This window comes from Gorilla gorilla, chromosome 8 (assembly GCF_029281585.2).
Source record: "Gorilla gorilla gorilla isolate KB3781 chromosome 8, NHGRI_mGorGor1-v2.1_pri, whole genome shotgun sequence".
NCBI classification, from domain to species: domain Eukaryota; kingdom Metazoa; phylum Chordata; class Mammalia; order Primates; family Hominidae; genus Gorilla; species Gorilla gorilla.
Genome location: NC_073232.2, coordinates 88,692,890 through 88,748,946, shown reverse-complemented (window position 1 = coordinate 88,748,946; position 56,057 = coordinate 88,692,890). Strand labels below are relative to the sequence as shown.

Below are 56,057 nucleotides of genomic sequence, written 5' to 3'. Positions count from 1 at the left end.
GCCAACATAGTGAAACCCTGTCTCTACTACAAATACAAACATTAGCCAGGTGTGGTGGTGGGCACCTGTAATCCCAGCTACTTGGGAGGCTGAGGCAGGAGAATCACTTGAACCCAGGAGGCAGAGGTTTCAGTGAGCCAAGACTGTGCCACTGCACTCCAGCCTGGCGACAGAGCAAGACTCTGTCTCAAAAAAAAAGTTGGCTGTGCCATTTGACCCCAGGCCAGTCCCCAGATCCTGGGCCTTCCACTCGGACACACACTCAAGGCCAACCTCAGGCCACACAGAGTCCTGCCACTCCCACATGGATGTTGAAGAATCTCAAAGTTAGATAGAAGTATATTTGATTTTGATACTTCCAAGGAAAGTCCTGCATAAGCAATGAGTTTGGGGATGGATGTGAGGACTTTTTAATTTTTGTGGGGGATATTTAATCCCTTTAGCAGAATAAAATGTTCTCCAGCCACTTGGCAGTAGCTACTTTTTTTTTTTTTTTTTTTTGAGACAGAGTCTTGCTCTGTCGCTCAGGCTAGAATGCGTTAGTGCAATCTCAGCTCACTGCATCCTCCTCCTCCTGGATTCAAGCAATTCTCCTGCCTCAGCCTCCCAAGTAGTTGAGATTACAGGCACCTGCCATTATGCCCGGCTAATTTTTGTATTTTTGTAGAGACAGGTTTTCACCATGTTGCCCAGGCTGGTCTTGACCTCCTGAACTCAGGTGATCCACCCACCTCGGCCTCCCAAAATGTTGGGATTACAGATGTGAGCCACTGCACCCAGTCGAAAGTAGCTATTTTTATAGAACTATTCTGTTGTAAGGTATTACTTCTAGCTCACTGGCCTGCATCTTCCAGAAAAGAAAACTTTGCATTTAATGTTTAAAATGAAATAAATGCTTATTTTTATAAGGTTGATATGGTCTGCATCTGTGTCCCCACCAAATCCATGTTGAGATATAATCCCCAGTGCTGGCCGTGCGGCCTGGTGGAAGGTGTTTGGATCATGGGGGTGGATCCCTCATCAGTGGCTTAGCGCCATCCCCTTGGTGATAATTGGATGTGTTCTCGGAAACCTGGTTGTTTAATAGTTTGTGGCACCTCCCCTCAATTTTGCTCCCGCTCACTCCATGTGACTTGCCTGCTCCCCCTTTGCCTTCTGCCATGATTGTAAGCTCCCTGAGGCTTCCTCAGAAGCAGATGCCAGTGCCATGTTTCCTGTACAGCCTGCAGAACCATGAGCCAATTAAACCTCTTTTCTTTGTAAATTACCCAGCCTCAGGTATTTTTTTATAGCGATGCAGGAAGGGCCTAATGCAAAGGTGTACTGTTTTGTTTTGTTTTCAAGCTAAGGTATATTGTTTATGCCTTATTACAAATTTGAGGGATATCAGAAACTGGGGGATACTGTAAGCCCAGCAAGGGGAGGAATACTCTATGGCTTCAAGCCTGGGCTCTCCTGCATATGGGGTTTCACAATGGGAACGGTGCTTGATGCATTCAACTAATACCTTATTTGTAGACATCTGTATCATTTTCAGCTTTTAAAATATGATCAGCTACATTGTAGCCAATATCCCCAGTTAAGTCATAGCTGATATACAACTTTATTTCCTTATAATAAAATACTAGAAGTTACTGGTCAGATTTAAGATGTTCAATACAAATTGCTCTCTAGAAAAACTGTTCCATTTTACCTTCAGACAGCAGTTATGAAAGGCTCATTTTTCCAAACCCTCATGGTTTGGAAACTATTTTCATGGTTTCCAAATCTCCTGTGTCCCCACTAAATCTCATGTTGAATTCTAATCCCTAATGTTGGAGATGGGGCCGGGAAGTAATTGGATCGCAGGGGCAGATTTCCCATCAATGGTTTAGCACCATCCCCTTGGCACTGTCCACACGATTGTGAATGAGTTCTCTTGAGATCTAGTCATTTAAAAGTGTGGCACCTGCCCCCTCACTCTCTCTGACTCCTGCTCCCACCTTGTGAGATGTCTCGCTCCCCCTTCGCCTTCCACCGTGACTGTAAGTTTCCTGAGGCCTTCCCAGAAGCTGAGCAGATGCCAGCATCATGGTTCCTGTACAGCTGTGGAACTGTGAGCCAGTTAAACTTCTTTTCTTTAGAAATTCCCCAGTCTCAGATATTTCGTTATAGCACTCACTAACACTCAGTAACTCTGAGTTTGCTTTTTCTTTTTTATTATTACTAGATGAATATTATTTTATGTATTCATTGCCCATTTGTATTTCTTCTTTTCTGAATTGCCGGTGTATTTCCTTGACTCATTTTTTTCTATTACTGTGTTTGTCTTTTTCCCGTTTGTTGATGAGTACTTTCATATAGTGGGAATACCCACACTGATATACTTCATTATATAAAAATTGAAACTTCTGTATGTTACAAAACACCAGAAAAACAAATGAAAAGACAGAAGAAATTATTGAGAAAAACAAATTTACAATGAATAGAACAATTTTTCTTTATACCTTCTGTACAGTACTGAGCATCACACTTAGAAAGTCCTTCATAATCCTCAAGATCATGTAAATGTTCATTTTTTGTTATCTCTTAGTTTGTTAGTATGTTTATAGTTTTATATGTTAACACCTTTACAACAACTGGAATTAGTTTCTGGCATGAAGTTTAAAGCAGTAATAATTTTAGCTTGATTTTTTCCCAGGAAGTTAATTAATTGCCCTAACAAAACTTATTGAATAATTCTTCTTTGCTCACAGGGTCTTAACTCCACCTTTATCACATGCTAAAAAGTATGTTCTTATAAAAATTCAGATTTGTTTCTGGACTTCCTATTCTGTTCCATGATCTGTGATCTTTTCTAAATTCTAAAGCTGTCCCTATTCCAACAAGGGCTCCCAAATTCTCAGAAATGGAGTTTGCATTGCTTTGGTCATCTGTGTTCATATTCTTATCTCTTATGTTAGACTGTGAGTTCCCTGAGGAATGGGAACTCTCCCTGTGACCGTGAGTTCCCTGAGGGAAGGGAGGTCTCACTCCTCTTTGTACCCTGAGAGCCGAGTGTGGTGTAATGAAGGGAGGGCAAAACAGCACATGGGGAAATGAGGAAGCCCCAGGATTACGGTTGCCAGATTGAGCAAATAAAATAGGCAGTTAACCTACAATATCAGATAAACCACAAATAGTTTTTTGTATGAGTATGTGCTATGTAATATTTGGGATATACTTATCCTAAAAGTTATCCAGACATCTCCACTGAAACACTCATCCTCCTCAGACCTCAAACCTCTACCTACCATGAGATCCAAGCTGAAAAACCAGGAATGCATCTTTTACATGCCAAATGCCACAAGTGACACAGGCTCAAGTTAGAGGCACCCAACAGGCTGAGCATGAGAGTGGGAAATATGACCTTCCACGCTTGCAGAGGCAGCATCACAGGCCAAGAATGAACTGACTCACTGCTGTTCCTCCAAAAGCCTCTCCCCCAACCCCCTGCACCCTGCCCCATGTCCCTGGTCCCCAGGGGCCCTGAGCTGAGTGGGGCAGGGCAGACACTGTATGATCCTACAGCTGACCGTTCATAGTCTCTAATCTTTCCCTCTCACATAAAAGAAAAACAGGGCTGTCCTCTGATGCTACCCAGCATGTGACACCTGCCTAGACACACCCAGTAGGCACTCAAGCAATGGTGGGGATGCAGTCGTTCTGTTTCTCGTGGTTTTTTGTTGTTGGTGGTGGTTGTTTGTTTTTGAGACAGAGTCTCACTCTCTCACCCAGGCTGGAGTGCAATGGTGCGATCTTGACTCTCTGAAACCTCCACCTTCCGAGTTCAAGCAATTCTCCTGCCTCAGCCTCCCAAGTAGTAGCGATTACAGGCACCCACCACCATGCCTGGCTAACTTTTTGTATTTTCAGTAGAGATGGGGTTTCACCATGTTGGCCAGGTTGGTCTCGAACTCCTGACCCTAGGTGATACACCAGCCTTGGCCTCCCAAAGTGCTGGGATTACAGGCGTGAGACACCGCACCCAGCCCTATTTCTCATGTTTATCCATACATTTCCACAGGGGCTGCAAGCCTACACAGCCTATGCACTTGGTCCAAATGGCCCCTAGTTTGTGTCAGGCACAGTGCTAAGCATTGGGGTTACAATGGTGAACAAAAACCAACCTGGCCCTTGACATCATGGGGCTTACAATCTAGTTGGGGAGATGGCCATAAATCACGTGATCAAAAATTTTTTAATTGAAAAAGTATAAGGAGATATAAGAGCGTATAGTGAGGGACCTAATCTGATGGGGTGGGTAGTCAGCACCCCAAATGAGGACTATTTGAGAAGGCATTCACTGTCCAAGAGAAATGCTTCTGGCAGAGAGAACTGCATGTGCAAAGGTCCTGAAGTAGGAGGAAGGGTGCCTCAGGGATCTGAGGTGAGTGAGAGAGTGAGAGAGAAAGAACAAAGCAAGAGGAAGCTGCAGAGGCAGGCAGGGGCCAGATCCTGCAGGCCAATAGTGAGTCAAGGCCATTGCAGAATTTAGCAAGAGAGTCACTTAATAATATTGGGCTTTTAAAGATGAATATGGCTGCAATTCCAGAATGGGTGGTTGGAAGAGGCCAAAGTGGAAGCTACTGGGGAGGTCTCTGTAAGAGCTGACAGTGACCTAGTGGTGGAAATGGGGCAGGAGAGAGGGAGACTGTGTTGGGCTTCATCATGGTTGAATGCAGGAGAGAAATGAGGTATCAGGGAGATGCTGGCACAGCCAGGGAAGACTTTCATCACCCACTGGGCACGGGGGAGGGTGGTTAAACTGTGGGGAGAAGCAGGGCTCTTAGCCAAGATGGAAAAGAGAGAGAGAGTGAGGAGAAGAAGCAGGAGCAAGAGAGCTAAAGCTGAGAACTCAAAGGACCAAGGAGATGCTACAGGGCCGGCTCACAGAGGTGGGGCAGAAGGGACTCACTTGTTGCCCAGCTTTCTCTCATTTCAGTCTCAAAAGCATCCCGCCTGCTAGGGGGGAGCTTTTCCCACTTTGCAGGGTAGTCAAATCAGATCCTTTCCTAAAATCACAGAGCTGGGACATGAACGCAGGTCTGTGTAACTGTAAAGCTCACACTCTCCTCTCTCCCAAAAGCCCCACTCCTGCCCCCTGATCCCTGGGCTGATGAGTTTACATCGAGGCCTATAGCCAAAAGGAGGTCTCAGAGACTCCCCAGCAGTGGAGGAAAGTGGCTGGGTGGGAGGGCTAATTCTCAATTCTTGTAGTTCTCCCAGAGCCTGGAGCCTGGGGCAATATGGGGAAACCAAGGCAGACACAACGTGGAGACAGCAAAGGGTAGTGTTTCTCAACTTTGGCTACATGTGGCCATCATCAGGTGAGCTCTGAAAACTCTTGGTGCCCAGGCTGTCCCCCAACCAATTAGCTCAGAATCTCTAGGGTGGGGCTGGGGCTCTAGAGTGTGTGGGGAGCTGGGTGTGTGTTCAGGCCAGTTGCTTCTCTCTGTGCCTCAATGTTCCCAGTACCGTTGGAGGGGCTGAGATCCTGGGGATTCCTGGAGCCTGGCTGCATGGCCTGGCCACTCTGATGCCCCTGTGTTCTCCATGCCAGGCCAGCAAGGCTGAGGAGAATGCCTCCGACAGCTTCATGCACTTCATGGTCTCACAGCTGGAGCGGCAAATGGAGACCACCCAGAACCTGGTGGACTCCTACATGGCCATTGTCAACAAGACCTTGCTGGACCTCGTGGTTGGTCTCCTGCCCGAGACCATCATGCACCTTATGATCAACAACATGCATGCACCGCCTCATGGGGGCAGGGGACTCCTGTGGCACTAGGGGTGCAGGTTGGCCTGGGGGATGTGCCGACCAGCCCTATGGGACCAGGTGCAGGGAGGGAGGCACCGTCCAGACTAGAGCTCCCATAGAAATATAACATGGGACTGGGCACAGTGGTCCATGCCTGTAATCCCAGCACTTTGGAAGGCCAAGGTGGGAGGATCGCTTGAGGCCAAGAGTTTGAGGCCAGCCTAGGCAACATAGTGAGACCTGGTACCTACACAAAAATCTTAAAAATAGCTGGGCTCGGTGGTGGCACGTGCCTGTAGTCCTAGTTACTCAACAGGCTGACGTTGGAGGATCACTTTGAGCCCAGGAGGTTGAGGCTGCAGTGAGCGGTGATCTCGCCCACTGTACTCCAGCCTGGCAACAGAGTGAGATCCTATCTCCAAAAACAATTTAGGAAAAACTGAGTAGACAGGTGTCCTGGTGGCATGATATGTCCTAGGTTCCCTCTCAGATCTGTGACGTTGGACAGGTGACTTTTCCTCTGGACCTCAGTGTCCCCATCTGAATGAGAAAAGGCGGTGAGGAGGCAGATCTTTGAGTCTAAGCAGTGTAGAAGCCGCATCTAAAAAGCCATACTCGGGGCTCCAAGTCCAGCACACAGTCCCAGCAGGGCCCGACGGGGTGGCCAGAGTGGCACAGGCATCAGGTCCCAACCTTTTTGCCCACTCTCAGACCAAGGAGTTCATCTTCTCGGAGCTGCTGGACAACCTGTACTCGCGTGGGGACCAGAACACGCTGATGGATGAGTCGGCAGAGCAGGCATGGTGGTGTGACGAGATGCTGCGCATGCAACACGTGCTGAAGGAGGCGCTCAGCATCATCAGTGACATCAGCACAAACACCGTCAGCATGGCCATGGGGACCCGTGGATGACTCCTGGCTGCAGGTACAGAGCGTCCCAGCTGGACGCAGGTACCAGGGCTGGCCCCCACAGCTCCAAAGCCCACCAACCTCCATGACTGAGCCTGGGAGCTCTTGGAACAGACTCCATGCCCAAGCTGGCAGGCATGGGTGCTTTCTGGAACTATCAGAGAGGGCAGAGAGCTCGTGGTTTATGGTGTAGGGGCTGGGAACTTGGAAGGGGTTGTGTGTGGGGCTGGACTCTGAGGCGGCCAGAGACCTATGAATGTCATCTTGGGCACACCTGTCATGCAGTCTGAGTCATGCTGGCAGGGCAGGGCATCCAGCTCCCAGCCTGGGAGTGCAGAGCAGGTGTGATAGTCAGGGTCCCACCTCCTCTATCTGTCGGCAATCCAGTGGTGATCTAGGATAAAACCTTGAGAGTCCCATGCACACGGTCATCCCACAACACACCACACAGGCCAGGCAGGGACACACAGCCCCCTTCCCTCCCTCCCAGGTACCATCATAGCTGCTAGCACATGGCTGAAGCCAGGGTCCCTGGCCCCCGCTGAAGCACTACCACCAGCCAGCGGCCTCATGCACCTTGGCCTGTTGCTCTTAGGGGTTGCTTATGCTGTTCAGCCAAGGGGACCACAGTACCTGCTGGCCCAGCTGAGCTCCACCCAGTGAGCCCACCCGCCTTCCCTGCCATGGACTCTCCCTCTTCTGCTTTTCCCAGCAGGAAGCGCCCAGCCTCACCTATGCAACCTGCAGCTCCCCAACCAGCTGAGGCTCCCCTCTTAGACTTATAAGTCTATGGCCAGTGGCATCCAGCTGCCTGCTCTCCCTGCCTCCCCCAGGGTCCCTTCAGAGGATCCTGGGCTTTCTGACCACCCAGAAGGGCCTCAGGTGCACCCTCCAGCCATCCATCCCTTTTAGCTTCACCACCCTGGTTCAAGCAGTGTTCTTTCTCTATCAGGCCTGGCGGCTGTTGTGTGGGGCTCCCCAAGGCGAGGGGCGGCCCTGGGCCAGTGGGTTGGAAGACAGGGTGACCAGAGAAGAGGGAAGCCCAAGGGGGCTGAGCATTGGTCTGAACTGTGGGTACACTGCCTGGGTGCCGTGGGAGAGGCCAGTGTGTGTAGGGTGTGGAGGGCCACCACAGCCCCCAGGACCTACCTGTGAAGCTCCAGCTCCTCCCTCCATCTTCCTCCCCTTTCCCTTCCAGCCCCTCTCTTCCAGGAACCTTGCCACACCCACACCTGTGCCCTCCCTTCCCCGGCCCTCCCACAGCTCCTGCGGCTTGCCCCTGCTCTGTGCTTGCCTCACCAGCTCTCTGCCCACTTTTCTCTCTACCGTTTTCTCTCTGCTTTCTCTCCAACTGCCAGCCAATCGATCGGGTCAGGCAAATCCGTCCCATCCTGAGAGCCTCAGGCCCCACTTCGACCTCTAAACAGATCCCTCCTCTTCTCAGAGACCTCCCTTTCCAAGCCTGCCTGGGCGGCTGTTCTGTGACTTGACAGTGGCTCCCCCAGCCCCAAAGCTTCATCTGTGACTTAGTCTGTTGTAGTGGAGAGCTGACACATCCAGCTGTGACTGTTGCTGAAAACTTGTGCCACCTCTGTGGTATGCCCCTGCCCTGTTCTATAAATATCTATAAATAGGCCGGGCGTGGTGGCTCACACCTGTGATCCTAGCACTTTGGGAGGCCGAGGCAGGCAGATCACAAGGTCAGGAGTTTTGAGATGAGCCTGGCCAATATGGTGAAACCTCATCTCTACTAAAGTTACAAAAATTAGCCGGGCATGGTGGCAGGTGCTTGTAGTCCCAGCTACTCACAGGCTGAGGCAGGAGAATTGCTTGAACCCGAGAGGCAGACGTTGCACTAAGCCAAGATCGTGCCACTGCACTCCAGCCTGGGCAACAGAGCGAGACTCCGGCTCAAAGAAAAAAAAAAAAAAGAAAGAAAAAAGAAAAAATCTATAAATACTCGTATGCATATATATATTTATAGATCTCACACACACACACACACACACACACACACACACCCATACCTGGCCAACTGCCTCACCTCTAGTGCTGGGAATCAGTCACTGTGCTGTCCTTGTGGAGTCTTGTGGCCCAACAAGAGAAAGCTGTCCCCTGACATTGCCCCTCCACAGTGCACCACCTCCAGTGAGCCTTGCTGTCATGCCCGGCCTGTGGACAGCCAGCCCCCACCATCCCTCCTGCCCCCCACCAAGCATGGGGTTGCTGTGCAGGCAGCTGTGTGGCCTGACAGTCTACCAGTTCTGCTGTCCCTCAGCTGAGAATCAAACCCATTTCTGGATGACAAGGAATGTGTCCTCTGCTGGCTGTGTTCTCTGCGGAGCTCTGGGGAGGGGAAAGTTCAAGCCATTTCTAGGGTGCTATTGGGAGTGGTGAAAAGGCCACACCCTTTGCAAGGGACACTTTTCCTGGAAAGCCCCTGGAGCTTAGCTGGCTCTTACCCTGTGAAGCTGGCTCTGGCCACTAGAGGGCAGGACCGTGAACTCAGCCTGGAGGGAGCCTGTGGGGCAGCTGGCACTCTGGAGGGACAGACAGAACAGACCACCAGGTGCAGACAGGAGAGGGAGGCAAGGGGATGGAGAACGGAAGATGCCTGGGGTGGATGGAAGTCAGTGCCCTTGGATGCTGGTACCTGCCTTTCCAGTCACCACTAGATCAGGCTTCTGAGCCTGTTGGCTGTCAGGGCTGGACTCACCCCATAGGTGTCGTGGCAGTCCCTGTGAAATCCTCCAGGTGTCACCAGGCAGCATACAGGTAACAGGCCTGGAATGTCCCAACAGCCCAGCTGGACATGCTCAGACACTCTGGGGCTCCTCGTTCAGTGGCACAAACTCCAGGACCCAGTGAGGGAAACAGGAACACACCAGGTCAAGCAATATGGCTAAATCCATTTATTCCAAAATAAAAAGCAAAATAAACAGGAGTCACATCACCAGGGAGCCACGACCCCATCCCCACCTCCTTCCTCTGTCCTATGCTATCAATAAATAAGTTTCCCAGCCACAAATAATTATTAGAACCTCCTCCCCGTATACCAGCTCCAACCTCTGCTAGGTACAATACAGGGGGTGGCCCTACCCCCCAGAATATACAAAACGTTACACAGATACAATATGTACACTGGGGAAGGGGGGCCACCCCAGCAGCCTATGCCCTCACCTAGTCTACAGTTAGCCCCACTGTCCTGCCTCAGCTGTGCCTCTGAATAAGAAGATGGGAGGCCCCCAGAGGGAAAAGTTGCTTCGGTGCGAATAAGAAGGCCATTAGGCCTCCTCCAAACAAACCAACTCCACCAGCCTCTGGCTTGTAAATAACAAACATCATCATCCAGAAATTTAAGGACTCAGCCCTGGTCAAGGTGGCAAAGGATCTGTTTGTCTGCCCCCATTAAACAGGGGTCTTGTCTTGCTACCCTAATGGTAAAGGGGTGACTGGGAAGGGGTGTTAGGGACATGGTGGCGGTGGAGACTCCAGCCCCACTTCTCCAGGCTTTGCTGACAGGGGCCTGCTTTTATTTGTTTTTATTTTTATCCCATGACTTGCTTTTTAATCCCTTAACTTCTTTTTCATAACTTTTTTTTTTATAACTTTTTGCAAAACTTTTTTCTACTTCTTTTCCACAATTTTTTTTGCCACAACTTTTCCACAACATTTTTTATCCCATAACTTTTTCATCCCATAACTTTTAAAATCCCATAACTGTTTTGTAGTTTGTGTTCTTTTAATAAACACACTTGCAGAGTTATATTACAATTTTGTAAAAATAAAAACAGATTATCTCATGCCAAGCCTGCCCAGCATTTGCAGTCTCAGTTCCTTTAATACTATAGTTTTCAAGACATACAAAATAAAATTTTAAGGCAAAACCAGCACTTTGTAATAATTTAATAATTTATTATATTACAGTAGCATCACAGCAGCAGCCAATAATACCAATTAAGGCAAACGTCTTTCAGTATTTCCATTATACATTCTGTTTACAAGAATTCATAAGTTGGTAAAAGTCATTCTAAGAAAACTTGGCAAATAAAGCTTTGGACTGGAATTGGCATTTCTTTCTCTACTCCCCCTCCCCCACCTGTTTCTTTCTTTTAAACCACAGTATTCATATTTTAAAATGTTTTAACTAATTTCAAAACATTAAGATAGCAGTTACATTATTTAATAGTTATATTATTTTAAAATGACTTTAAGATAAAGTTTTAGAGAAACTATATTATGGATAGGGCTGATTTACATTTTCAGATTTTCTAAAAATCAGCTTTTGTTTTAGAACTGATTTTTTCATTTCTGGAAAACCTATCAGGTTTAATCAAACACTTTAAAAATGATTATCATATATTGCAGTCTTTAAATAGGTATTTTGATTCTTTACTTCCCACAGAAATTCAATTTTTTTCAGTTGAACTCACATTTTAAAATTCTATGTTTCTGATGAACTCTAACTTTCTAATGTTGCCTTCTGAGCAAATTGAAAGCTGCCTTATACTGAATGAGGAAAAGAATACTTGGTTGAATGAGGTATTGCAAAAGACTGCACGCACTTTGAAGAAAGGCATAAGTTATTGTCATACGATTTTCATTCTCTTTAGCTTTTTCTTAAATATACCACAAAATACATACACAGAGTGGTATTTCCATTAATATAGTAAATTCATTTTCCAGACTGCCATCCAGCTTAAATATGCCAGTATGTGATTTAATCCACAGGTACCTGGTGAACACATTCTTGTCAGATTGGTTACAGATGCCAAATGCTATCTGAGGGTCATTCCTAGTCATTTATATTTATCAGGGTAAAAGTGAAGTGATTTGAACTATAAAAACACCTTTGAAATAATTTATCGATGTATTAGATAAACCCAGTTTCAGAATTATAAAGAAAAAATGTTAGACCAAATAATGTGGCTAATTAACAGTGGTACAATTTCCAGCCCGAGGGTTTAAAATGGACTTAAATTAACTGTCTTTAAACTAAACTCAAAGAATGCAAAAGTGGCAAGTTCAGAAAATAAAAGGCAAGAACAGGACTTTAAATCCATTTTAAACCCTTGGGCTAGTAATCACACCACTGTTAATTAGCCACATTATTTGGTCTAACATTTTTTCTTTATAAGTCTGAAACTGGGTTTATCTAATACATTGATGCATTCATATAGTTTGGAAGAGTCAGCTGAAATCAAAAGGACCCAATATTTGCACTCTTTCAGTGAATGCAGGCAAATCTGTAATTCCATCTATAAAATCATATTATTGCTCTCCTATTAATGTCATATTTATAAAAGTATCATGATGAGGATGCCAAATGCTAAAAATGGAGATGGCCGAGTAACTAGAAATCTCCACCCCAGGGAGCACACATACATACCTCCCTACATCCTAACAATGTGACATATTTTGGAACACAGACATTAGAACTTCATAAAGTTTAACTGTTGATTCTTTCCCAAGCATCATAAAGTCACACATTTAGACAATGTATGACTGAAATAATTCATTCATAATGTATAGGCACATTAACATAAATATTGCACAAAATATGCCTCTAACTGAAACTGAGAGGTATAAAAACATATTTCACTCTTCGTAAAGAACTTTGTGAGGAAATATAACTCTGTGATTATATAGACGCTTTTCTTGATAATACTTAGACATTCACAAACAGTAGATTGCACTGCAGTTTGTAAACATTTTAAGTTGCATAAACTTCTCCTTGATTTTCAAATATAGTATAATACTGTCTACTAAAACTCTTTTTTGTTTTAACCAAGTACTCTCACAAATATTGGTTTATAATAATGTTTGTTATTGTTTTTTAAAGTGTTTTCCATTCAAGGAAAAGAAGTAAATTCCTATGTCAGAGTAACCAATGTGGTTGAAGAATAGGTATTAGCCAGAGAGGTCTAGATGGTAAAATCAATCTTCTAGCCTCAAAGAAGCTCCATGAACAGAGAGGAATGCCAGGTGTCACACAGCTTTCCTTCACTCTAATTCATTCTTGACTAGAGCCTGTATGACTTTCTGGGACATTTAAACTTTTAAAGGATTTCTTATGATCTTTACTAAATACTTTAAGAAGAATGCCCACCAGTGCCCTTTTGTCTACTGGGACATGTAGTCATGTCATTAAAACAGGTAACATGAACTCTGACTTTAAAATGTATTATAGATATAAATGCTCTAAGCTAGGAAAGGTTTTCCACATCCACAGTCAATGATGGGAGCCTTTCATGTCTCAGAAATAATCCCTTTTTAGGTAATCAAAAAAGGGTACAACGGCCACAACTCATGATGCAATATCTTCATGAGCCCAGAGCACATACAAATCCTAAGGGAACTACCATAGTACAGTGCTCATTCTTGGCACCGGAACACATGAGACATACTCTATCCTGCACACACCTGCCAGAGCAGGCCATTTTCCTCTCTGTGAGATTTTAAAAGCTCCCCAAAATGTTATTACTCCCATCCCCAATACACAGAAAATAAGGGTAGGGCTGTTTCCAGTCTTGGCCTTTAAACAACTCTAAATGTCAGTACTCATAGTGGCATATTACAAAGTAATAAACAGTGTGCACTTGAGGGCAAACCACATATTGAGCTAATGAGCTTACCATGATTCGAATTCGATCAAACATAACAGCAGAACATAAGCAAATTTTATCTGAATTCTGTAATGAATATAGATGCTGCAAGAACATTAAAAAAGCATGGCGGCCTACTCCAAACCAGAAAGAACAGTTTTGTGCAAATAGTGAGTCTGTGTGTTTGAATTCCCACCATGTAAGGGCGAACTCCATATGCATTCTAATGACCTACAATTATGGAATTAAAAAAGAAAAATACTAAGGGATGCCAGAGTGAACAACAGGGAAAGACCCACTCTCCTTTAACTTTTTACAAATAAATGTAAACTATAAATTAGAAACACAAATAATCATGAGTGACTCTAACATTCAAACGAAGTAAATGAATTGTGTAGGAGATTAACCCCATAACTTTTTTTTCTTCTTTTTTAATTTCTTGACCAGCTCTTAGATGATGGTGATGTTTAGCTCCCTGTTCTTGGCAGCCTGGTAAAACAATGGCATGCAGGGGCTGCTGCCCAAGCCTGGGTACTCCTGGGGGTCCCGCATCTCAGGAAGCAGCTGCATGAGCTGCTGTGCAGTGGGGTTGTCATGGGGACAACCCTCCCTGGCCTCTCCTGGTGCAGGCTCCAGGCTGTCGGCTCACCTCACAAAAATCTTTGGAGAGAGGGGGGCGGGGATCTGAGCACAGTGCGAGCCTCCCCTGCTCCTGCCTGGCCACCCCACCTGAGGGCTCTACTCACCACCCTGCTTGTCAGCAGCCCCAAGCTCCTGAGGGGCTGGGGCCTCTGGAGCAGGATCATCAGCAGGGTTCTGGGCAGCGGCCAGGAATTTGCCATGCCCCTCATTGTGATCACCTGCAAGCCGCAACACCAGCTCCTGCAGCTCCAGCAGTTTCACCTGAAGGGAGGGGTGCTCAGCTGCCACGCTGGTGCCAGTGCCCCTGCCCACGCTCACGCCCACCCCACCCCCACCCCCACAGAGGTGCTGCACGCCCCATCTTCATCTCCTCTTTGTCCTGGGCCAGACTGATGATGTCCTCCTCCCCCTGGTGCCGCGTCTTTGGCGCTGCCCTCTGGCCCTCATATGTTGTGATTTACTTTCCTGCTGGAGGACAGGGCTCAGATGCTGGGGCCCCTCCGATGGCCCTGCAGCTCCCCCTGCCTTCCCTGGCCTCTCACTCACCGATGGTGTCTGTCTGTCCTGAGAGGTGGATGGATCGAAGCTCTAGTTTCTCCACCCACTCCTTCAGGTCCACCTTCTCCTTCAGGAGGTCCATAAAGCCGCTCTGGATCCAAAATAATGGGGTCACATCTTGAGAGCAACCTGCCCTGCCCTGCTCTGCCCCCAACCTTCTTGGCCCATGCCAGGACTCACTCACCTGCAACTTCTCCATGGACCCCTGCAGGGCCTGATGAGTCTACCCACACACAGACTCATCCCCAGTCCCTGGGGATGGTTCCACTACCTCTGGCTCCTTCTGGGCCAAGGCCACCCGGGTGAGTCAGGCGCTGGCACCACACCCTTTGCTCCTTCAGCTGCCCACATAGCCATACCTGCTCCTCCTGGGCACTGGCTCCAGCGGAGTTGAAAAACGCCACCTGAAGGCAAGAGGTGAGTATTCTTATGGAGGCATATACAGAACAAATGGGGCAGGGAGGTAGAGCGCAGCCCCTTCCCTTGGGGCCTCAGAGAGTGCACCTGTTGGTGAAATGCACAGGTGAAATGATGTCTGACCACTGGCTCCTGGAAGGAGTGAGCGTCCACAGAAATCAGAAGGTGGGGAAACCAAGAGCATAAGGGGGTCTGGGAGGGACCACAGAGGAAGGTGGCAAAGCGGGGGCAGGGTGAGTCACGCTCACCATTACCTCCCTGCTCTCCAGGTCCTCCGGGATGCTCAGCATGGGCCAAGGCACCTCCTTTTCCACGTTGTCCAGATGTTCTCCTCCATCTCCTGTGGGGGGTGGCCAGAGGGGTCCTCAGACAACCCAACAAGGGAGGTACTACAGACCCACCTCTGCCTTCATCCTCACTGTGTAACCCTGAGCCAGCCCGTCCCCAGAGGGGAATGAGCTGCTGTTCTTTATCTTTACTTTCAAGAACCAGGATCTTGCTATATTGCGCAGGCACAGTCCCACTACCAGTCGGTGCAGGAGCTCTGACCTACTCCCTTTCTGACCTGGGCCAGTTCACCCATCCTTAGGCAACCTGTTGGCCCCCTAGCCCAGGAGGTCACCATATTGATGCCAAACTTAGTGCAGACACCCGGTCAGCATAATGACCAGCTGTTCTAAAGGTCTCTTCCAACTCCTCAATCCTATGCTGCTAACACTCCCCCTTTCCTTCTGGGGCTCTCTCCTCCTCCTCTGAGAGATCTCCTGTACCTTGCCTAGGGAGTGCCATGAGGCTCAACTGGGCCTGTAGCTGCTGGTTCTGCTGGCTGGTACCTTCCAGGTGCTCCTAAGGGGCCAGGAAAGAGAGTGAGAAGGCACGGAGGTTGCCAGGTCATCCCCCTCAAGGCCCCGTCCTCAGCAATTCCCTCCCCTGGGTCTCCTGCAACTTTTGGTGGGCCATCTCGGCCATCGCTTTGCCCCAAGCTTCCTGCTGCTGCAGCTGGTCCATGAGCTGGGTCTGCAGCAGTAACTGCCTGTGCTGTGCCTCCTTCTCAGAGGTCAGTTGCTGATAGGCAGCCATGTACTGCTGCAGGTGACCCAGGGACTGGTGTCCCTGCTGCTGCAGACTGTGAGCCTCTTGGCTCTTCAGCTCCACCTGCAGGAAGACCCTGGGCATGAGGGCACGTGGTGGCTGGCTTCCAGATTCTGGGCCCATTAATAGGGTATTGAGGGCACTGTGGGGCTCTGTTGCCCGCCCAGGCCCCTGGCCCCTTGCTCCAGGCCTAAGTGACGGCCTCCCTTTCCTAGAACCCCATGCCTTCTTCCCCAGCCTCAAATCTTACACCTTTCTTCCCACCATTTAAACTGTAGGCCACAGGCTGGTGGAAAAGCAAAGGGAGCCAACCACCATCTGCTAAGTGTGCTATATGACTAATACTTTCCATGTATTATCTCATTTAATCCTCAGCACCTCTGCAAGGAAAATGCTAACTTCCTTTTGAAGTTAAAGGAACAGAGACTTAGAGATGCAAAGTGGTTGAATGGCGACCAGTGGAACTGAGGCTGGAATCTAGTTTGAATCTAAGGAGACTTTTTTGTTTTTGTTTTGTTTTGTTTCGTTTTGAGACAGAGTGTCACTCTGTGGCCCAGACTAGAGTGCAGTGGTGCAATGTCAGCTCACTGCAACCTCTACCTCCCAGGCTCAAGCGATTCTCATGCCTCAACCTCCTGAGTAGTTGGGATTACAGGCATGCGCCACCATGCCCGGCTAGTGTGTGTGTGTGTGTGTGTGTGTGTGTGTGTGTGTGTGTGTGTGTGTGTGTGATATTAGTAGAGATGAGGTTTTGCCATGTTATCCAGACTGGTCTCAAACTCCAGACCCCAAGTGATTCTCCTGCCTCAGCCTCCCAAAGTGCTGGGATTATAGGCGTGAGCCACCATGCCTGACGTAAGGAGTCTCTTACCACGACTCCTCCCCTGTGATTGGGGGGCTCCATGCCTCTAGCTGGGATGATGATGTCCACACCTGGGAGGAGCCCAGGGCTACCCACCTCTAAAAGTCAGAGGGCAGGAAGCAAGAAACAGTCACAGGACTGCCCTGGAGGGAGCTGGGCTCACCTGCCCCCGGGCTGGAGCTGCTTTTGGCCTCGCACCTCCCCTCCCCAGAGGCTGGTGCTCACCTCCCAGCCCTTCTTGGATGGGCAGAGATTACAGTCTCCTTCAGCTTGCCCAGCTTCTCCTGCAGCTCCTTTACTTGCTGCTCCAACTGTAGTGCACTCTTATTCTCGTTGTTCTGGACAGAGAGAAGCAATCAGTGGCCACCTACTGCAGCTGGAGACCCCAGAAGTTGGTGTCTGCCTCCTATGGCACCAGGAAGGGTGGAGGCAGGTTAGAAAAATTATCCCCTCTCTCCCACAGCCATCAGAGCAGGGGTCTGGCTCACAGGTGCCTTTAGAAGTACCATTTCATGTGAGGGCTACACTGCCCCATTTTACAGTGGGGAATCAAAGGCCTGGAGGGCAAGGGAGGAGGGCTGGCTCACCAGGCGGGGCAACACACCAGCTCCTCTAAGCCGCTCGGTGGCCCAGCCAGCTGCTAGTCGAGCTCATGGTTCTGAGACAGCGCGTGGTTGATGGTGGTGTGGTTCCGCAGGGCCTGCATGCATGTCTCTGCCTGCTCCTCCCAGAGCTTGGCTTTCCGCCCCAGCTCCAGCAGCCTGTCCTCCTGCTCCGCAGCCTCTCCTCCCACTCCCGTAGCCTCTCCTCCCGCTCCCGCAGACTCTCCTCCCACTCCTGCAGACTCTCCTCCCGCTCCCGCAGACTCTCTTCCCACTCCTGCAGACTCTCCTCCCGCTCTCCCAGCCTCTCCTGCTCCTGCAGCTTCTCCTCCAGCTCCTGCAGCCTCTCCTGCTCCCGCAGCGTCTCCCGTTCCAGCAGCCTCTCCTCCTGCTCCCAGTTCAGGTGACTCAAGCCTTGATTGTTTTGCACCTGAGCTTGGAGCTGTCCTGCCAGACTCCCCAGCTCCTTCCTCGGGTGCTCGGCCTCAGCTTGTAGCTGCTGTTCCACCTCAGAGGGCCCTGCTGGGGGCTCCGGGGGCAGGGGTTCAGCTGAGAAAGGAAGCAGACAACAAGGGCCTCTGGGTTAACAAAACAAAACAAAACAAAACAAAACAACAAATAAAAGCCCTTCTCAGGCTCCCCAAACTCGGCCTCACTGCTAACGATTCCTCGCTCTCGGATGGTAGCCAATCTTCCAAGCCACTTTCAGATAGAGAGCACGGTGGGTGGCTGACAATGAGCACTCCTCCCTCTTTGTTGATGGGGACACTGAGGTTCATGGAGATTATAAGACTTGCCGTCTCCTGGCACAGACCTCTTTCCCTCTGCCTCAAAGCCCTTCCATCTACCCACCTCCCTGGGGCATTCTAAGCCACCCCCACAGCCCTCTGATGCCAGTCCTGCTCCCAGGCCATGACAGCCCCATCTTACCCATCTAGTTTTTGAGTTCGGCCAAGCTCCTCTCCAGCTCCTGTACGCGATGCCTGTCATGCTTCTTCTCCTCCTTCCATGTGCAAACCTGCCCAAAGCATGGGGGACAGGGCCCTGGAGAGAGGGGCTGGTGGTTGGACAGGCTACCATCTCCCTCTCTGCCTCCACCTCTACAAAGCCCAGACCCATGACCACCTCTGGCTGTACTATTCCCATTTTACAGATGCCCAGAAAGATCCAGTGACCTATCTAAAGTGGAGGGCTTAAGGGTCAGGTCTCACCTCCTCTGACATTTTCCATACCCTCTGCTGCCACCGGGCCCTCTCTCCTTTTAGATGTTGAGTATATTCATCTGTTTCTAGCTGGACTTGTTCCATCATCTGCAAGAATGGGCATAGAAGTTAGGAAGGGCTGTCACTGGTCCTCACCTGCTCCTGGCCACCTGGCGTCATCTTCCCCCCACATCCCTCCCTCTACAAAGCTTCACCTGTGTCACGTGTGCTTCCAGCTGTGCCCGAGCCTTTATGGACTGCCATAACTGCCGCTTGAGGACTGCTTCACAGCGGCTCGAGGAATGGATGGTGAAGAGTGAGAAGTTTCGATCTGGGGAGCCTGGGCCGTTCCACACAGTGCCCCTTAAAAGGGCTAGGGTTAGGCTCAATATACAACTTGGTCAGTAAAGGTCAAGGCATTTCTAAGCCTGTGGTCTGGTTTTTAAAAGAACTCAATAAAGTTGGAAGGGACAGGGAAAAAGATCGAATTTACAGCTGGCTAACAGAGGCCCAGAGAGATCAGATAATATTGCTGTTGTTATTACTGTTATTACTACCACTGTTTGAACCTTTATTGAGTGCTTCACCAGTTACCATGCTAATGATCCCATTGAATCCTCATAACCACCATATGAGACAGTTACTATGATTACCTCTATTATTAGTATTAGAGTTACTATTAGAGTATTAGAGTTTCTATTATTAGTATTAGAGGTTAAGTGCTTGCCTAAGGTCACTTAGACAGAGCTGGGATTTGAATACCCAGGTCTATCCTATTCTCTAAGCCCATTTTTCTTGCTGGGGGTGGGGGCACAGTTAGGAAGGGGGAAATTAATCTTTTATTCACTTTTTGAAAGGATGATACATTCACATAGTCCAAAACTCAGAAGGTACAGACGGGAAGTATCTCTCAGCCACCCTGTTGCTCTCTGCTGAATTTTTTACAAATCCTTGCAGACATGTTTTATGTATATTATCATAGTACGTACGTACACACACACACACACACACACACACACACACACACACGTTCCCCCTCTCTACACGAATGGTAACATACTAAAGGTACTCTTCTGTACCTTCACAGTACAAGTATGCAATCCCCCATCTAGGACTTTGTCAAGGCCACAGCCAGGTAACGGCAGGGTGGGCACTTGGCCTCCAAGCTCTGCATCCAGTGCTCGCTCCCCACAGTGCCCCACAACTAACCCACAGCAGCTGACTCAGCCCCAGGCTGCCTCTAACCACCACACACAAAAGCAGCAAGAAATGGCCATGCTGCCTTCTGGGCAGGATATTCCACCCTGCAGCAAAGAGGGCAGTAACAGAAGAGCCATGCTGCATGCTCCATGCTCTGGGGTCCCCCTGGGTGAGGCCTGGGCACCCCAGCTCCCCATTTACCCTTGGCACCAGAGGCCCCCAGACCCTTTCTTCAGGGCCCCAAAGGGAAACTGAAGCCCAGGATTGGCAGCATGGAATCAGGGGACCCCAGTGGACTCTTAGCAATGACTCGGTGTTTTCATTGAGTTGATTGATTGTTGTGGAGCTCGAGTCCAGGGCTACTACTAGTTCTTGGTACTGGCTCTGAGGCACATGCAGAGAGGAGGAATTGGAGGAGGATTGCGGGGAGAGGTAGAGAGAACAATCATTAGGGCTGGGGTGTGTGTGGGCTGTCTCAGCTGGCAGAGGGGCACCCAGCCCCTGCTGTGGGAGGAGGTTGGGGGGCTGGCCTACAGGGTCACTGCACTTTGGCCCAGGGCCTCTTACCTCCAGATCCTTCAGGGTAGCAGATGATGCACGGGTAATAAAAATAAGAAATTCAAAAAAACAAAAACTTCCATCAAAAACAGTTATGGCTACGGAGAAAGTATAAAAACAGCAAGAGGCTGGGCACAGTGGCTCGTGCATGTAATCCCAGCACTTTAAGAGGCTGAAGCAGGTGAATCACTTGAGGCCAGGAGTTTGAGACCAGCCTGGGCAATATGGCGAAACCCTGTCTCCACTAAAAATATAAAAAAATTAGCCTGGCATTATGATGCATGTCTGTAATCTGAGCTACTGAGGAGGCTGAGGCATGAGCATCACTTGAACCTGGAAGGCAGAGGCTGCAGGGAGCCAAAATCACACCACTGCACTCCAGGAGAGAGAACGAGACTCTTCAAAAACCAAAACAAAACAGCAAGAAGGAAATATGGGGATCTGGGCCTTTGTTTCCAGAACAGAGAGACCTGGGCTGGGCACAGAATCTCAGAGCATGAGGAAACAGGCCACAGACCCCCTAATCTACTGGACCATTGGCAGAGCAAAAGCCAGATACTCAGCTGCAGGATTCTCCTAGGCCTGTGCTCCCCACCGTATCATTCAGTGTCTCTTCTGAGCCGGGAAGGTGAGTCACAGCCCCTGGACAGACCTGACCGACTGGGGGTAACAGGTGTGATGACTGAACAACTCTCTAACAGCAGCCAAGGGTGCTCTGTCAGTCCCCCACCCCATGCCCATCTCCAGCAGGATCTGCCTCCATTTGTGCCCTGCTCCTCTGGCTTGGCAGGAGTCCCCCAGTCAAGTTAGATACAGAGGAAATGCCAAATCACAGCCAGAGGAGGTCATCTCCAAGCCCATGTGTCCCTATGCCCTGCCTCCCAGCAGGCTCTTTGTGCTCCTGAAAGGTGCTCTATGAGTTCATAATGATGGCCATGACCTCACCGCTCCCCCTGCCTCCCCCACTCCCCATATGGATGAATGTTACCCACCTTTAATCTTCCAGCCAACCTCAAATGTCACTTCCTCCACCCTCAAGTCCATTCAGAACCAACCTCCCACTGAGCTGAGCATTTGGAATGTTCCAAACTTCTTTCTTGCCTCCTTCAGAGGAGTCTGCCTCCCTCAGTCTGCACCCTACCTTGTTCAGCTATTCTCTTCACTGTTTATTTAGCAAAGTGCCTTTGTTGTCAAAAGCCCAATAAATATGCTAAGTGTCCATTTGATTTTCAAGAGGTTATGGTCTTAGTCACTCATCTGTTTGGTTAACCTCACATCATTTACAGTTAGTTCCTCTGAAAAAATAGCTTCAACCCTTCCAGCTATAATGTGAACTCATTTTATCTTAACCCTATGTTCCCTACTCTTAAACCAAAGTGAATTAATCCAAAATAAGCACAAACTTTTATGTGGTCTATAGATCTTTGCCTTTAGGACAAAACCTAAAGGTCGGTTTTGTTTTTGTTTTTGTTTTTGTTTTTCATCTCTCTTAGTCTGAGAGTACCACACTGGGCATTCAAAAGCCCAAGTCCCAGGCCGGGCACGATGGCTCACGCCTGTAATCCCAGCACTTTTGGAGGTGGGGGCAGGTGGCTCACTTGAAGTCAAGAGTTCAAGACCAGCCTGGCCAACATGGAGAAACCCTGTCTCTACTAAAAATAGAAAGATTAGTTGGGCGTAGTGGCAGGTGCCTGTAATCCCAGCTACTCAGGAGGCTAAGGCAAGAGAATCACTTGAATCCAGGAGGCAGAGGTTGAAGTAAGCGGAGATCACACCGCGGCACTCCAGTCTGGGTGACAGAGTGAGACCCCGTCTCAACAACGACAGTGACAAAAAGCCCCAGATCCCACATGCCTGCTCTGTACATTATTCCCAAATTACTTTTAAACTTTAAGGTATGTCTCACCTTCTCCAAGATGATAAAAGATGCAGGGAAGGAAAAAACTCAATTAATCAAGCAGGTGAAGAAGCAGACATAAACAGGCTGAAGGTTACTGGCAGCAACATAAAATAAGCCAAAGTATCCCCCAAACCAGAGAAGCCTCAGGGGCATGCACAGCTGGACAGAGCAAGCCAGAGAGGGGTCTCAGCACTGCTTCACCTTCCATTTGTCCAATGGGAGAGTGCTACTTCATTGGAATGGTTAAGGTTGGACACCAGCACCTTCAGAATGTCCTGAATCTACGGAAGGCAAAAAGAGAAAAACAAGGGCAGGGGGAGAAAGACAGAAGTGGCTTAGAGAGAAGCAAGAAAGTCAGGGAAGGAGGAAAATGTGGATTCAGGGAAACGAAACGCTGAGGAACAGCAGAGATCAAAACCATGGCCTGTGCCATTCTTCCAAATGGCCACCTGCTGCCTTGCCAGGGGCAGGAACAAATAGATAGAAGAGTCTCCTGAGCAATGCAGTCACAGAGTGGAGTCCCCTGACCAATGCAGCTCTTAATCTGCTCACTGGACCCCTCTCCTCAGGCCCAGAACATGGGCGATGAATCTAGTAGAGCTCCAGACCACCATCTCCATTTTAAAAAAAAACAGACTTCTGAGTAAGGGTTCATTGGAACAAAGGGGGCTCCAGCTAAAAAACAAGTTTTAAAGACACTGATCTTATCCAGTATCATCTTACAGAGGAGAAAACTGAGGCCCAGGGGAAGAAGTGATTTTTCTGTGGTCACCGAGCAATCTGGTGGCAAGTTAGATCTTCTCCTAATTCTAGTGCGTGGGGCCCTCCTCACCACATCCTGGGGCCCTTTCAGTGACTCCTAAAGGGACAGCCTGATGACAAGTGGCTGTTCTCATTGGCCTGGCTTCCCGTTGAGACTGCGGATGAGGAAAATCAAACAACAACAAACATTTCCTGGCTGTCCTGGGTGTTTACAGCAGGCCATGTACTAGGGATTAACATAAAAACAACAGCAATTACAAATCTCATTTAAACTTCACAAATGGAAGGCAAGGAACGCCACTTCTGTTTTACAGATGTGAAAAGAGAGGCTCAAAGAGCAGCAGGTGAGGGGTGAATATGGACAAGGGAGCCCCAGGAGTCACCCACCCAAAATCACCCAGGGGTGACTGCCAAGGGCAGGGGCTGGGCTGCTTACTGAAGGGGCAGGGATGACTGACAAGACTTTGGTTGAGGGACCCCAGAGGTGCTGGGTTTGGGGGCCCCAGCCCGGTGTGCCTTTGGAGTGGTATGGACTCTGGTAACTGTCTTGCCATTGGAGGGGATTTGTGGCTGGGTTGGGGGGCCATGTCCTGGTTTATTTTACCTTTTTCTTGGCCACAGCCAATTTACTCTGTTGAGTTTCTTCCGACATCGTGGGGTGGAGAGGGAGGCAGCGTTGGGGTCACATCAGTGAAATCCCAGCAATGACTGCAAAGTACCTCCAGTCACATGCCAGGCAGCTGTGCAACTGAGCCAGAGGAGGTGTAACCAGGGTCCCACTAGAACTCAGAATAGGGGCGTGGCCTTAATGATCCAAGCTCATTGGTCGATGAGAACAATGAATGCGAAAGGAGGTGTGGCCAGGCAGCAGCATGTCCAGAGGGACCTGTTGTGTCACAAGGAAAGTTGTCCATGCAACCGCTGTCCCCGCCCACTCTGGGAGAGGGGAGGGGTCAGCTTTTGCTTTAAAAGCTTTAAAACTTTAAAAAAGAAACTTTAAAAAAAAGTGTATATACTTTTTATATATATATGTGTCTGTGTGTGTGTATCTATATGTTCCTCCAGAGCTGTCTTCATTATCCAGCTTCTATGCAAGGTCTATGAGTTTGGCCTACATTTTTCATCTTCAAATGGAGTACAAGAATTACCAGTATTACCTCAATTAAGATACAAATCCTATAAAAATGGAAAATCCATAGCATGCTTGATGATTAATAAAGCAGACTATATTATTCAACATTCCAATAAGATAAAATAATCGCAGTGATTTCCCTTTTTTAGAAAAATATTTCTCTTATTCTCCTACATTATCGTTAAGATATTTTTTAAACAAGAAACATGTCTAATATCTTAAAAAACACTAAGCTTTTGGGCCTGGTGTGGTGGCTCATCCCTGTAATCCCAGCACTTTGAGAGGCTGAGGGGGTGGATCACCTGAGGTCAGGACTTCAAGACCAGCCTGGCCAACATGGTGAAACCCCATCTCTACTAAATATGCAAAAACTATCCAGGCATGATAGTGGGTGCCTGTAATCCCAGCCACTCACAAGGCTGAGGCAGGAGAATTACTTGAACCCGGGAGGTGGAGGTTGCAGTGAGCCAAGATCACGCCACTGTACTCTAGCCTGGGTGACAGAGCAAGACTCCATCTCAAAAAATAAAATAAAATAAAAAATAAATATAAACACAAAGCTTTCAATTTAATAAGCACTCAAAGCTCTTTACCAGTTTAAAACAAATACAAGGCCCATTTTTCTAGAATCACCTGGCCTCTCTAAGCCTTACAAATGATACTGAATTTCTCACTTGATACTTGGCTATGATTTGGAATCATGAAAACTAAGAATTGTGTTATGTCACTGTGTATTGCTTGTTACCTGAATTCCATAGTAGGCTGGGATCAAGGGTTGAATCTTTCATGATTTGCTCCATAACGTGTGCTTCTTATCCCAGACCGAACTAAGCTTTTTTCTAGAGTTCTACAATTTACAGTTAGTAGACAAGAATGGTTCTCAAAGATGTAGTCTCTGGACGAGCAGCACCAGCAGCACCTGAGAACTTTTTATAAGTGCAAATTCTCAGGCCTCACCCTGGACTTTGATGGATCAAAAACTCTGGAGTAGGGCTCAGCAATCTGTGCTGCAGTAATCCCTCCAGGTGTTCAAGAACCTCTGGCATACAGGAGGTAGAAAAATGTATTTCCTTCTGTAGGTTCAAAGCCAGGGATACTATATGTTCTGTCTTGATGCGAAACAATGACATGCAATTAAAAGACATAAATCTCCTTCCTACTCCCATCCTCCATCCAATGTGTTTTATTTTTATGAGTTAAATAAGAAAACAAGTGGCAATCAGAGATTTCATCTAAAAAGTGTATTTACAAGTATCAGTTCTCATCCAGCCTGATCTTACACAATACCATTTACATCCTCTTACATCTCAAGTTTTAAAAAAGTGTCTTAACAATGTAAGTCTCAGGCACACTAGGAGTTCTATAATAAAACACCAAGGCTGGGCACGGTGGCTCACACCTGTAATCCCAGCACTTTGGGAGGCCGAGGCAGGTGGATCACCTGAGGTCAGGAGTTCGAGGCCAGCCTGACCAACATGGAGAAACCCTGTCTCCACTAAAAATACAAAATTAGCCGGGTGTGGTGGCACATGCCTGTAATCCCAGCTACTTGGGAGGCTGAGGCAGAAGAATCGCTTGAACCTGGGAAACAGAGGTTGTGGTGAGCCGAGATCACACAATTGCACTACAACCTGGGCAACAAGAGCAAAATTCCATCTCAAAAAATAAAATAAAATAAAAATAAAACACCAAGTAGATCAGAATGTCCAAACTTACTAGAGAAGAAAAGTGGAATCATTGGCTATATTTTCAAGTTGCATTCAACAGGAAATGTAAGTTTTGAATTATTTTCATCTTCATACTTCCAAGTTAATAGAATTAAACCAGAATACTCCATTCTTTCAAAGGCTCTAGCCAGGCAAAGTTTTACTGTATTACTTCTTGCTTTCAATGGATATAAACCAGAGTCCTGGTAGGCACATTTTTGGATGACTGCAAAGATGCAGAACTAAACAGTTCCATCTGTTCAATATTAAAACAAAAGTCCTGTAAACCTCTGATAGTGAGTGTAATACTTTAGCACTAGCACCAAAGCCTCAAATATGAAAAGATACCAAGAACACCACTAGCAAACAGAAGTGAGCTCTCAGCTGGGAGCAGTAGTTCATGCCTGTAATCCCAGCACTTTGCCAAGCCAAGGTGGGAGGATTACCTGAAGTCAGGAGTTCAAGGCCAGCCTGGGCAGCATAGCGAATTCACATCTCTACAAAAAATTTAAAAAACTAGCTGGGCGTGGTGAAACGCACCTGTAGTTGTAGCTACTTGGGAGGCTGAAGTAGGAAAATTGCTTGAGCTCAGGAGTTCAAGGCTACAGTAGCTATGATCGTGCCACTGCACTCCAGGCTGGGTGACAGAGCGAGACCTAGATAATTACAGTCTGTCCTGCTCCTGTTTACATTAAAATCACTAAGTTAAAATGCTTTCAATCAGCAGGATAAAAATTAAATGAAATGTGACTTTGGAGTTTGGCCAGAAAATAGGCAATGGAGAAAAAGACACTTCCCACAAGAATAAAAATGGCAAATAAGCATATAAAAAACGTTCAAAAGCACTAGAAACCAAAGAAATGTAATGAAAACAATGAGATTTTCTGCTTAGAGACCAGCATAGAGGACAAATGGAAGGGGGAAACTGGAGCTCTGTCCTTATTGGTGGGAGTATAAACTGTACCAATTTTCCTGCAGGATAATTTGAAAATTTCTATTAAAAACCCTAAAACTGTTTTATGTTATTTTCCTCCAGAAATTCTACTTCTATAAATTCAGTCCAAAAATGATTGCTCAAGTCCATTAAAATGTATACATAAGAAAATTTACCTCTGGGGTGGCAATGATTAACTTAAGATACATCCAGCCATTAAAAATGATGATGCCAAGGATGATTGACTGCCATAGAAATATGCCCAAAACATAGTAAGTGACAAAAGACCATATATTATGATTCTACTTTTTAAAATGTTTATATGCATAAAAAACTATAGAAAACAACAAACCAGAATGTTTTGAGTGGCAAAATTAAAGATTTTTCTTTATATTTTGTCTTCCAAATTATTACAAAAAAAATTCTTTATATTTTGTCTTCCAAATTATTACAAAAATAATTACAAATTATTACAAAAAGAATTATTACAAAAAGAATTACAAAACGATTTTCGTTATAATCAGGGAGAAGTATTATTTTCATTTATTTATATTTAAATTTCTTTTCTTTTCCTTATTTTTTCTCATGTATGTATCATGTGTAGTCTAGAGAGCTTGAATCCCTGCCTTTTGAGGTAAATCAGCCCATTTCTGTCTCTATAAATTTGCCTTTTTTGAACATTTCAAATCAATGGAATTATACCATATGTGGTCTCGTGTCTGGCTCTTTTTCTTAGCTAATGTTTTTGAGGTTGTTCTATGACATATAACATGTTTTGGTAGTTTGTTCTTTTCATTACTGACTAGAAATCCACTGATGGATATATCACATTTTGTCAGCAGAGAGCCTTTTAAACTTGGATTCCAACTTCCTCTGATCTAAATGAAACCCTCCAAACACAGGACTTGTAGGGGAAGCTGCTGTGCATGTCAAAATAGCTACTTATCAGAACCAGCTTTGTCATCAGGACCCTGAACTGGTGCAGAAATTTTTATTATTTTGCGACTTCTTTTTTACAGGGAATTTTTGTGCTACTACACATCAGGACTTTTGAAGCATCTGATACATCCATTTAACAAGTATGAGCATGTGTCTGAGTGGACAAGAAAGTGAAACCATCCATGATACATTGCGTATTTTTTCCTCCCCCAGACTGGACCAGGGAATTTCTTAACTTTCTACAGTATCCTGTCTCCATTTACAAAGCTGAACAGTATTAAAGATCCTGCTGCCTTTGTTAGGCAGATTTGGAGGGGAGGCCCAATAGCAAGGGTGGAGAGGAAAAAGAGAGTGGAGCTTGTGGAACAGGAAGCCCCCCGGGGTCTGCGCTTGGCTCCCAGTTGTTGAGGATGTTGTGGATGGTGAAGTGCTGATGGTGTCCTGAGGCAGCCTAGCACCTCCAGTGGGCCCAGAAGGTCTTGATTCGAACACTTACCCCTGTTTCACAAGTGTTTAAAAGCTGTTTTTGCTTTTGTTATTTTCCTAAATAATCATTACTTGGTAGTTAGTTATTAATCTTTCTTTGGGAGAGGGACAGGACTTTAAAACTGAAGAACATAATTTTCATTAAAATATCAAAAATGGAAAAAGGTTACTTTGTAAACAATTTGCTAAACAAACCAAATGGCAGCTGTTGAGAATCTCAATAAAATGTTAAATGCATATGTTGCTTTTAGAAGAAATAAATTAAAAAATGCATTTGCTGGCAGTGGTACCTTTTTGCCTAAGGTTGGGTCACTGTGTCATCATACTGTGGTGGGGGGTATGTGTGGTGTATATGTGTGAAACTTTTCATCTCAGGATGGATCATAATCTTAGTTGCAATTTTCCTTCCAAATAGGGTTACAAAGTAGTAAAACATGGGCTTGGAAGTGACAGACCTGAGTGAATCAGGACAACTTAAAAAAAAATCCAATAAAACTAATTTTTAATAATCCTGAGGTTGGTTTTTGAAACAATAGATGCAATTATTTACTCTAAGCCTCTGGTTATAATTTTGAATCAGTAATACATACTGTCTCCACACTTTTTTTTTATGGAAACAAAGTTTTCATCCAGAAAACCCCAAAACAGTGACTTTTTTTTTTTTTTTGTAAGACGGGGTCTCACTCTGTCACCCAGGCTGGAGTGGAGTGGTAGATCTCACCTCACTGCAGCCTTGACCTCCCACCTCAGCCTCCTGAGTAGCTGGGACCACAGGCGCCACCGCGCCCGGCTAATTTATTGCATTTTTGGTGGAGATGGGGTTTTGCCATGTTGCCCAGGCAGGTCTCAGACTTCTAGGCTCAAGCCGTTCGCTCACTTCAGCCTCCCAAAGTGCTGTGACTACAGGCGTGAGCCACTGTGCCCAGCCTGGAAGGACTTTTTAAAACATAAGTTCAAGCATCTTATCTGAACTCTTTTAATTGGAGGTATCTCTTCTCTCATTCTCCTCATCTTTGGTGTTCCCCAGAGTTCACTGCTGACTGGGATGTACAACATATATTTCAAAGTCAAGGTTGGGTGCAGTGGCTCACGCCTATAATCCCAGCACTTTGAGAGTCCATGGCAGGCAGATCGCTTGAGTTCAGGAGTCCTAGACCAGCCTGGGCAACATGGCGAAACCCTCTTTGTATTAAAAATACAAAAAATTGGGAGTTTCCGGGAGCGCCGCCTGGAGCTGCTGGGCCCCTTTTGGCCTGGCGGCCTTTTCCGGCTCGGCTGGGCCGATCCTGTCGCTGAACCCGCAGGAAGATGCCGAGTTGCAGAAGGAAGTGGCACAGGTTCACAAGCGCATAACCAAGCGAAAAAAAAAAAAAACAAAAACGACTTTCTCCTGGAGTAGCCTATGTGCGCCACCTACCTAATCTACTTAAGGAAACCCAGATCCTTTCCTATTTCTCCCAGTGTGACACTGTTACAAGGTTCAGACTGTCCAGAAAGAAAAGGACTGGAAATAGCAAAGGCTATGCATTTGTGGAGTTTGAGTCTGAGGATGTTGCCAAGATAGTTGCTGAAACAATGAACAACTACCTATTTGGTGAAAGACTCTTGGAGTGTCATTTTATGCCACCTGAAAAAGTACAGAAATAACTCTTTTAAAGACTGGAATATTCCATTTAAGCAGCCGTCATATCCATCAGTGAAACGGTATAATCAGAATCGGCACTTACACAAAAGCTACGGATGGAGGAGCGATTTAAAATGGAAAGAAAGAAAGAAAGATTTCTCGGAAGAAATTAGCTTAAAAAGGAATTGACTATGATTTTCCTTCTTTGATTTTACAGAAAATGGAAAGCATTTCAAAAACGAATCATCGGATGTCTACAAAAGGCCAGGTTTTACGTAAGAAGAAGAAAAAGGTTTTAGGCACTCCTGACACTCTTGAAAAGACTGTGGGTAGCCAGGGCCCCACACCGGTTTGTACATCAACATTTTTGGAGAGATGAAAATCTGAAGTGGCTGAAATGAAGGGTGATGATGAAGATAATGAAATAGTTTTCAAACAGCCCATATCCTGTGTAAAAGAAGAAATACAAGAGACTCAAACACCTACACATTCACAGAAAAAAAGACGAAGAAAAAGCAATCAGTGATTTTCAATGTAATATATATAACATTTCTTTTGAAAATTGTAATATTTTTATGATAAAAAATACAAAAAAATCAGCTGGGCATGGTGGCTCATGCCTGTAGTCCCAGCTGCTTGGGAGGCTGAAGTGTGAGGATCACCTGAGCCCAGGAAGTTGAGGCTGCAGTGAGCAGTGATCGCCGCACTGCGCTCCAGCCAAGTCGAGTCATTACATTTATCTTAACCTGTTCTAGGCTGGCTTACCAGAGATTTGTATTAAGAATACAGTAGGTGATCTCACAGACATCTAAGTACAGAACTCAAAATGTGACCCCACCATGGAAGGACTGGGCTGGGAGGTGATTTTTCTCTCCTGCATGCCTTCACTCTGGATTTCTGCTCCATGCTTGTGCTTTGCTCTGCAGATGGACGTTGAGCACGTGCTCCAGGCTTCTCCAGTCTCTGAGGCTTTGGCCTGCCCTGGCAGTACCCCTGGTCCCAATGTTACTGGAACTTTCCTTACAGATGCTCCTCTGCAAAAAAAATCTGTCGAACACTCTCTGTGTCATTTCCAATTAGCAGGATAGAGAATCTGATCTGTCTAGCAGCGGGGGTGGGAGTTCCCCGGTTGTCCCTGGATTTGTAGTGCTGCCCTTTCCAAAGACTTGAGGAGGGGCCGGATATCCAAAAAGAGGGTGCAGGTGGGAAATCAGTAATACAGTCTACTTCAACAAGAAAGTATAAAGTAGAGGCGGTGGCTAACGCCTATAATCGCAGCACTTTAGGAAACCCAGGCGGGTGGATCACTTGAGCTCAGGAGTTCAAGACCAGACTGAGCAACATGGCAAAACCCCATCTCTACTAAAAATACAAAAAATTAGCTAGGCGTGGTGGCACATAACTGTAGTCCCAGCTACTTAGGAGGCTGAGGTTGGAGGATTGCTTGAGCCCAGGAAGTCGAGGCTGCAGTGAGCCAAGATCATGATGCCACTGCACTCCAGCCTGGATGACAGAGCGAGACCCTGTCTCAAAAAAAAAAAAAAAAAAAAAAAAGTATAAAGTGGAAGTATCTGTATGCGTGATTGAAGTCATGCTTTCCATATATTTTTTCCACTTTGCCTTTTTTCTGTCTAAAACACTGTATCTTAAGCTTTTCCCTATGTTATTAAGTACTCATAAGCATTATTTTAATGGTTGTATCAGAATCCATTATCTGGACTCATTATCATTTATCCATCTGCAGTTGCTGGAGATACTGCCCTTTCTGCCACACTCAGTCACCTTGACTGACCTTGCTCTGTGTCCAGTTATCTACTAATACACATACTGGTCATTTAGGAGTTAAAGTTAAGAATAAACAGTTATCATAGTTCCTAACACTTCAAAAAGAATGTATCTTCCTAAAAATAGAATGACTTGGTGGTTAAGATAATTTTAAAGTAAAATAGATAAATCGGTATTGAAATTAACATTTTGCTTTCTTCTTGTATCTATTCTTCATTTCTCTGTCATTTTGATGGATAAAGTTTCATTTGGAAGGATTTTTATTTCAAAATAGAAATAGCATATGACATGAGAATGGGAACTCTGAAAGGTTCAACTTTCTAGTCATTAGTTTCCTAAGATTTTCACAAAAGCTACCGATAGCCAATCATGACTGGCCTGTATTGAAAGTGAGTTGACATTACATACATCTTATGCATATACTTTATATCAGATATAGAAAAATAGGTGGTGTGTTTGGAAAAGTACTGGGCTAGGAGTCAGGAAGCTTGACTGTTGACTGTTGGTCCCAACCCTAGGCTTGTTCAGCTGAGCACCCCAGACAGTAATTCAGCAGCTATTTCTTAAATACCTAATGAGTTTCAGACTTTGTAGTTGGGCTGGGAATATAGACAATCATGCATTCACGATTCTCCAAGCCTCCTATTCTCACCCCAGCTCACTGTGAGCTTTCTTATGCATTGTGTAAATTTGTCTCCTAACAGTCCCCAACTCTCTCTCCAACCGGCTTCCCAGGGCAGTTGTGCAGATCAAATGAGAGAGAATATGTGTGAAAGCAAATTGTAAATGATTTTAAAATGCAATAAAAATATGACCCATGAAAAATTATTTAAAGATCCTTAGAATTTTAAATAAACAGTACATTAACCTGAGTTCTTTATGGTTTTTATTTTAAATAGATATGAAAGTTTTAAAATGGACCACTGATATTGTTGAAAATCTTGGCTTGATTATTCTCCAAGAAAATGATAGAGTGGTTTGTGTGATTAATTTTCTAAAATTGCCAGCCAAAAAAAAAAAAAAATCTTTTTTGAGTTGAATGACTAGATCAAAGGAACATTGACTGTATAATGGAGAAATGTTTTCTGTGTTCACTAACAGCTTGCCTTTGTTTGATTCCAGCTGCAGCATATCGTGAGTGATGAGATCCGTGTGCGGGTGACTGATCTTTACCTGGCAGAAAATAATAATGGGGCCATCGGAGCCCAGCCGAGCACACAGAACTCAAGGAGCCTCCTGGAGTCAGCGTATCAGTGGAAAGCCGAACAGCTAATGTCATGAGAATTGCTCTAAGGTGAGAGTTGCTCATGTAGTCAAAGACCTTGCTGCTGACAATGTAAGTTGTTAGGATTCTCTGAACCTGAAGTTAAAGCCAGGGTATTTTGACCCGGTGATTCTACTCCTGGAACTTTTTAGAGTTCCTAATGAGTTCACCAGAGAAATACAAAGGGGAAAAACTATCTTCCTGGACAATCTACTTTGTTTCTTTCTTGCATTTAAAAAAAAAGAAAAAAAAAACTAGTTATATATGATTTTTACAATTTTGTATTCTTCATTTTCTCTGAATATTTTTCATAGTATACTTTGTAAGTATTATTGTTAGAAAAATGTTGGTACATGAAATCCATGGTCATGGTCATTATAGAAAAGAAAATGTAGGCCTGGCACACGTGGCTCACACTTGTAATCCCAGCACTCCGGGAGGCCGAGGTAGGCAGATCGCTTGAGACCAGCTTGGGCAACGTGGCAAAACCCCATCTTTGCAAAAAATACAAGAATACAGAAATAAAGCAAGTGTGGTGGTGTGCGCCTGTAGTCTCAGCTACTCAGAAGACTGAGGTGGGAAGATCGCTTAAGCCTGGGAGGTTGAGGCTGCAGTGAGCCCTGATCGCATCACTGCACTCCAGCCTGGGTGACAGAGCAAGACCCTATCTCAAAAAAGAAAAAGAAAAAAAAATGTAGATAACCAAAAAAAGTCACCTTAGAATTCTTCCCTGAAATTGCCATTGATGACATTTCTAGACTTTTCTATGCTTGAATATATATTTTGAAAGAGTTTATATTGGACAAATGGTCTTTAATTTTTTTTTTTTTTTTTTGAGACAGGGTCACGCTCTGTTGCACAGGCTGGAGTGCAGTGGTGCAATTTTGGCTCACTGCAACCTCTGCCTCCTGGCTTCAAATGATCATCATGCCTCAGTCACCCTAGTAGCTGGAATTACAGGCATGTGCGACCACACCGGCTAATTTTTGTATTTTTAGTAGAGATGTGTGTCAGGTCCCAGGGTCCAGGTCCAGCCAATGCTGAAGTCTGAGGGGAATGGGTGGGTGATCAGAAAGAACACCGGGGGGGCCATAGGCAGATGAAAGATAGCTTTATTCAGCAGCAGCTCTCATTAACAGCTTTCTTACACTAGCTCTCTTATTAGCAGCTTACTCTTACACTGTTCACCGTGTATCAGCTGCCTGAGCCAGCTGCCCCCACAACATAGCTGCGCAGCTGGCTCTCCCCTGCCTTCAGGGTCAGCAGCTTAACTCTTTCTCTCTCTGGGCATGAGCAAGACCAGCTGTGTCCTGGGTCCCTCCCGTTTGTCTGCAAGATGGACAGCTTTGGCTCCCTCTCTCTTTCTCTGGGTGCCAGTGCACCCACATGTCAAACCATGTGGAGTGGAGCCGAGCCAAGCCCCCAAGAGCCATGTATCTTATGCACAGCATCAACAGAGCACTTATACCTATTACAGACAATAGTGGCATAAAGCCAAGTATGAACTTACACAAACAGGTTATATTACAAGTGGAGGTGTGCACTTACCCGCCAAACTCGCGAGTCACGCAAGCCTGGATATACGCCTCGGTCTATTCCTTGACCAAAGCACACCCACGTACCTTATAATGTGGTTTTGCCATGTTGGTCAGGCTGGTCTCAAACTCCTGGACTCAAATGATCTGCCCGCTTCAGCCTCCCAAAGTGCTGGGATTACAGGTGTGAGGCACTGCATCTGACCTGAAATGGCGTATTTTTGCTCAATTAGCAACACTTTTGGGTCTTTAATGTATTTTCTATGGCTATTTGATATTCACTTTATAGAGAATCAGTGCCTGTATTGTTGGACATTTAGGTCGTTTCCAATTTGTCACCATTACAATGGATAATTATAAAAGCAAATAGTGGGAAACAACCTAGATGTCCAACCCACTATGGGGATGGGTTAATGACATGCTGTTATGAATACTGGAGACATATTTTGCAATTCTTAAAAATATAAGTTGTAAAACTGCAGTATCTGTGCCCCCCACCAATCTATTTTGGAAATAGCTGTATTTGTATGTATATATTAAGTTATTGTCAGGTTGTAAGCTTTACTAGCAGAGAGGAATTTCGAAGGCTTTAAAAGAACACTGAGCTAGATCTAGCTTCTGGCTCTGTGTGTTTATTGACTAGTGGTGTGCCTTGAGAAACCAGAAGTCTCTGAATTTCAGTTTTGTCTCTGTGTAAAATGAAGAAGGTTGAAATAAAAAATTCTCAGCCGGGCATGGTGGCTCACACCTGTAATCCCAGCACTTTGGGAGGCTGAGGTAGGCAGATCACAAGGTCACGAGATCAAGACCATCCTTGCTAATATGGTGATATCCTGTCTCTACTAAAAATACAAAAAAATGGGGCTGGGCGCGGTGGCTCACGCTTGTAATCCCAGCACTTTGGGAGGCCGAGGAGGGTGGATCACGAGGTCATGAGATCGAGACAATCCTGGCTAACACGGTGAAACCCCATCTCTACTAAAAATACAAAAAAATTAGCCGGGCATGGTGGCAGGCACCTGTGGTCCCAGCTATTTGGGAGGCTGAGGCAGGAGAATGGCGTGAACCCAAGAGGCGGAGCTTGCAGTGAGCCAAGATCAGAGATCACGCCACTACACTCCAGCCTGGGTGACAGAGCAAGACTCCGTCTCAAAAAATCTCAAGTTTCCTTCCAGGCTCTGATCTTCTCCATGTGATTCTGATAGTTACCTTGTCTGCAGAAAGCCCTTAGAGTAAGGGCACTGAGAATCTCAGGGTTCTGAAAGGGGAGATCACGTGCTATCACCATTGATAGTTGTTTTGTGCAAAACATGGTTTGCTTGCCTCTATTGGTGTGTTGCTGTTAAGTATGTATTTTTTTTAAATCAGACAAATAATATTAGTGGAACTCAGAATTTCAGGAACTTCATATGCAGTTGGTGCCATTGTAACAACACTTTTCTTGTTTTGTTTTTTAGAAAGGGTCTCACTCACCCGCTTTTGAGAAAGCAGGAGGACTGGCTTTGGCTGGAGACAGGGTCAAAAGGGCTCTCCTGGAATGGCACATTCCCATCCCAGGGAGGGAGCTCTGTTGGGAACATGAGATGGACCAATAAGATCCATCCATTAGGAAAGTGGCCCTTGGTCTGTCCAGTTTTAATGGAGGAGGGTGCTTGGTGCAATGACCACTTCTGATGGGGAAACTATTCAGAGACATGGGCATTCATTGTTTTTCCCACGTGTGCCCCACTGGGGCCCAAACTTGAGGGGTGAAAAGTTCCAGGAGACAGATCAAGAGTGGTGTACATGCCATGGCTGCCCAGGCTGGGCTCTTCCCACCGCCCCTCGGTCCTACCCTCTGGAACCCTGGGCAGGCTGGCAGAAGCCCTTTTTGTGGTCTGGGCTTCTGGCCAGGATGCCTATGGCTTCCTAACACCTGTGTGGGGCAGTCTAGTGTAAAGATCCTGTAAGTAGGAGAAGAGCAGTTGATCAAATGAATCCAAGATGTAACTAAAACTGTCTCTGATGGCAAAGCCTTTGATGCTGAAGAGTCTGGCCCGTAGAAAGATGGCCCTGAGCATGGCACCTCTGACTAAATCCGTCCCTCTGGCCCACTGAGCATATGAGCCCAGCCTTGCTCACAGTCGGGGCGGGAGGAAGACCTCATGGAGGCCACTCGATAACTGCACTTCCTGTCATAGCTGATTTCACCCACACCGTCCTCTGCCCCAGCCAGCCCAGCCCCGTCATGCCCTGCCATTGCAGTCAGGGCTCTTTAGGGTGAGTAAAAGAAAATTCACTCGAGATGGCTTAGGCAAGAAGGGAAGTTCATTGGTCATTAAGTTAGCCACAGGCAGGGCAGGGAACAGTTGGGCTTCAGGAATACCTTGACTCAGAGTCACCAGCACTGTCAGGATTTGCAGGCTCCTTCCCTTGTCTCTGTCTCCATCTCTGCCTGCAGATCAGTTTTGTGCTCTCAGAGCAACTTTCCCCACAAGGTTGAAAGAAGACTGTTGGCAGCACGAGGCTTCCGTCTTCCTGGCTTTGCCCCCAGGAAAGGATGGGGCTCCCCTCCATTAGTTCCTATTCAGAAAATTCCAGAAGAGAGCTTCTGCTTGGTCTGGTCTGGGTTGGCTGAGTAGCTGGGACACTAAACCTGCCAAGCCCTCTAGCGGCATGTGGTTGAAGAAAGGTGGAGAGATGTATTAGTCAGTTCAGGGTGCCATGCCAAAATACCACAGACTGGGTGGCTTAAACCACAAATATTTATTTCTCACAGTTCTGGAGGCTGGGAAATCCAAGATTAAAGTGCCACCAAGGTAGGTTTCATTCTGAGGCCTCTTCTCTTGGTCTGTAGGTGGCTGCCATATTGTGTGCTCACATGACCTCTTCTTTGTATTTGTGCAGAGAGAGAGTGAGTACACTCTCTGGTGTCTCCTCTTATAAGGACACTAATTCTATGGAATCAGGGCCCCACCCTTAGGACCTCATTTAACCTTAATGACTCCCTGAGAGGCCTCATCTCCAAATACAGCCACACAGAGCTAAGTTTAGGGCTTCAACATATGAATTTGGAGGAGACAGAGACATTCAGTCCATGATGGGAAGAAAACCTATTCACCAAAAAAGGGATGCAGTGGCCAGAAAAGGGGGCAGACGAAACTACAGATGCTCTCCCCATTTCCCCCAATACATAACACACACACACACACACACACACAGCCCTGCCTTTGCCCTTTCCCAACAAGGCCACTCCCCACCCCATGTTTATTTACCTGCCTCCTATCCTGCTCTCTGAAGCTGCCCCTTCCCCTAAGTTGTCCTGTTGCTCACTGAATGCTACACACAGGTAGGTGCATGTAAATGTAGCCAGATACTACGTGGTCCTCCTGGACCATGTGTGTTCTGAGCCCCACCATGGGACTGGGCAGGAAGTAGGTATCACCCATGTCTATTGTCCTCAGGCAGAGCCTAGCTCTGGGACACGAGCTCAGTGGGTGCTGTGGCTTTGTTGGGTTCACCTCAGGCCCCCTTACCCCCAATCCACTTATAAGGTTCCCAGGGCCTTGATACCTCTGTCCTTGGAAGAAAAGAATGTGATTACCTAGCTCACACAAACCTGCTGGTGGCTTCCCGTAATAGAAGGACATAACTTTCTAGTTCAAAAGAGTCTATCAAGTGACAAGCACAGTGAATGAAGAAAGACCTACAACAAGGCACATCACTGGGAAATTCCAGAAAACCAAGGACAGAGAGAAAACCCTAAAATCTTCCAGAGAGAAAAGACAGGTCATATATAAAGAGCCAAGACTCCGCATGACACTGCCTTCTTCCCAACAACACCGGGAGCTGGAAAATAATAGAGCAATATTTCCCAATGTGAGGAGAAGTTACATTTAAATTAGAGCATTATATCCAGCCAAACTATTAATAAGGAGTTGGGGTAGAACAATGACATTTTAAAATATGTGGGAGTCAGCAAGCTTGGCTTCCATTCACTCTTTCTCAGGAAGCCACTGGAAGATGTATTGCAACACAATGAGAGGGTAAACCAAGGAAAAAGAAGATATGGGGCCAGGGAACGGGAGATGCACACAGAAGAGGCAGCAGAAAATTCAGAGAAATGCCAGGATGCCAGCCATGCCATGGGCTGAGAGAGCTGAGTCCAGTTTGGAGCATAAGGATGGAGGGCAAGGGAGAAGGGGATGCCTCCTGGAAAATAACAGGGCTGATAGAGTAGCTGGTGTATCTTAGTTTTTGGATAATTATTACTAGGCATTTCACAGATCAGTTGGAGCATCTGGGAAAAAAAAAGGTAGTTAATAGGTACAAAAACGTATAAGCAAATGAAGGGAAAAAATCTGAAGCAATTATCAACTCCAGGGGAAAAAAAGGAAAGAAATGAAACAATTTCAGTGCAGGACTTGGCTTAGGAAACAAAATTTAGATATCTATAAGAGTGTAAATGCATTTGATTTCATAAGATTGTGATCCAGTCAAATTGGTAGAATGGAGGCTCCCTTACTTGTAAGGGAGGTAAGCCCTACACTCTGTTATGCCAGGAAGTCGACAGATACTGAGGAAAACAAATCAAGAAATAGCAACATAAGCATTATTTAGAAATATGATTATACCAGAGGAAGTGGCAAAATGAGTTTAAAGTGATGGCCTCTGGGAATTAGGACTCAAGGGCAAGAAAGGAAAGGGCAGAGGAAATGCTTTCTGATATAAGCCTTTTATTACCATTTTGTTCTTTTTTTCTTCTTCTTTTGTCTTACTGAGGATTTCTTGCTCCAGATACCATTTTGTTCTTAACTCTGTGTATCTAGTACTTTGATCAGAATTAAATATAATGTTATAAGTTCTGGAAATCTGTTCTACAGAATGATGACTACAGTTAATAATAATGTATACTTGAAAATTGCTAAGAGAGTTTTTTTGCTTTTATTATTATTTTTAATTGACACAAGAATTTTACATATTTTTGGGGTACAGTATAATATTTTTATACAATGTGTAATGATCCAATCAGGGTAATTAGCATCTCCACCACCTCAAACATTTATCTTTTCTTTGTTCTGGGAGTATTCAAAATGCACTCTTCTAGCTATTTGAAAATATATAATAAATTGTCATAAATTATCATCACCCTATAATGCTAAAGAACACTAGAACTACTCCTCCTATTTAGCTGTTTTGTTTTTTTTTCCAGGCAGGGTCTCACTCTGCACCCCAGGCTAAAGTGCAGTGGTGCAATCACAACTCACTGCAGCCTTGACCTCTCAGGCCCAAGTGATCCTCCCACCTCAGCCTCCAGAGTAGCTGGGACCGCAGGCATGCACCAACATGCCTGGTTAATTTTTAAATTTTTTTAAAGAGATGGGGTCTCCCTATGTTGCACAGGCTGGTCTCAAACTCCTGAGTTCAAGTGATCCTCCCACCTCAGTCCCCTAAAGTGCTAGGATTATAGATGTGAGCCACTGAACTCAGCCATGTACTCATGTATCTGTTAACCTGTTAGCCAACCTTTGGCTACCCCCTCCCCCTTACCCTTCCTCGCCTCTAGTAAACACTACTCTAAGCCAATAGATCTTAAATATTCTTACCACAATAATAATAATAATAAAAGTATGTGAGGTGATGAAAATGTTAATTAACTTGATTTAATCATTTCATAATGTATGCATATATCAAAACATCACATCGAACACTGTAAATATACACAATTTTTATCAATTATACTTTAATAAAGATGGAGGAAGAATTGAATATAACATTAAAACAAAAAACAATTGCAGGCCGAGTGCAGTGGCTCACGCCTGTAATCCCAGCACTTTGGGAGGCCGAGGCGGGCGGATCACCTGAGGTCGGGAGTTCAAGACCAGCCTAGCCAACATGGTGAAACCCCATCTCTATGAAAAATGCAAAAATTATCTGGGTGTGGTGGCGCACGTCTGTAATCCTAGCTACTCGGGAGGCTGAGGCAGGAGAATTTGCAGTAAGCCAAGTTCGCGCCACTGCACTCCAACTGGGCAACGGAGTGAGACTCTGTTTAAACACACACACACACACACACACAACCATCAACAACAACAACAAAAAATTGCAAAACCTAAAGAAAATCTTTAATCTAGTCCAGACCAGCCTTCTACAGATGAGGTCACTGAAGTGCAAAGAGGTGAACTGACTTGTCTAATGTTACACAGCAAGTCACCGGCAGAACTTGACCTGAAATCCAAAGCCAAGCATTTTCTATTACCTCCAGGTTTTTCAGTCCAGCCCTCCCAGGGCTCTGCTTTGGGGATTGGTATTGGTGACAAAGGGAATAGAGAGGAACATGCATAGAGCTCTCCATTTAGATTGACATTTTCACACTGTGCCAGGTCGTCGGCAAGAAACGGTGCAAGCTCCAAGATTGCTCGCCCCGACCCTTTTCCTCCTCCCCAACCTCTCTCATAACCAACTTCAGCTAAAAGGTCTGAGAAGAAAAGGGAATCTTAGATGACTCTCACTAGGGTGTAAATGACTCCCACCATGATTTTTATTTCATCGAGTCATAACTCCAAAAGCAGTTTGATAGATAGGATGTCAGGCAGTAGGATGAAGACAGATGGGGAAACTGCCTAGGGTCATGAAGAAGGTGAAGGCACTGAGGCCCTGAGTAATTTCATAAAGAACACCTTAGAAAATGTCCAGCACTGTGGTTTCTTACCTTCACTTAGCACCCACCAGGCCCCACATTCTGACAGATTTTGTTTATCAGACAAATTGCACTCAGTCGGGCTTCTTTCATTTTCCTCAGAGAGTTTCCAGGTTGCATAGAATTGAGATAATCTCCCTGCCTCACCGTCACCCCCACGATGACACTCCATGTTTTTGTTTGCAATACAGTCTTTTATGGATCAATATAAGATTTTCATGGTGTTCTTTGCATTTTGCAAGTATTGCTCAAACTGGAGACCCAAAAAGAGCACTACCTTTAGAGTCAAAGACCCCTAGGTTCCAATTTCAGCTGAGATACTGTGAGCACATCACTAGCCCACTCTGATCCTATATCCCGGTTGTATAATCACCTATTTCCCATCAATTGCGAGGCTGGAGATAAAAGTGCCTACTCTGCCCAGTACACAATAGGAGCTCAGTAAACTTAAGTTCTCTTGCTTCCCCACTATCCTAATGTATTAGGGGAAAGACAGAGATGTGGGGAATGGCACCTGGGAGGTTCCAGCTGTATGCTTCACAATCCTACCAATGAAAATTCTGAATTAGGCTTCAGTTTCCTCTCTACAAAATGAGACAGGACAGGAGTGGGTAGGAAGAGGAAGAGCTTGGCTTTGTTGGTTTAAGCTGGGCCCGTCTGATTCTGTAACGCAGGCTTCACTGCGGGGTCCAGCCCATTCCCCACCCAGGGCTTCGGGTGCTCTGAATGTCTTTTGGCCAACTCCAAGGCTGCCCAGGATCAGGGTGGGGAGGCAGGGTGGGGGGTAGTGGGGTAGAGAGAAGCAGTTCCCCCATATAACCTGCAGGTGGCACCAGAGCAACGTGGGAGCCGAGGGTTCCGCTGTAGCCTTCCTGGAGACTCACCCAGGCAGGGCGAGGTAGGGCGAGGCAGAGGTGGTACACACAGCTCAGCTGGGCAGCGGCCTGAGCGCGGCTGCGGATCAGTCCACACCGTTTGAAATCGACACATGGGTCTTCTGGCTAATTTCCTCTCTTTGGTAGGGTGATCATATAATTTATCATCCAAATCCGGACATTCGGAGAGTGAAAGGGGCACTGTTATAATTGCAACGGGACAGCAGACATAACCTTACGTGTACTTTGCAAACCAAACATCCCTCTGGTCACTTCTTCTTCCTTGTTTCCATTCTTTCTTTTATTTTTTTTTCTTTTAAAACACACAGCATTCTTTTCCCGGCGCACCATTGTCTTTGAAAATGCCTTTGCCGGCCGGGCGCGGTGGCTCACGCCTGTAATCCCAGCACTTTGGGAGGCCGAGGCAGGTTGATCACGAGGTCAGGAGTTCAAGACCAGCCTGGCCAAGACGGTGAAACCCCGTCTCTACTAAAAATACAAAAAATTAGCTGGGCGTGGTGGTGGGCGCCTGTAATCCCAGCTACTCGGGAGGCTGAGGCAGGGAATTGCTTGAACCCGGGAGGCAAAAGTTGCAGTGAGCCAAGATCGCGCCACTGCACTTCAGCCTGGGCAACAGAGCAAAACTCCGTCTCAAAAAAAAAAAAAGAAAAAAAGAAAAAAGAAAATGCCTTTACCTTCGGGATATTTTCGACCATGCAGCATCTACTTTTGCATCTTGAGTCTGAACAGTCTCTCTGAAGCCACCCCAAAGGCTGGTTTTAGCTTCCAGATAGAAGGCTCTGTTCCCTGGCTTACCATCCCCAGGACTCAAGAATTAAAGATGTCGGACGTGGAACAGTGACCCTTCTCTCAACTTTGGTGCCCCTTTGCTAAATTTATTCCTGTAATTTTGTTCTGAGTGCTCATGTCCTTTATCTCTTTTAATTTACGTATATTAGTTTATTGAATTGCAAGTAGACAAGCCCCATTAAGCAAGATTCTTATATTTCCAAGATCATCCCATTACTCCATTCAACCCCAAATTAGCGTGCCATTTATCCCCTTGTTTCTGAACCCTCTTCACTTAATAGTCTCTTAAACATCCATCCATTGCAAAAAGGACTCAAAGTGTTCTCACTTCCATTTTTAGTTGATTCATTGCTATCCAAGTAATGATTTGTCTGGGGGAGTCATTAGTAGAGAATTGTGCCCTTAAATTTATTTTTATAGTTGGATTCTGCTAGTTAATATCTCTCTCTCTCTCCGTCATTCTCACATTACAACAAATGACTATGTCTTAACCTAAAATCTAGGTTAGAAATTTGATCTTATCTGAATAAGATATTAATAGATAATATGAGATTTTTTTTTAATTTACTGAAACTTTTCTCAGCTAAAAATGATCGTCACAAATATGTATGTAAGCACTTGGAAAATTGGGCTGTAAATACATCAACTCTTAAAATATCATGTTTGGAGAGAGGATTTTCCTCTTTTTTTCTTTTTTAATAAAGTAAATTTGCTATGGTTGGAATGCTTGTGTGTCCTCCAAAATTCATGTTGGAACTCAAACTCCAGTGTGATAGTATTAAGAAGTGGAGTCTTTTTTTTTTTTTTTTTTTTTGAGACAGGGTCTTGCTTTGTTGCCAGGCTGCTGGAGTGCAGTGGCATGATTTCGACTCACTGCAACCTCTGCCTCCCGGGTTCAAGCGATTCCCCTGCCTCAGCCTCCTGAGTAGCTGGGACTACAGGTGTGCCACGCCCAGCTGATTTTTTGTATTTTAGTAGAGACGGGGTTTCACCATGTTGGCCAGGATGGTCTCAATCTCCTGACCTCATGATCTGCCCGCCTTGCCCTCCCAAAGTGCTGATTACAGGCATGAGCCACTGCGCCTGGCCCAGGTAGAGTCTTTAGGAGATAATTAAGTCATGAGGGAAGAGCCCCCTCATGAATGGGATAGTCACCTTATGAAAGGGCTTGAGGGAGCTGCCTAGCTCGGTTTCCTTCTTTTGCTTTTCTGTCCTTTCCACCATGTTGGGACACAGCATTCCTCATCTCTGGAGGACTCAGCATTTAAAGTGCCATCTTGGAAGCAGAGAGCAGCCCTCACTAGACTACAAATTTGCTAGCACCTTGATCTTGGACTTCCCACCCACCAGAACTGTGAGGAATAAATTTTTGTCCTTCACACATTACCCAGTCTCAGATATTTTGTTATAGCAGCACGAATGGACTAAGACAGTATCTTACATACAGTGAGATGCGTATACCTTAAATTACAACTCCATACTATTTACATATGTGCACATTCATGTGACCACCACTCAGCTCAAGATACAGAATGCTTCCATCACCACAGAGGGCTCCCTCTTGCCCCTTCTCAGTTGCTGTCCTCCTCAAATTAACCACGATCCTGACCTCTGTCACCCTGGATTAATTATGAATATAAATGGATTCATACAGTATGTGCACGTTTGTGGCTGACTTCTTTCATTCAACATAATCCTATGAGATTTAGCCATGTTTTGGGTATTGGTAGTTGTTTATTTTTCTGGTTGTGTAGTTTTCCATATTTCATTTATTATCCTTCTTTCTTTTTTTTTTTTTTTTTTTTTTTTTTGAGACAGAGTCTCGCTCTGTCACCCAGGCTGGAATGCAGTGGCACGATCTCGGCTCACTGCAACCTCCACCACCTGGGGTCAAGCGATTCTCCTGCCTCAGCCTCCTGAGTAGCTGGGATTACAGGTGTGTGCCAGCATGCCCAGCTAATTTTTGTATTTTTAGTAGAGACAGGGTTTCACCATGCTGGCTGAACTCCTGACCTCATGATCCACCCGCCTCGGCCTCTCAAAGTGCTGGGATTACAGGCATGAGCCATTGCACCCGGCTATTTATTACCCTTTTATTTTTATGTCTAACTCAGTGTCTTGTGGGGTCTATTGGTCCTTTTTAGCTAGATTGATATTAAAAATCTTCTTATCAATGGAGTTCAGGAAATTTTTAGAAGATAGAAGCCTAATAAACCCAAGCCCCCCAATCTTAAGCCAAGTTTCCTTCTCACACCTGCTTCAGTTGCTCTTCTTTGTGTGGTATTTTTTTCCTCACAAAGCTGATGGGAAATCGAGGAACCCAAAAGCTCTTCATCATGTTATCAGCTTAGGGACGCTTGCCATCTGAATAACAGGGTAGATATTTATAATCTGAAATGTTAAAATAACAATAGCAAACACTTACATAGCACTAACTGCTGTTCAAAGTGCTTTACATATATTCTTTTCCTCAAAACAACTCTGTGAAATAGATAGTATTATTGTCATCCCCACACTTCAGATGGGGAAATTAAGGCAGAGAGAGACCACGTAACTTTCCCAAGGGGGTAGGGCCAGGACGTGAAACTGTGTTTTCTTGTTTTAGAGCTTGCACACTTCACCACCACACCACATTGGGTAGCATGATACCTCATGTGGTTAAAGTATTTTCTTCTATTAGCTTGGGAGCATTTTCTGAATAATTCAAATCTTATAAATTTGCTTCAAAGAATATAAGTAAATTGAAATGGATGATCTAATATAGAATGTGTGGCATTCATGAATACATTATAGGACACTCCAGTTTTAAATAATAATTCTTTGCTTATCTTGTGACTTTTGTCAGGCAGGGCTGTAATGCGCTAGCCTCATTTTCCTTCTCTTCAATAGGAGAAGATGGACTCAGAGGCAGGCACAATTTATCACAAAATCTCATCACACTTTCCCTCACCATCTGGAAGCTGGAGATAGGTTTGTGAAATCTTCGTTGTGAAAGAGTTGAATGACAGTTGTAGCATAGTGAGTTTAAGAAACGTGGTTTTACTTGTCAGTTCTGTTGCACAGGGTCCCTCAAGTTTCGGCAGTTAACATATGTGACCAACAGTTTTCTCACAAAGATTATCAGGGTTCTAGAGGAAATTATCTTCCAGTTTTATTCTGCTGCTAATGTGCTATATTTCTTTATAGATTCTTGGCCACTCGTTTTTCATTAGACATTTTTCTGCCTCTTTATGCTGTGCTTTATTTCTCTTTATGCCCAGCCCCAGGTTTTTCCTTCTAACTGCAAGAGGAAGATTATTGAAATTTTCTCTTTCTCAAACTCCCAGGCTCAAGTGATCCTCCCCCATCTGCCTCCTGTGTAGCTGGCATTACAGGTGTGCACCACTGCACCCTGCTGATTTTCTCTTTAACCTTCCCCCTGAGCATGTGTACACACACACACAAACATGAATACAGACACCCAGACATCCACATGTACACACAAACACACAGAGACATACACATATCTACACATACTTATTAGATATACATTTACACACACACACACATGCACACACACATATACACACCTTCCTTCTATCTTCTTCTCAGGACTCAGGATTCTCAGAGAGTGGAAAGAGTATTGCACCACGAGTCAAAGATAGACTGTGCAACTTTGCCCAAGTGCCTTTCCTTTTGAGATCTCATTTATAATAATAAACATCCTTACCCACCAATTAGGGTTATTTTGAAGATAAAACAGAAAGGAAGGATAACAGAATGATGGCATGTTGTATAGTCAAAAAAAAAAAAAATTAACAACCAAAAAGAGATCTGGCCTTTGTCCTTGACTCCTTATCTCCAACACGTAATGCTTGATAGGAATATTTTTGCCTGGGGATCTTGGGTCAGGGTGGATAATCTAATAATAAGATTTAGGGTGGAGACTAGCCAGGCCAGGAAAACCGACTAAGTGATTTAGAGTCCTGGCTTTAGGTCCCCCCTGAAAGGACTGGAGACTGGAAACTGAGAGCAGCCACATGGACAATCAAGCATGCCTCTGTGATGAAGTTCCAGTAAACACCCTGAACACTGAGGCTTGAGGGAGCCTCACTGGCTGGAATACTCCATGTGTATTAGCACATATCAAAGCCAGGAGGGTAATGCACTCTGACTGCATGGGGAAGGGATAATGGACATTCCATGTCTGGTGACCTCCTGGACTCAGCCCTATGCCTTTCTTCCACTACCTGATTTTAATCTATATATTTTCCCTATAATCAAACCATAACTGTGAGTATAACAGCTTTCTGTGAGTTCTAGCCAGTCCTTAGAGGTAAGCAAGCCGAGTTCATCTACTGCCTGCTGAAAAAACTATTTTAAAATTCCTAAACCAAAGAAGGCCAGAGCTCTCATGAATCTGATCCAACAGATTTTGAGGCCAAAGCTCCAAAGCTGAGGGTATTTGAAGCCAAAGCCAGGCCAGACAGAGATGAGGCTCCTGGGAGGGAACAGGGGCAGTCCTGTCCAGGGTGCAGTGTCCCTGGGCTATAGCTGGACAAGAGCTCCCTCTGGGTCACAGCTTCTAGGAACAGAGTTTGGAGCAAGCTGACTGTCTGATTAGTAGGACTCTGGTGATGATCTCAGCTGGGAAATTGTGTGGTAATGAAGAGAGATGGTTTTGCTTTTCCAAGTCATCCACTCCCTGCATGCTTTGATCCACATTGGAACTCAGGGTGGAAACTGCCTTTGAACAGCCTAAACCTGAACTCTGGGCTGTGTGTCCAGTTTCCTGGCCTCCAGCTTTGTTCACTCCTTACCCCTACCTATCACTGATGCCAGATTCATCCTCCCAAATATCCTTTTCATCATGTTCCTCTCCCCACCACCTCACGGCACCTTCTGCGCAACAGGAAATGTCTCTAACCTCAGCCTGGCATTCAATGTTCTTTCTGATGTAGCCCACCTCTCACCACTCCACCACATCTTCCCGTGGGCCCTGCCAAACTGGATCAATTTTTTCTATCCATGAGCTGAACTTTCCCACCTCCAAACTGTTGCTTGCACTGAGTCCTTCCTCTGAATGTTCTGTTCCTCCCTCTCCCCAAGTCCAAATGCTATAGACTGAATTGTGTCTCCCCCAAATTCATATGTTGGAGCCCTAATCCCTTATGTGATTGCATTTTGAAATAGGGCTCTTAGGAGATAATTAAAATTAAGTGAGGTAGGAGGGGCAGAGCAAGATGGCTGAATAGCAGCCTCCATCAATGATTCTCCTTGCAGGAAAATCAAATTTAACAACTCTCTACACCAAAAAGGCATCTTCATAAGAACCAAAAATCAGGTGAGTACTCACAGTACCTGGCTCTAACTTCATAACACTGAAAGAGGCACTGAGGAGGGTAGGAAAGACAGTCTTGAAACACCAAGGTCACTCCTCTCCCATCCCCCAGCAGTGGCCACTGTGGTGCTGAGAGAGAATCTGTGCACTTGGGGAAGGGAGAGTGCAGCAATTGTGGGACTTTGCATTGAACTCAGTGTTGCCCTGTCACAGCAGAAAGCAAAACCAGGGGGAACTCAGGTGACACCTGCCCGTGGAGGGAGCATTTAAACCAGCCCTACCCAGAGGGGTTCACCCATCCTAGCAGTTAGAAGGCTTGAGGCTTGAGTTTTGATAAGCCTTGCCATGGCAAGCTATCGTTACCTGGGGCTCTAAGTAAACTTGAAAGGCAGTCTAGACCATAAAGACTTCAATTCCCAGGCAAGTCCTAATGCCATACTAGGCTTAGAGCCAGTGGACTCAGGGGGCACACAACCTGGTAAGACACCAGGCAGGGCAGCCAAGGGAGTGCTTGCACCACCCCTCTCCCAACCCAAGCAGTGCAGCATGCGGCAACAAAAGTGGCTTCTTCCTTTTGCTTGAGGAGAGGAGAGGAAAGAGTAAAGAGGACTTTGTCTTACATCTTGGATACCAGCTCAGCCACAGCAGGATAGAGCACTGGTCAGAGTCAAGAGACCCCCATTCCAGGATCTAGCTCCTGAATGTCATTTCTAGATATACCCTGGGCCAGAAGGGAATCTGCTGCCTTAAAGAAAAGAACCCAGTCCTGGCAGGATTCATCACCTGCTGACTCAGGAGTCCTTGGGCCTTGAATAGCCAACAGTGATACCCAGGTAGTATGTTATGGGCCTGGAGTAAGACTCTGAGACTGAGACATGCTGGCTTCAGATGAGACCCAGCACATTCCCAGCTGTGGTGGCTGTGGTGAGGGACTTCTGCTGCTTCAGAAAAGCAGAGGGAAAGGTAAAAGGGACTTTGTCATGCAGCTTAGGTACCTGCCTGGCCACCATGAGGCAGAGCACCAAATGGGCTCTTGTGGTCACTGATTCTAGGCCTTGGCTTTTAGATAGCATTTCTGGACGTGCACGTGCCCTGGGCCAAAGGGGAGCCCACTGCCCTAAAGGGTGAGTCCCAGGCCTGGAAACACTCACCACAAGTGATTTAAGAGCCCTTGGGCCCTAAGTGAACATCGACCGTAGGCTGGCAGTATTCTCTGTGGGCCTGTGGTGGTGGCCACAGGGTGAGTTTCCTCTGCCTGTGAAAAGGCAAAGGCAGAGTGGAAAGGACTTTGTCTCATGGTTTCAGTATCAGCTCAGCCGCCTTAGAATAAAGCATCAGGTAAATTTCTAAGGTTTTTTACTCCAGTCCCTGGCTCCCACACAGCATCTCTGGACCCGCTAGGGCCTGAAGGAACTCATTGCCCTGAAGGGAAAGACACAAGCCTGGCTGGCTTTGCCACCTGCTGACTGCAGAGCCCTAGGGCCTTGAATGAACATCGGTGATAGCCAGGCAGTGTTTACAGGGGACCTTGAGTGAGACCCAGTGCTTTGCTGGCTTTAGGTTTGACCCAGTGCAGTCTAAGTGGTGGTAGCCATAGGGATGTTGTGTCAGCCCACCTGCAGCTTCAAGTGGCTCAGCACAGAGAGAGAGAGAAACAAAAAAAGAGACTGAGACTGTTTGGGAGAAATTACAGGTAAAGAATAAAAGTCTCTGCCTGGTAGTCCAGAGAATTCTTCCAGATCTTATCTAAGACTGACAAGGCAGTACTTCTATGAGTCTGCAAGCACCATAGCATCACTGGGCTTGGAGTGTCCCCTACTCAGATACAGTTTAGATCACAACACCCACATCCTTTCAAATACCTGGAAAACCTTTCCAAGGATGAGTACAAACAAGCCCAGACTGAGAAGACTACAATAAATACCTAACTCTTCAATGCCCAGGCACTAAAGAACATCCACAAGCATCAAGCCCATCCAGGAAAACGTGACCTCATCAAACAAACTAAGGCACCAGGGACCAACCCTAGAGAAATAGAGATATGTAACCTTCCAGACAGAGAATTCGAAATAGTGGTTTTGAGGAAACTCAAAGAAATTCAAGATAACACAGAGAAAGGATTCAAAATTCTATCAGACAAACTTAACAACAAAATTGAAATAATTAGAATCAAGCAGAAATTCTGTAGTTGAAAAATGCAGATGACATAATAAAGAATGCATCAGAGTCTCTTAATAGTTAAATTGATCAAACAGAAGAAAAAATCAGTGAGCTTGAAGACAAGCTATTTGAAAATACACAGTTAGAGGAGACAAAAAAATTAAACAAGAATGAAGCATGCCTATGAGATCTAGAAAATAGCCTCAAAAGGGCAAAGCTAAGAGTTATTGGCCTTAAAGCGAAAGTAGAGAAATAGAGGTAGAAAGTTTATTCAAAGGGATAATAACAGAACTTTTCAAACCTAGAGAAAGATATAAATATTCAAGTACAAGAAGGTTATAGAACACCAAGCAGATTTAACATAAAGAAAACTACCTCAAGGCATTTAATACTCAAACTCCCAAAGGTCAAGGATAAAAAAAGGATCCTAAAGCAGCAGGAGAAAAGCAACAAATAACATACAATGGAGTTCTAATACGTCTTGCAGCAGACTTTCAGTGGAAACCTTACAGGCCAGAAAGGAGTGTCATAACATATTTTAAGTGCTGAAGAAAAAAATCTTTTACCCTAGAATAATATATCCAGCAAAAATACACTTCATACCTAAAGGAGAAATAAAGAGTTTCCTAGACGAACAAAAGTTCGGGGATTTCATCAACACCAGACGTGTGCTACAAGAAATGCTAAAGGAAGGCCTCCAATCTGGAGTTGGACAGGCAGTGGTTAATTCTCCCAGCAATGATGTGTGGCAGCACATGCTAAGGGTTGTCTACCAGGGAAGCCCACCCAAGCAACCCTTAGTGCTCAGGGTTTTTCTTGGGGCATGAAGCTCCTGGGTGATTGACCCCAGCTACTCAGGTTTCAGTCCCTACAGAGGTCGTATTGATACAGCAAAGCCCAAAGCCTCAGGCATACAAAAACATTCTTACAAGGCAGAATATTCGGCCGGGTGCGGAGGCTCATGCCTGTAATCCCAGCACTTTGGGAGGCCGAGGCGGGTGGATCAACTGAGGTCAGGAGTTTGAGACTAGCCTGGCCAACGTGGCAAAAGCCCATCTCTACTGAAAATAGAGAAAAATTAGCTGGGAGTGGTGGCCGGTGCCTGTAATCCCAGCTACTCAGGAGGCTGAGGCAGGAGAGTCACTTGAACCAGGGAGGCGGAGGTTGCAGTGAGCTGAGATCATGCCACTGCACTCCAGCCTGGGCAATAGAGCAAGACTCCACCTCAGAAAAAATAAAAATGAAGGCAGAAGATTCGAAGTGCTCAGAAGTTATCTCCCCGGAGGTGGTCAAGGGCCAGTCCTTTTTTTGGAATGTGCAGGGTTGGAGTGACCCAAGGCTGCTGAGAAAACTAACGCTTTACTGTCCAGTGGTCTATATTAGAATGCCCTGAGGAGCTTTCAGAATGCTCTATGGCCAGGCTGCACCCAGACCAATCACTCAGAGTCTCTAGAGGGTCTGTCCAAAGTCAAGACCCACTGCCATAGATAGTAATTGGTACCAAAGGAAGGAGTGAGCTCATCCCAGAGGGAATGAGGAGAGAGTGGTCACAGGTGGAAGAGATGGCCAAGAACAGCGGACTAAGGAGCAACAGAGGCTGCAGACTGCGGGAGGGATGGCACACAGGGAAGGAGTGGCCAGAGAAAGGGCAGAGAACCAGGGTCCCCAGGTGTACTCATTCAGTGGTTTTTAGTATATTCAGAGTTGTGCAAAAACCACCACAATCATTTTTAAGACATTTTCAACAACTCCAAAAGAAACCCTGTGTCCTTTAGCTGTTACCACCCACCCACAATGACCCCATTCCCTCCAGCCCTGAGCAACTGCTTATCTACTCTCTGTCTCTACGGAATTGCCTATTTTGGACATCTCATATAATTGAAATCGTACCATATGTGGTCTTTCATGATTGGCATCTTTCATTTAGCATAATAGTTTCAAAGTTCATCCATGTTATAGTGTGTTTAGTACTTTATTCCTTTCTATGGCTGAGTAATATTACATTGTTTTTATTTTTTATTTTATTTTATTTTTTTAGAAGGAGTCTCACTTTGTGGCCCAGGCTGGCCTTGAACTCCTGGGCTCAAGTGATCCTCCCACTTTGGCCTCCCAAAGTGCAGGATTACAGGCGTGAGCCAGCATGCCAGGCCATATTCCATTGTATTGATATATATCACATATGGTTATCTGTTCATCAGTTAACAGGCATTTGGGTTGTTTTCACAACGGGATGGTGGGTACATGGCAAAGGTGTAATCTGTAGCACAGAGAGCCAAAAAGATCTGGGCATGCTTTTTGACCAAGGCCTGTCGGTAGGTGCAGAATGAGGGCCAAGAAGTCATGAGCAATCACAGCGGCCAGGTCCCATTTGAGCTTCCCCAGGACCATCACCTCCCAGTCCCGCAACTGGCAGGGAGAGACAGCGTGGTCGGTGTAGATGCACATTTTCTCAATGGTCATGGGCCCAGTCTTACGCAGCTTGGAGGCCAGCTGCATGGAGACCGCAACCAAGAGCTGCAACTGTGCCTTTCGGGTGGGTGGGGACGCAGGACAGGTAGCATGCAGGTGGTTCATGGCCAGGGGAAAGACTTCCTCCTCACAGCACTGCTCCTCCTCACAGCACTGCTCCTCCTCACAGCACTGCTCCTCACACACCTCCAGCATCCAGTAAACCAGCATCTTCCGCATGTGCGGCTTGCTCTCCCTTTGCACGCACTGGAAGTAGGAGGCGCAGTGCACGCAGCGCTACTCCAAGGGGAGCAAGCTCTGCAGGACGCGCTGATCCCCTGGCGGCTGCGGGTCCTCGAGCCTTCGCAGCATAGCAGCTCCACACTCAGGCAGCGCACAGGCAGGGCGGGAGTGCAAGCTAGCGCCCATCATTTGTTTCTAAGTATTGTCATTCTTTGTGATACTATTAAAAATAGAATTATATTCCCAGTTTTGTTTTGGGTTATTCATTGTACATGTAAAGAAATTGAGTCAATTTTTGTATATTGATCTCATAGTCTACAACTTTGCAGATTATTATTACATTAGTTATAATAGGGTTTTTTTGTAGATTCCTTAGGTTTTTCTATATACAAGATTGATACGGTTGGGCATAGTGGCTCACGCCTGTAATCCCAGCACTTTGGGAGGCCGAGGTGGGCGGATCACGAGGTCAGGAGATTGAGACCATCCTGGCTAACACGATGAAACACCGTCTCTACTAAAAATACAAAAAATTAGCCCGGCGTGGTGGTGATGGGCGCCTGTAGTCCCAGCTACTCAGGAGGCTGAGGCAGGAGAATGGCTTGAACCCGGGAGGCGGACTTTGCAGTGAGCCGAGATCGCACCACTGCACTCCAGCCTGAGCGACAGAGAGAGACTCTGTCTCAAAACAAACAAACAAACAAACAAACAAAAACAAAAAATATTTGCCAGGCGTAGTGGCAGGTGCCTGTAATTTCAACTATTCAGGAGTCTGAGGCAGGAGAATCGCTTGAACCCGGGAGGCTGAGGTTGCAGTGAGCCGAGATCACACACCACTGCACTCCAGCCTAGATAACAGAGTGGGACTCCATCTCAAAAAAAAAAAAAAAAAAAAAAAAGAATAAGAAAAAAAAGATTGATATGGTTTGGCTGTGTCTCCACCCAAATCTCATCTTGAATTGTAGCTCCCATAATTCCCATGTGTTGTGGGAAGAACACAGTGGGAGATAATTGAATCAGAAGGGCGTTTCCTCCATACTGTTCTCCTGATAGTGAATAAGTCTCTCGAGATCTGATGATTTTATAAGGGGTTTCCCTCTGGCGTGGCTCTCATTCTTTTCTTGCCTGCTGCCATGTGAGATGCTCCTTGCTCTTCCGCCATGATTGTGAGGCCTCTCCAGCCATAGGGAACTGTGAGTCAAACCTCTTTCCTTTATAAATTATCCAGTCTTGGGTATGTCTTTATAAGCAGCATGAGAACGGACTAATACAACGATCATGTCATCTACAAATAAAGATAGTTTTATTTTTTCTTTTCTAATCTGGAAGCTTTTGTTTCACTTTCTTGCCTAATTACCTTGGCTAGCACCTCTAGTACAATGTTGAACAGAAGTGGTTGGAATGCAGCTCCTTGTATTGTACCTGACCTTAAAAGAAAAGCATTCAGCCTTTCACCATTGTGTATATTGTTAGCTGGGATGATCTGTAGATGCCCTTTGCCAGGTTGAAGAAGTTCCTTCCATTCTGTTTGTTAATAATTTTTATCATGAAATTTTGTCAATATTTTCAGCTTACATTGAGATGATCATATGGTTTTGTCCTTTATTCTGTTAATAAAATGTATTATATTGGTTAATTTTCAGATGTTAAACCAACCTTGCCTTCCTGGGATTAATCCCAATTGGTCATGATATATGACCTTTTTATATGTTGCTGCATTCAGCTTACTTATATTTTTGCCATAACCTCTTAACTGGTTTGCATCTCTATTCCAAGCTCCTTACATTCTAGTCTCAGCACACTGGCTAGAGTGTTGTGATCATGCCACACTTCTTTTTCATATCTTCCAGGGGCTTCTTTCACACTTGAGTAAAAGATAAATTCTATATATATATATATTTTTTGAGACAGCGTTTCCCTCTGTCACCCAGGCTGGAGTGAAGTGGTGCAATCTTAGCTCACTGCAGCCTCCAGCTCCTGGGTTGATGCAGTTCTCCCACCTCAGCCTCCCAAGTAGGTGGAACTACAGATGTGCACCACCACACTCAGCTAATTTTTGAATTTTTTGTAGAGATGGGGTCTTGTCATGTTACCCAGGCTTAAAAGCTAAACGCTTGCAAAACCAAATGTGAACACGCTTCCTACATCCTTTCTAGCACATTTCCTGGCACTCTCTGCCTCAACTACTTGGCTTTTGCTATACTAATCTCCTTTCTATTTCTCAAACATCCAAGAAAATTTCCACCTCAGGATATTAGCACTTACTGTATTCCCTTCCTGGACGTGTACTCTCCTATATGGCTTACTCCCTTTCTTCCTTCAGGCTTCTGTTCAAATGTTGCCTTATTAGAGAAGCATTTTCTGATCACCCTATAAAATAGCAACCCTTTTATCTCTAAGCATGGCATGATATTCTCCATTCTCCTAACTGCTCTTTTTCCATAGAATGTGTTACTATGACATTCTATATATATATATTTTTTATTATTATTATACTTTAAGTTTTAGGGTACATATGCACAATGTGCAACTTTGTTACATATGTATACATGTGCCATGTTGGTGTGCTGCACCCATTAACCCATCATTTAACATTAGGCATATCTCCTATTGCTATCCCTGCCCCCTCCCCCCACCCCACAACAGGCCCTGGTGTGTGATGTTCCCCTTCCTGTGTCCACGTGTTCTCATTGTTCAATTCCCACCTATGAGTGAGAGCATGCAGTGTTTGGTTTTTTGTCCTTGCGATAGTTTGCTGAGAATGATGGTTTCCAGCTTCATCCATGTCCCTACAAAGGACATGAACTCATCATTTTTATGGCTGCATAGTATTCCATGGTGTATATGTGCCACATTTTCTTAATCCAGTCTATCATTGTTGGACATTTGGGTTGGTTCCAAGTCTTTGCTATTGTGAATAGTGCCTCAATAAACATACGTGTGCATGTGTCTTTATAGCAGCATGATTTATAATCCTTTGGGTATATACCCAGTAATGGGATTGCTGGGTCAAATGGTATTTCTAGTTC

The 56,057-nt window shown here is 45.6% G+C and overlaps 4 pseudogenes across 1 annotated transcript; 2 read left to right on the top strand and 2 right to left on the bottom strand.

Moving 5' to 3' along the window:
• Window positions 1-12,731: 12,731 nt before the first annotated feature.
• LOC101132593 (golgin subfamily A member 2-like) lies at window positions 12,732-19,069 on the bottom strand (annotated as a pseudogene). Its single transcript, XR_010135079.1, has 12 exons — window positions 18,884-19,069; window positions 18,678-18,776; window positions 18,397-18,484; window positions 17,479-18,015; window positions 17,090-17,175; window positions 15,681-15,756; window positions 15,159-15,250; window positions 14,678-14,897; window positions 14,482-14,584; window positions 14,288-14,400; window positions 14,040-14,196; window positions 12,732-13,953 (listed from the first exon to the last, which is right to left on the bottom strand). The product of XR_010135079.1 is annotated as a golgin subfamily A member 2-like (transcript).
• Window positions 19,070-19,313: 244 nt separating this feature from the next.
• Window positions 19,314-20,123, top strand: LOC129524826 (uncharacterized; annotated as a pseudogene).
• A 5,799-nt stretch (window positions 20,124-25,922) lies between these two features.
• On the top strand, window positions 25,923-30,435 carry LOC101132966 (MKI67 FHA domain-interacting nucleolar phosphoprotein-like; annotated as a pseudogene).
• A 22,100-nt stretch (window positions 30,436-52,535) lies between these two features.
• On the bottom strand, window positions 52,536-53,214 carry LOC101143935 (G1/S-specific cyclin-D3-like; annotated as a pseudogene).
• Between the last annotated feature and the right edge of the window lie 2,843 nt (window positions 53,215-56,057).